This window comes from Enoplosus armatus, chromosome 17 (genome assembly GCF_043641665.1).
Source record: "Enoplosus armatus isolate fEnoArm2 chromosome 17, fEnoArm2.hap1, whole genome shotgun sequence".
NCBI classification, from domain to species: Eukaryota; Metazoa; Chordata; class Actinopteri; order Centrarchiformes; family Enoplosidae; genus Enoplosus; species Enoplosus armatus.
In genome coordinates this window covers 10,892,156-10,963,841 of record NC_092196.1, presented here as the reverse complement: position 1 = coordinate 10,963,841, position 71,686 = coordinate 10,892,156, and the positions used below count along the sequence as shown (strand labels likewise).

The 71,686-nt window shown below is 43.0% G+C and overlaps 3 protein-coding genes and 1 long non-coding RNA gene across 4 annotated transcripts in view; 3 read left to right on the top strand and 1 right to left on the bottom strand.

Moving 5' to 3' along the window:
- The first annotated feature begins 16,363 nt into the window (after positions 1-16,363).
- Positions 16,364-45,823, top strand: tex2 (testis expressed 2). Its single transcript, XM_070923131.1, has 13 exons — positions 16,364-16,497; positions 17,462-17,553; positions 30,452-32,222; positions 34,167-34,367; positions 35,551-35,917; positions 36,635-36,921; positions 37,906-38,049; positions 38,204-38,303; positions 40,929-41,049; positions 41,635-41,757; positions 42,052-42,261; positions 43,012-43,132; positions 43,948-45,823. The coding sequence occupies exons 3-13, from the start codon at positions 30,477-30,479 to the stop codon at positions 44,095-44,097; spliced, it is 3,570 nt and encodes a 1,189-aa protein (XP_070779232.1). The 5' UTR covers positions 16,364-16,497; positions 17,462-17,553; positions 30,452-30,476; the 3' UTR covers positions 44,098-45,823.
- Positions 45,824-46,584: 761 nt separating this feature from the next.
- Positions 46,585-47,549, bottom strand: LOC139300807 (uncharacterized). Its single transcript, XR_011598854.1, has 4 exons — positions 47,346-47,549; positions 47,136-47,257; positions 46,905-46,955; positions 46,585-46,732 (listed from the first exon to the last, which is right to left on the bottom strand). It is a non-coding gene; the product is annotated as an uncharacterized lncRNA (long non-coding RNA).
- Positions 47,550-47,824: 275 nt separating this feature from the next.
- Positions 47,825-66,908, top strand: ern1 (endoplasmic reticulum to nucleus signaling 1). The gene is made up of 22 exons (XM_070922690.1): positions 47,825-47,963; positions 53,768-53,888; positions 56,132-56,165; positions 56,345-56,417; positions 56,671-56,743; positions 58,056-58,178; positions 58,744-58,845; positions 58,936-59,197; positions 59,835-59,913; positions 60,290-60,449; positions 60,856-60,971; positions 61,069-61,245; positions 61,465-61,729; positions 61,845-61,935; positions 62,041-62,230; positions 62,471-62,570; positions 62,707-62,906; positions 63,349-63,496; positions 63,651-63,778; positions 64,330-64,453; positions 65,341-65,408; positions 65,498-66,908. The coding sequence occupies exons 1-22, from the start codon at positions 47,886-47,888 to the stop codon at positions 66,062-66,064; spliced, it is 3,279 nt and encodes a 1,092-aa protein (XP_070778791.1). The 5' UTR covers positions 47,825-47,885; the 3' UTR covers positions 66,065-66,908.
- A 2,637-nt stretch (positions 66,909-69,545) lies between these two features.
- samd9l (sterile alpha motif domain containing 9 like) overlaps positions 69,546-71,686 on the top strand; it is a 7,759-nt gene continuing 5,618 nt past the window's right edge. Inside the window, exons 1-2 of the mRNA XM_070923784.1 lie at positions 69,546-69,606; positions 71,417-71,686. The exon at positions 71,417-71,686 is cut by the window's right edge and continues 5,618 nt beyond it. Coding sequence (XP_070779885.1) covers positions 69,603-69,606; positions 71,417-71,686 — 274 coding nt within the window. The 5' untranslated portion in view covers positions 69,546-69,602. The remainder of the gene's footprint in view (positions 69,607-71,416) is intronic.

Sequence of the window (71,686 nt, the reverse complement as noted above, 5' to 3'; positions counted from 1 at the left end):
TTTGTATATTCTTGGCTTCCCCAGCCCTGAGCGCTTGGCACAAAGCTTCTGTGTGGCCTCATCATCATCCACTGTACTCAAAAATAGAGTGTAGCTTTCACTTCAGAGCGGGGCAGACTCTTGTTTGCTCTGAGTCCTGACAGCGGAGCAGTGTGGTTGGAAGGTGGCTCAAAGGAGGCAGTGCAGACCAAGTGTGTGTGCACGCGTCTGTGTGTTTTTTCAGCCTTGATGAGAGCAGGTGCCTGCTGGAATGAATGTGATTCGTTTCTGGGAGGGAGCATGGAGGCGATCAGTTTGGCATGAAACAACCTGTTACATCTCTTCCTCCCTCCTCCTCCTCCTCCTCCTTCACTTTTCTGGTGCCACACGTCAAGGGGAGGCAGGAATGTAGGAAAGGGGAAACAACAACAGAGAATGTCCTTCTCCCTGGAGCTATCTGGCAGGGTTGGATTACAAACTTACAAACTGAACACACACAAATGCGGGCGCACACACACACACACACACACACACACACACACACACGCACACACGCACATAACTCTTTGTGGTGAATCTACCTCTTGTTTCACCTTTGCCCATTCCTGGTGGATGAAATGTGAGAATACACTGGCTTGAGGGCTTGGATCAGGTTGGGGCTTGGCACAACCTCCACCTTTAAAAAATCTACAAATTCTTAAGCCTTTAAGGAAGCATACATTTTGCTCTCAGCTTTCTAAATCGTTGATAGAGGTGAGATGGACGTATGTGAATAACAGTGATCGCAGTAATCAGCCAGACAGATGCTCAGCCAAGCAAATAAGAACCACAGAGCAGTGGATGCAGAAAAACAGGCAGCCAGATAGAGTCGGGCAGCTTGTCAGTCAGTCGGCTGATCAGTCAGGCAGCCAGACAAACATTTAGTCAGGCTGTCAGTCAGTCTAGCCAGCAAACCAGACACCGACTGGAAAACATGGAATTGAAAAGACAAGCAAAACCAGAGAGTGTCCGGTGGCGGCTCCAACTTTGAGATGCCAAAGGAAGCGACACTCTGTCACCCAACACTTTAATTACCTGTGTGTGTGTGTGTGTGTGTGCGTGTGTGTGTGTGTGCTGTGTGTGCCTAAACTTTATGTCTGTGTATTTGTGTGCTTGTGTGTGTGTTGGTGTGTCTGCAGCAGTGCCAGACCTGTTTGGCCAGATAGAATGACTGTCACCTCTCATCTTCTCAAATTAGTCCCCCTCTCCTCCCACCGCCACCTCCTCCTTTGGGCCAGCTCATACCAAGTTTCAGCAGCACACTTTTCAACACGTTTCGGTGTAGCTTACACAGAGATATTTGGCCCTGGTTCTTCTCTGCAGGATTATAAACATATCCTCTTTATCTTATTTTATCCTTTCCTGTTTCGTATCTCACAGTGCATGCTTACAGTCCAGCAGTATGCCACAATTTCTTTGTTTAAACGGAAAGGGCAATCCACCTTTACTATTTGCACTCTTTGTATTTTACACACTGTTTCAGCAGACTCAACTCTATCAGGTTTCAATCATTCTTTATTGGGGATTGTCAACACATCACAATCAGAAAGGAACCCAATCTCATTCTAGAAAGGAACATCACAATTGTGTCCAAGGAGGGAACCCATCATAATCTCATTCTATAAGGGAACATTTCCATAACCTACTGATTCTCCATGCTTGTTAAATCTCTACCACCTTTATACATCAGCAACATGTTTGTATAGTTTGTGACTATCTCCTCTTCCCATCTCCAATTGTTCTCTGAAGGTTTTCTCCAACCAACCATCGCTGCCCTCCTGACCCCTCACCTGCACATGCTGACTCAAGGTGTTCACTTCCCCTCCTCGCTTTGCTCCCTTCCCCTCTGCCAAGCACCACTGATATGCACAAACACACACCTGCAGCCAACAATAGAGGCCTTATTCAGGGTGGGCACACTGCTGATCCAGCCGGCCCTCTATCAAGGACTGTGATCTGGACATGGGCGGCTGCCATGCAAAGACCACAGTGCTGCTGAGAGTTACTTAAAAGTACTCCATTCAGAGCAGCACACGATGTTTTGCTTTTATCTGCAGCTTTAACAATGATCTCATCAGCCAAAACAAGGATATTATCCAAAGCGTGTCACAGCTTTGTCATGTTAACTGTACAGATGGTTTTCTCCAGCACACTCCCCTGAAGAGAAGGAAAGCGATTGGCTGAAAAAAAAGCTGAATTGAGCAGTTTATGATATAACTGTCATTATATTTTGGATGCTAAAGCCAGATTTAACCACATCTAAATCCTGTGTTTTCTCCCTTCCGGTGCTGCCTGGCCTCAGACATAACACAACATCCCCACGGCCATGACATCACTGTCTAAATAACATGCTTGTTAGGAATCTCCCTTGATGTCTGTTGCTACATAGAGGGATGAAAGCGAGCGAATGAAAGAGAGGGCAAAAGCCATCACATGCGTCTTCACAAGCAGCCTTTTGCTTCAAAGGCAAACCTCAGGCGCTGTGACAGAGAACAACAGCTGATGACGTCACAGAGGGCACAGGACATTTAACCAAACCTCCTCACTGCCCCGTAGCAATTCTCAGGGCACAAAAAGGAGAAGGAAAACAAAGATGCAGAAGAGGGTTGAGGTTTAATGAGGAAGAGGGAGAAAAACAGAGAGACCCAGAGAGCGCAAGGGTTCATGGGGGTCGGTGTGTGCACACATCAGGGTGGCAGGCGAGATCAGAGCTACGGGGAGCGTTCCCGTGTTTGGGATAGGAGGGAAAGATAAATAAGCCAGGATGGCTGCACAAAGAGAGGCAATGAGGAAATGGGAATGTTGAGATTCCAAAAGGAAAATCCATGTCTCTCTCTCACAAACACACACACACACACACACACACACACGGGTTCAGATGGAGCTAAGTGGTAAACAGACGTGTGTGTGTGTGTGTGTGTGTGTGTGTGTGTGTGTTTTGTAACCATGGTACATGAGTTTTAGAAGTTTATTATGGATTTGTTTTCAAAATGACAGGCTTTCACAACAACTCCCTTTTCACTGCTGAGTGCCAGTAGAGAGCGTATGTTTTACATCATGAATCTTAGTCTGCTGTGTCGGAGTAAAAAATATGCTTACAGCCGAAGATCTGGCCTTATTGTATACCTCTTAGTAACCCTTCTTTCACAGGAACGCTTGGCTGTATCTTACAGTAAAGTCAACTATTCACAGAATCTGATGCTAAAGCTTATATGTTGTTGAACTGTTCATGGCCTTCCAGATGATATTTTATATTTTGTGATACTAGACTTTGCATTTTTGTTCTTTACCAAACGTCACTGAGTCCTCCTATTTCCAACACATCCCAGAATGCCTTGTAACATGCCCTGAGATTGGGATGTTGGGTATTTGCAGAGCAGTGGTGGTAGTGCTAGCACAGCTATGTCAGTTCCGACATCTTTAGTCATGACTTAATCCACATATGACCACTGGTGTTCGGTGTTGGATGTGAATGTCCTCCTTGATTCTCCGGCGGCTGCCCACTGACTCCTGTTCAATGATTTTGACACCTTCCCAGTCAGCGCCATGTCAGCCAATGCTGTCTGCTTCTGGATGCTCTCCGCTGCCATGAAGGCCATGAGATATGGCCGAAAGCTCCTGGAAAAAATAGAAAATTAAGCTTGAGTTTGGAATATTTTATGTAATTTACAAGATATGTGTTCCCAAGATCAAGAATGAACCCCCATGTTCATTTACCCTTTTAATGGGTAGTCACAGATGAGAGAGGGACTCAGCCTTTGTGCATGGGAAGCCCACTGTACCAGATGAGCTACCACGTCGCCCCCTGCGTATTTTTAAGTGGTCTAATATCTTAGCTCCATACACAATCACATCTCACTGATCAGAATGATACCTGTCAACATTACCCTACAACCTACACAACAAAGACGCTGAAAACTAAACATTTTCGGTCATCTTTACCACATACTCCTTTTTTTGTTTGGAAAAATGTGAACTAGAACCTGCAGAACCCCCTTTTTCCTTAAGCTGGGAGCCAGAGAGTAAAGAGAGGATATTGGCACCACACAATGGCCGTAAAAATCCAAAGTATCCCAAACAAACTTCATCACTCCCCTGCTGGCCTGTCCTCCCCTCTGATCTCTCTTCTTTCATCCTCCTCTGGTAAGGCCCCCTCTTCCTCTCTCTCCGTTGTCCCCATTCTCGCTCCTTTTCGTCTCTAGGCAACAAGGCAATGGAGGTCTGAGCAGAGAGAGAGAGAGAGAGAGAGAGAGAGAGAGAGAGAGGCAGACAGAGAGATAGTGAGCTGCTCTTGAAACTTTGGAGACAGCTATGCCAGGAATGCAGGTGCCTGCTGTGAGGACAACAAAGTGAGGAGGACCTCCGTAGGAGCGCAGCGTGGGCAAGCAGCACGTCGGTGTGAGGGAACCCAGCCCACATTGCAACTCTGCGCGCCTGCTTCTCCTGCAAAGCAGTTGTTCAAAGCTGAGTTTCAAAGGTATGTTTGTCACCGTGCGAGGCTCCTTGAGATGCTACGTGACAGCAGGTCTGAAACTCCTGAGAAAGAAAAGAAATGTGTACTGATCATCCAGCTGATTATCCAGCTGATCAGTATTTGTTTAGATTCATACGGTAAGATAAGCATATTTACTGCAGAAAACATGCTGCTTATAACTGAAACTTACCATGACCTCGTCTCACATAGTTGAGGCATTTTTTTTTGGTAACTAAGAAAAGCAGGGTGGGCGAAGAAAAGGTAGAAACAGATTTTACCACAATAAAAAGAGAGACTGAAGATGTCTTGACTTTCTTTTTTCTTGTTCTGTCTGTTTCTTTCACTCTCCACCTCCCTCTTTTCTTTCTTAGTCTTTCTGTCTCTTAGCTGTCTTCGTCTCTCTCCGAGCCTGTGTTTTATTCACCAGAAACAGAGATGCCACATCACAGGGAGACCAGAAGGGTTTGAAAAGGAGGACGGAAGAGAAGAAAAGAAAAGAGAAGAGAAGAGTTTAAAACAAAGTGTAGGAGAGAGCTTGAGAGAGCGTGTGATGTGGCTGAGTAAAAGGACACAGATGACAGAGAATACTTTAGACACAGATATAAAAGAACATTATTTAGTGGTGTTGTGTGTGTGTGGGTGTGTGTGTGTGTGTGTGTGTACACATCGATCTGTGTGTCCCTGCAAATGCATGAAAGCAAGACAGTGTAAGAAAGGTATATTGACCTGTGTGTGTTTTTTCTGTGTGTGTCATATATGTGAAAACATGGCCGTGTACAGAAACATGCATGAAAGCATTTCAGCTCTTCTCAGCGTATGTGTCACAGTAGTGCACAAATGTGTGTAGTTGTGTGTGTGTGGGTGTGTGGGCAGCTGCCCATCTGCCTGGTGGAGTCCTGGGGCCCTGTGGCCCTCACAGCCGACGACTGATGTGATTTAGTGGTGCGGGTCAAAGGTCAAGAGCCCCTAGTCTCCATCTGCGCTTGAAGAAAAGGCCATCAGGAAGGGATTAGACTGGAGTCAATGGTCCTGGTGACATGTCTGCCACCCGTTCACTTCACACACACACACACACACACACACACACACACACACACACACACACACACAAATAAATACATAAATTGTAGTGTTTTTATCACCCTCTTACAGATTAACCAAAAGAACATCTGTGTTTTAGCATTAGCTTAGTTTTAATATTTGTATTACTTTAATCATTAGTGTGAGTCCTGGTGTTTTAGTATTAAAATTAGTATGGAAACTAGAATCCCAAATATTGTTACCATTAGCATTAATATGTGTCTGCACATGGGTATTAGCATTGTTATGAGTTTTATCTTTGGAGTTTGTGTTAGAATTCCTGTAGTTCCTATAAAGGAAACAAAATATAGTTTTCTATTCCAACTAAATTAGCTAGGTAGCAGTAATGCTAGCTCGGTGGCCCTCGTCAGTCACCTGACCCTCGCCTCGGCTTGCAGGCCGTGGCGGTCTGTCAAGAGTCTCCCATAAACTGTGATGGATGTTTACTGTGGACACTTTGGGTTGTAATCTGACCGTTCACCTTTGTTTTCTCTTCCAAACTAATTTTACAAGCTTGGAGGTTTGTTTGAAGCCCGAATGACTGTCTGTCTGCTCATGCTTGTTGCCCTGAGACCTCAGCAATTACTTTGATGGGTACAATGTTACCGTAACCAAGCCACAAAAAAGAAAACCAATGTTGCAATGTTGCATAATTTCCTTTAATGTTAGTTTTAGCATTGCATTAGTATTAGCAGTACTATTAATGGTTCAGTCTTAGCATTAGCAGGCTGTGAGCCATATTTCCCGGTAGTCTTTAGCTCTGAGTCCTGAGAATTCAATGTTTGAACTTGTACAGAGCTCATTTAATATCCACATTTCAGAAGACAGCAGTGGAAACCTGAGGAAAGTGCTATTTATGAGGAGCTGTTTGACTGACAGACAGGCCTGCGATGGCTGAAGACAAGTGTGTTTGATGAAACATGGCACGAGCCAAATCCCAGTCAGCCCTCTTATTGAACCTACAGAAGGAGGACTGTGTTGAGGAAAAGTTCCCCAAAGTGGCTCAGAAGAAGAGCCTGTTTTTCTGCAGGTGGAGGGAAAGCTGGCGAGCTGGGGGAAGAATGTTTATGTATTAGATTTCAAACACTTCCTTCCTTTGAGGAAATCCAGATGTAAAGGTATGTTCTTCTGCCTCAAGGATCTGACGGATTTCTTCTTCTGCCTTTTTTTTCCAGTCTTCTTCTCGGTGTCGTGATGGAGTGACAGAGTTTGGCTCTCCGTCATCCCGACACTCAGAGGATGTTTGAGCTAAATATGCATGCAGGTCGCTACCGAACGTGTTGCTTGGCTTTCTTTCAAGAAGTATTATGTGGGCAAAGTGTGTTTTTTCTCACAGCCTCAGACACCTTAAAGTTTGTGTGGTGGAATCTATAAAAAATACCTACCATTAAAGGCAGTATCAGTTAAAGGCGCTCCCTATAGACAAACAATTTTTTGGCCATTTAAGTGCCTTTCAAGAAAATAGCCTGTTCTATGATGACGACAGAACTTTAATCTTCAAACAAACCTTATCCGGCTAAAGTGGGTTTTTCTCACCGCTCTTATCTTCTTTTGAGCGTTGTCGGCAGATAATTTCTATATATTCTTACTTTCTTTGTCAGCATATATAAACAAACCCAAGGCCTTCACAAATACACACCTCCCTGCTTCCAGAAGTTCGATAAAGTCCTTTTCTTCTGTTCTCCCGCTACTCAGAGAGGAGAAAACGGGTTGTTAGCTCTTTGAGCCGGCTATCAGAAAATCCGGGGGAAATTACGCTGAGCGCAGCAGCCGTACAGCAAAGGGTGATTACAAATTCAAATGGATGCTTTTACATCAATGGAAGGCTTTGAAGACCTCTTAATGAGGAGATAGCTGGAGTTAAACATTTGTGGAAGTGCCATCTTCGAAAGAGAAAAGGGGGGAGAGGGAGAGACAGAGGAGAAGAGGCGAGAGGGGAGAAAGAGGGAGGAGACGGGAAGGGTTTTTGATCCTGGCAGATATCTGCAGGGCAGTGCTGAGCAACTGTCTATCTCGGACCGGCAGTTGTCTTTTGAGAGCTCGCTGTTCAAGGCTCTGTTTGGATATCCAGGGTTAGATGGGGTTCTCTGAACAAACTTGCACCAGGACAGCATCCCTGCTGCTGCGTGCAGATCAATGTCTGTCAGATTTGAAAGACTGGCATACGTGATGAAAGCCGGATTGAGATACAAAGAGGGAAAGCGCGAGAACAAGAGGGCTGCAGAGAACCGAATGTATACCAAATGTTGAAAATAAAATGAGAAGAGAAGGAGACGCTGCAAGAGCAGGAGAAGAGGCAAAGAAAAAGAAGTTGAAGAGAAGGACGCTAAATAAAATGGGGGGTCTTCTGAAAGAAAAAGGGGGATGAAAAATAAAGGAGGGAGACGATGAAAGAGGGATCGAAGCAGGGAAAGAGACGGTGGAAAGAGAGCAAAGCAAAGGATAAACAAACAGAGGGAGGGAGAGGGAGACGGAAGTGTTGTTTCTCCATCTCAGCAAAGCAGCGGGAGTCTAGTGAAGCTTTGAACTTGGCCCCCATTAGAGGCCTGATGACGGTTTGAAGTGAACGGTTGAAACGAGCCGGAGCATTTTAGATGTTAATTTGTTTTTGTTGTGTGTGTGTGTGTGTGTGTGTGCACACGTGTGTGGGTGTATTTTCTCATCCTTTTCAGGGCCTCCGAATCACTCATAGTCACACCCAATTTAACACAGCAGGATAAAATGCTTCCTTTAGCTTTGTTGTTTTCTGCTCTTTTCCTTTTGTCTCGTTTTCTTTTACCTCTTTTCAGTTGCAGGAGGGAAAAAAAGGGATTCATGGTTGTTACGGCAGAACTTTGAGTTGAATTCAGCTGTTTTATGGAAAGCAAAAAATGAATCTGTGGAGATGTTATCTTCACACGGCGCTGTCGTGATTTGATTTGATCTTTTTCTTCTTGTTTTCATCACTTTTGTGATGCACTGATGGAGAGATACATCATGTGTGAAAGTAGTCAAAGTTGACTGCTTTTTAAAACTATAACTCATCGCACAAATCATCATTGTGTGCACATTCTTCCGTTAACCATCTATTACCTCTAGTTTCTTGTGTGACGCCCTGAGAAGTTTGTAATGACATGAAAGATGAATCTCTCGCACATGGAATCACCCGCTGCCACTGGAATAATGATGCTTTTCAGTGATTCAATGACTTGACATTCAAATCGCTGTAATCACACGACATTAAATCACGTGTGCTGGGGGAGGGCGGCTGTGATGCAGCCAAACGAGAGGAGGTCAGCTGACTTTTTTTATGGCCTCTTTGACCTCTGACCTCCGGCCGTGTCTCCCATCAGGTCTGCGGCAGTCGGTCAGATCAGAGAGCCAGTCTGGCACCACCACCTCCAGGTTGACTCCCAGCCTTTGTCCCTGAGCTTCAGGGTGACAGGTTCTGGGGGACACGGCAGGGGCAGAGTTGGGGGGGGGGGGGGGGGGGTCTGGTTGTGTGTCTGGATGGGCCTGGTGTGTAAACACTGAGCATCTGTGATCTGGTGACACATGAAAGGGGTCTGCCTGTGGGGTTACCGGCCCATCGTCTATATGTCGACATCCCCCACCACACACACACATGCATACACTGACACCAGATTTATGTATTTATGCATTGCGGCGGCACAGCTCAAAGGGATATGGCTGGAGGGGGTTGGGGGAGAGTGGAAGGGGAGCGACGCTGTTTGGTCTGCAGACAGAGACTGATGGGGTGCTGGGGGGGGGGTCTATAGGTGACAGGAGAGATTGAAGGGCAGGAGGGAGAGGAGGGTAAGGGATGGAAGACATCTGGGGAGCGATAATGCAGATTCATAAGTTACTGCTTCAATTCGTGGTGAAGGGTCCCACAGCCTGAACTAAAACATTTCTTACAAAAACTAAAAGTATTGAGTCAGATTTAGTGAAATGTACTCATCATAATTTCATGAGGGTTTTTTCACTTGAACTGAGGCTGTTTTGCTCTCTTAAGCTGTGATTATGATTACGCTGAAGATGCTGGATGGTCAATATGTGGAGCAGATCATCAGTGTATCAGTGTATTAGATCATCATCTTATATATTTTGATCTTTAAGCTTTGTGATCAGCAAACTGTAGCCTGTAGCCTTAGGTTTGACCCATTATTTGCTCTATTTTTCTGTACTTTCAATCTCAAAAAATAATACCTGTGTGTTTGAAAACTAAGCTGTTGATTCAACAGAAACTCATGTTACTGGAGTTCAGTTTAAGTAAAACTGTGTAGTACCAAAAGCTCAACACTAGAGGGTAGAGTTCTGTGCCTCCACTGAAGACCCAACATTCAGATTATATACTGTCAATTGTCATGAGTCATTTAAAAATACTTATTTTTACAGTTTTACTGACTTATTATAAGTTTGTCAGTCACACGCAAAGTACCTTAAATTGTACTAACATGCATGAAAGGTGCTATACAAATGAAGTTTTATCGACTTTGCAGGCAATATGTAACAAACCAAACGTCTATGTATGAGTTGATACATTGAGAGGTTTTTAGGTTGCTATGAGTTCATATAAGCAGTTTCATGTTGATTTTGAAGAGCTGATGTGCCAAACTTAATTTTTTCCTCCCTGCATTAAGAAATGAGAGCAATAACAACATCAGAGAGGGAGAGTTTCTCGAGTGGAGAGTTGCCACACTGACTCAGACTGAATTGCATATTGGTTAATTAAAGGCTTCTGTTGGTGGTGACGTTGGTATTTTGACATTCACTTTGTTGTATGTTGAAATGTCAACAAAAATAAACCACCAAGTTGGATGTGTCCTTTAACGCAGGAATGGAAGCTTAATGGGATTTCAGTCCAAGTCTACCAGCTGTCCAGATGTTGTTCCAGAGGTGCGAGCCGTACACCACTACACCTGGACTCCATCGTCTTCTTTCTAAATTCTTCTTTCTATGCCACCCCCCCAAAAAAAATTTCCACGTTAAAGGCTCTCTGTTGGAGTTCTGCTATTTCCTTGACAATTTTAAATGATGCTCTCCAGCATCTGATCACACATTAGAAAGAATAACAGTATGATGCTGCTTCAAAGGCCTCAGCAGGGTCCCTCGGGTCCTTCTCATCCTCTCTCTCTTCACACGATAGTCTGTTGTTCGTTTTTCCTTTCCTTTCTTTTAACTGATTATGTCTGCCGAAATGTTGTGATCCAATATTGCCTTTTTTAAAAGTACTTAATTAATAAAAAAAACACACAACCTGCTTAATTGTAAGAGGAATATCATCTATATTTGAAATTATTTGTTTTGCTGAAAAATGATTGATTGATAAATCTTTTGGAACTGGTGATATTCTTGACATTACCGTCTATTTACCAGCATTTTTGAGGGGTCAACTCAAGTTCCTTGAATCTTTTTTCAGTTTTCAAAGGTAGTCTTCACTCAGGTAATAAAACTAAGATTACTTGAGGATGATTTCAGTCAATAAATCTCAGCTAAATTAAACTGAAATAATTCAAGGTGATCTCCTTGTGGTCTCTTTAATGTCAGACGCTGTGGTAAAAACTTGACTGAAGTTTCTAACAGTCATATCATATTATGTTTGCTCAAAATCACAGATGGTATTTTCATCATAAAAATGAACAGAAGAATCATTTCAGCTCCCAGAACAGTATTTTACTCTTGTCTTGACTGGCAAACAAGCCTTCAAGAGTTGAGAGAGAGGGAGAGAGAAAAGGACAGAAATAAAGGGGGGATGTCTGGGTAACTTCAATAGCCTCTCTGTGTCCATCTAATATGGAGGGCTAGCATGCTGGGAGTTGGCCCTTTCCATTCAGACAGACCCCAAACTCATAAAGACCTCTTCTATGGCCCCCAACCTGAAACCCACCCACCAAAGCCCTCGCTGGTATAGGCCCCTTCCATGGGAACTTGCAATCTGCAACGTAATCCCACTTTGGCCCCTGGAGAAGCCTTTCCAAACAAACCATGTGAGTCCTAATACCCAGGGCTTCACAAGTGGCTCCTGGCTAGGCCTGAGCTCCACCACCAACAACAACTTGGCCCTCCTTCTTTCTTTTTTTCTCATTCTCTCGCTTTTCTTCTTTCCACGGATAGACGACAAAAGAAAGGGATCTCCTTCTAATTGCTTCGAAGATTGAAAAGCTGAGAGGGGTGGTGGGCGGCTACAGGGAGAAATGAGACGGAGGCTCTGGAGGCAGCGGGGGACTGTCAGTCTGGCTTTGCCCGCCCTGGGTGTGCGGTAGCTGGGATAAAGGAGCTGGCAGGACAGCCTCTGCTGCAGAGCTGGGCTGAGTGGATCAGAGTGGAGGCTGGCGACTCCCAGGGCCCGGCTTTACAACTCTGGCCAAACGGAGGACTATGAGAATGTGTGAGGAGCTGAAGCAGCTCTGCTGGAGGCCCTCTTCACTCATGGGAAAGGACGTCTGGTCTTCACAACTGGGATTCAGAAACCATAGGCTGCTGAGAACTGCGTGTTCAAGCCAAGAAGGAGGATGTGACAGAGAGAAGGCAGAAACACAGTGTGTTGGTGGCCGTCCAAACCCTCTGCCCTGTATGAACAGCCCAGCCACTATTGATCAGTGTGGTGGTGGATGATGAAGTGTGTGAACACACAGTTGGGGTGGTCCGTGACCTTTGGATCTGTTGCTATGACATGCAGAGTTGCTAATAACACTCATACACACACACACACACACACATACACACACACACACAGAGACACACACCTTGACCTCTGCAGCAAGCCATGCCACAAGGCCACGCCTCTTTCTCTCACTCTGCCATCACCCAGCAGCAGCAGCTCCTTTGAAGATCGGCGGAGGAGTTTTGCTCAGCTGTTTGTCAGCGTGAAGCCTGAATGGGACAAAAAGGGAAGAAGCTGCTTTGGTGATGAGGAAAATCAAGATAACATTAGATAATGTTTCACTGCCAATTCCCTGCCATTCAACAACAGCCAAAAAATGATTTTAAAGGCAACATGAAAACACAATTTGAAGAAGAATTGTTGGGGTCAGAGTACTTAACACATCATGTTTAAGTTCAAAGATTGAATAGAAAAGCGTCGGCTCCTCTGTGTGTGTAGCGACATGAGATCCAAAGGATTTTGGACCTTACGAGCTCCAGAAAGTTCCCTCAGTCTCCCCTCCCTGACCTCCTTTCATCCCTCCATCCCTCCGCCTTTCTTCTTTTTAATACAAATCAGCCACTCAATGCCATGCACATGTTTTAGTGTTATTTGAACTCTGGCAGAGAACTTCAAACAGCTTTCAAAGTGAACAGAGTTTTTTCCCTCTCTTGCTCTCTATCTTTTTCTCTTTTTCGAGAGAACACAGCCGCGCTTCCAAGTACACCTGATCACAAGGTCGAGAGATGGGGATTATGATATGCAAATGAGGCTTTGTTATCAGCGTTGACATTCGTTATAAAGCCGAACAGAGGAGAGGTAAGATGAAAAGGTGGCAACTCACACTCCCCCCTACCCCTTTTAGCATAACCTCCCCTCTCAAACACATTGGCCTACCTAAGCCCCCTTTTTTTCTCATTTAGATCAAAAGGTTACACACAACAAAGAAAGGCCTGTGTGGAAAAGAAAAAGCACCCTGTACACACTTCTGTGCACTTTTACACAGTCAAGACTATTGATTGGTCAGCTGCCCCAAAGGTGTGTGCACATCTGTGCAGTATGTGTGTGTGTGTGTGTGTGTGTGTGTGTGTGTGTGTGTGTGTGTGTTGATGTCTGGATTTGACCGTGTCCTGATGAGGTTGTCGTCTCTTATGCTGTTTAGGCAGAACGGAGGTCTTTGCAATTACCCAACACTGTAGAAAGGCTTTCAAGTCTCCCCCCCGCTGTGACAGGATAAGGACGAGGACACACACACGCACACACACACACACACACACACACACACACACACGCACACGCATACACTGAGAGATTGAGTCCTTTCAAACACACACAGAAAGATGCATATGGTTGCCCCCCTGTTCAATCTGCATACGGTTCAGTTCAAAGGAGTCCAAGCGAGGTGGCAGCCTGTGCTACTTTTCCAGCTATTAGCCTGGCCCACCATCTGCAGCGATCTAGTGAGGAGTGGGTTTTATGAACTTCATAAAGGGTTGGTTATTAGAGCGTCAGAGTGGAGATGGGCTGTCTGGCCTTTGAGTTTAGCAGCAGGGGTCCTGAGTGCTTTGATGTGAATCATACTGTTAAATAACTTTTGAGAGGTAGAGGGAGCTACTGAAACCTCAGAAAAGGCCAAGCCCCGGTTATATAAGTGATAATTGACCCAGTTTCTTTTTTCTTTATTTCCTCATTTTTTATTTTACACCTCGACTGTCAGCGACAACACCGAAACAGTTGACAGTTGACCCACTATATAGACATCCTCAGGTACACTGTGAAACTTGAAAATCCTGACTGTAAGCAACATGCTGCCTTCATCACATTGCAGACCAGCTGTCTTCTAAAAACATCACTTTCTCTCTTTCTCATAGGAAAAAACATGACAAAAAACTGTCACAAGGTCCATTTAGCAGGTTTTCTGGGGCTTTCAATCATATCACATGGCCTTCATCAGCTGATGGGATTTGTCCAGTCGTCATGGAATTGACCGAAATGAATGAAATGATCAAATTAAAAAACACTTCCGAGCACTAAAGACTCATCTGAGGTTCAGAGTTCACTCTTGACCTTGGAGGCAGCAGTTAAAACAATCTCCCCACGAGGTCCATTTAGTAGCTGTTCTGGAGTTTTTGATCTTATGACATGATCTTCATCAACGGATGGACTTTGCCCAGTTGTCATGAAGTTGAAAAAAGAATCTCCAAGGACTTTTGAAATTCAACATAATATGATACCTTAATAATTCATGGGGCAGCCTAATTTGATCTTTGGTTATTAATTTCTTCAGCTCAAACAGACGAGGTGTTTTGGGTAACGTCACCCTCCTGGTATGCGATGAAAGAAAAAACTTTGGTTTTGATCATGGCCATTTCAAATTTCAAACACCCCATAGCTTTGGGGTTAAGGCACTCTCTATGAATCACAACGTCCCCGGCTTTGTTGCAACTCTCTCGCCCTCATCTCTTTTCTACTGTAATAAAGGATAAACATCCCCAAAATAACTTCAAAATTGAGGAAGCACAGACCACAAAATGAAACACATCTCTTCTCCAACATGTGTTTTATCCACCAGACATTTTTGGGGGGCTATTTTGCCCTCACTGGTGTATACTGGGCTACTTTAATTCTGATGGGATCAGCAGCCATTTCACAAGGTGGAGCAGGTGTCCACTGAGAGGTAGTGGATAGAAAGTCTTTGTTCGCAGCGGGGACGGTGGTGGGAAGACGCAGGACATCAGGAGAGCATCCTGCTCACATCCTGAAGCATCAGTGGACGATCAACACTCAGGTCAAAGCTTCCTTCCTTCAGAGATTCAAGGGTTAACTTCCTTTTGACCCGTCAGTCAGAATCCCTCTATAACCTTTCATTTCAGAAAAACAATATTCACTCTCCCTTTCTGTGGTTTATAAATCCCATGTAAGACATAACAAAACAACTGGCCTTAAGTGCTCAGTGCGGCCTGAAGGTGGTGCTGCTAATCCACAAACCAATTGGACAAACTACCATAAACTCAACTTTAATGCGTCTCAAAGGACATCAATGGAATTTATTTGATTTACTTCCTTTAAACCTTTATGTACCTGGCTTGTGTTAATGACACGTATAGTATTTTGTAAACACAAATTTTCCCGTGTGGTAATAATATACATATCATCATTATCATACAGCGTTACTTCATCTTAAAAGTAGAAAATAAATGTGCAGTCTAATGCCTGCTCATAAACACTATGAGGCACCAAACCAACAAATCAAGTGGTGAAAAATAAGACACAAAAAATATAAAATAAGAAATAAGAAAACAAAGTGTCAGTTAAATGTAATAATAATAATAAATATTGTCTTTAAAAACATATTGATTACTACTCATCTGTAAGGGGGGGAAATAACTTCCTGGTTTCCTTTCAGTAAAAATGAATATGTGAGATTTACTGTGTTTACTGTACTGAAGCATCAGAGTCCATTAGATGGATCCAGCTCTCATGTTGCTGCTGAGAATCACTGATCGACATTTGTAGATCAAACTGTAAATAATAATTAACAGGTGGTGTCAGGTGGGAGAGGGAGCGCCTGCGCAGACAGACACCTCGCTGTGCTTTCAGCGGACACTCACGTGGACACTTTCCCCTGACGTAATCCCCTCAGCCCGGTAGGTGGCGGCCTGTCCAAGCGAATATAATCAGATTAAACGAGCCGGATTCGGATGGATGTACCGGCTACCAGACACGCGGTGCACCTGGTGGATCTGATCCGGGGGTAGGTGGTTCTTTCTGCAGCCTTGAACCTAGAAAAAGAGAAACATTCATTTTATTTTGAGCCGTTTTCACCGGCGGCTCAGTTGTGCAGTTGCAGCCATTATTAAAGGGGGACAGTTTGTGGAGGGGAATCCGCGTCTTGTAGACATACTGCAACGCCGTGACGCAACTCACACTGTCCTGCTGCAACACAATAAAATATGAATCACCAGAGAGCCGGCGATGGGTGTAAATATCATTTAAACGGCGAGGAGGAGGAGGAGGGGGAGGAGGGGGTGTGGCGCTGACCATCTCCCATTCACCAAAACAATACACGCCCCAGAGAGCTCGTGCATTTGTGGCGTAAAAAAACAAAAAGAATCCGGTTTGATCGCTGTGGAGCTGTCTGTCTGCTGTGGACTCTCGCCGGGTGCGCAGGCCAGCCAGCAGGCTCCGGGCTGCGAAGAAAAAGCGCTCCACGCAGGGATCCTCATCGCATTACGCAGATTCAAAGCGCTGGATGCGGAGCGAGACCGAGTGGCCTGCACATGACGATGCGATAGCTAAGGTAAGATTAAAGGTGCGTTTTGGTGGAGGTTTTTTTTTTGTCTGTTTGCTTTGAGTAACAGCTGTTGGGTCCATGGATGCATCACAGTCCCCTCAGACATAAACCAGCGCAGAGCTGAAGCCAGGATGCGAGCAGGACAAAGGGGCGGATGGAGCCGGAGGAGGAAATATTTTGGATTCGATTATTAGTGTTGTTATAATAGAAAAGCACGAGCAGCAATGTCCCTTTTACAGCTACAGGGTAGCCCGGTGTGCTGTGGTGTGCCTCCCTATTAAAGCACGTTTGGATCATGTTGTCTGTTACAGCTGTGTGGGCTGCTTATTTATTCTAGGAAGTGGCACTGTCTGATGTGTCTGTGGGGCAACTGTGGCTCATTATCCATGTAGCCTGCTGTGAACTGCTCAGGTCTACATGAGCTACTCAATCCCCTCTTCTCTTCTTCCTCTTGGTTCTCCTTCCAGCAGCAGGCCACAGCATCACAGCCATACAAGGCATCGATCGCTCAGACTTTCATCTCTGTGTCACCTAATTACGCCAAATCCCCTCTTTATTCCAGGGATAGATCACTGCAGGCCGGTGGGACATTGCTTATCAGATCATTTAGAGGGAGTTTCTGCCTAGTGTCCTCATGTGAACTGGCTCCTTAAAGGAGCTGTAATGTGGCTTCTAAATACAGGTGTGTGTGTGTGTGTGTGTGTGAGGAAATATGTTTTAAAAAGTGGTTAGAAACAGTCTGTAGGCGCAAAATGTTGCATGACACTTGAGCTTTTGTCACCGCTCACATCTGAAGTTGTGGCTGTCCAAAACATCCAGTTTCATGCAAGACGCAAGTTGACAACATGAGTATAAATGTTGAATATGATGACAGAATCAGAATCAGAATCAGAAATACTTTATCGATCCCCGGGGGGAAGTCCACAGCAGACAGACAGCTGAATGTGTCTCCCTGTCTCTGTGTTCGCAGGCATGTTAGCACCACGGTCCATGGCTGTGCTGTTCAGTGTGTCAGTGCAGGTTGTGTTGCAAGAGGAGATTGAATGCCTCTAAAATCTCAAGGTAAGACGTCCTCTCTCCTCCTTTGACCTTGTGTGTGTGTGTTTGTATGTACGTGTGGGAGGTGGTAGCACTGGAATCGATCCAGGGCCTTGAATGGCTGCTCCCTGCCTCTCCTTAATTGTGTCTCCTTCATCTTTGACTCCTCTTCACTCAAACCCCAAACCTCATTCACGTCTTTAACGTCGTGACACATACAGGCGTCTCCTGTCTGAATGCAAAGACGTGTGTTTGTATACGTTTTTTTTAAATGCTGCATTTATGACTTCACATCTGTGTCCCGCATTGAGTTTGTGTTTGTAGATGAAGGGGGTTTGTGTCAGCAAGTCCAAAGGGAATACTCCTGCTTAAGCTTAATTAGACAAATTGCTGTGAGGGCAAAAGCAAACAGTGGCAGCTGAACCTCCTGAATAAGCTTTTGTTTGGGGATAAAGGGGGCTGTTACGAGGCCTTCATTCAATCTGTAACACTGGACATTCACAGAAAAGCCAAAAATCATTATGAACTAACAAAACACTGATGTCTGTGTGTGAGTGTAAAGCTGAAGAAGTGGACGTGGATGCATCTGTGTTTATACAGTGTGTCTGTGTTTACATGTGTGTTGTGCTGCTGGCTGCAGACTTTCTGGTTGAACTGCAGTTCACATTTTAGATAATAATTCAGCTTGGAGCCGAACCAGAGCCTGACATTGCCCCTTCATGGTTTGAACCAGTGTGTCAGTGTGCTAACTTTAAGCCCACACAAATCCACGCTATTCTGGTCACAGACAGGACGGTGTACATGTTTATAAGTGCATGTGTGTTGTCGTTCTTATTTAATTCTAGGAACCAGTTTTAATTCTAAAGCTTTTAAGGTAAAGACTATTTTAAGAAGTGAGGTCAGTAATATAACAATCTGATTGTATAGTGACTTGACTTAATGATGCTGTATATGACATTCAAAGTCATATACTTTGACTACAAAGATGTACCATCAGCAGGAGACAGGGAAGTAAGAGAAACTGGTGACATATCCGATGTTTGTAGTAATATGTACAAGAGGAAGAAGGTGCTAGAGGCAGCCCTTGTAGCTCACTACATATTAGATTTCTATAATAGTACTCACCAGGGGCATTCCTCCTACTCAGGTAGGATGTCAACTGACACAAAACTGAGTCAGATAAAACAATTCATGTGTGGATGTCCTGGATGATAGAAAAAAAGAGTAGAGAATAGGATCTGTGTATTGTTCCTATTTAAGTTATGAGAAGTAAAGGTTCAGCTAATGCTTGTTAGACCTCAACTTCTCCTTTTATAGATATCAAAATCAATGTGTGAATACTGTCTTTACTATGTGCTGTAGCCTTTCAGCACTTTCACTTTCATGTTCTTATTTTGTTTACCAGACCGGAGTTTTATCCTCAAAGGTGCAATTTAATCTAATGTTTCCCTTGTTCGAAGGTTGAAAGCAGATCCATGCATGATTAGATGATGGTCAGGGCTGGTCTGATGAAGTTGTTAAGTATTAGCCCCCCGCAGCATCAGTTTGTTGTCTTTTAACTGCTCTGACTGGGCTGGAGGTACATTGCCAAAAGTTATACACAAATACATGTTGATATTTATATAAGGAGAGGTTGAGGTCCAACAAGAATTAGCTGAAACTTCCAACTTTACTTCTCAAAAGTCTTGTGGTTTGGATCCTTTCGCTCCAATTTAGCTTTCAATCTTCACGCTACAACATACAATAATATTTTAGATGGTAATGTCCTTCCAACTTTGTGGCAACAGTTTAGGGAACACCCTTTCCTGTTTCTACATAACAATGCCCCCATGCACAAAGCAAGGTTCATAAAGAAACTGGCCTGCACAGAGACCTGCCCTCAACCTCATCCAACACTTTTGGGATGAGTTGGACCACCTGCAAGCCTGGCCTTATTGCCCAACATCAGAGCACGACTTCGTTGATGCTCTTGTGGCTGAATGGGAGCGAATTCCTGCAGACAGATTTCCGAATGTTGTAGAAAGTCCTCCCAGAAGAGTGGAGACTGTTGTGGTGGCAGATTAATGCTCAGTGACTTGGAGTGAGACATTTAACCAGCACTCATGGGTGTCCACATACTTTTGGCCACGTAGTGCATCTGTAGTCTGGAGAAAATGCAAATGTGATGTGAATGATGGATGTGATACTGATGTTAAGTGCTGTGGAAAGCGTGACTTTGCTTATGGATTGCTTTGCAAGATAACAGACAAGCAGCACTATTTTGACACGACGGGACACACATACATGCATTCACACATGTGCTGTACATGCACATTATTCTACACAACACTCACTGTTTAAGTGGAAAAGCCAGTGGAGCAGCTGTCGGCGCCTGTCACTGTGACGAGCAGCCACAAGTGTCACAGCTAATGGCCTCTGATGCTGCTGTGTGTGTATGTGTGTGTGTGTGTGTGTGTGTGTGTGTGTGTGTGTGTGCACTCACTGACCAGCTATTCACCAGGATATGAATTTAATAAAAGCACACTGAGAGAGAGCGAGAGTAATGGGTGGTGCTCGCCAAACAGGAAGTTAATTTTAGATAGAAATGAGGAAGTCTTTGCTGACCAGATCACACACAGAGATTTGACCTGCACACTGAATACACACTTGGTATATACACACTGCATTCAGTGTGCAAGCCAGTTATATGTATTAGGCAAATGCAGTGCAGTTTAAGTGTAGGTTAACTGATATACGCCTGCTCTTCACCCTTTGCCAAACCAAAACCAACTATGAATTCTACCAAGTATTGTCTGTGTAGCCAAAGCCTGATATGTCTTATTCCGCTGTAATAAAAACACATCAGTGAGCCACACTGTTCTACTGATATGGTGCTTCATTACCACAAACATGGGCACCGTAGTTTATTTTCATTCGATCCCACATACATCGTCCTGCAGCTGTAAATAATCACGAGGGCACCGAATGTGTATCCACGGCTGAAAATAGTCCCCCACAAATACACGATTTGCTCCTGTTAGCTCCTGACAATGCCCAGCTGTTTTAGGAAATTACTTTGCCTTTTTTATATATATTTGTGCCCCTTTCTCACTAAGATCCAGTGTGCTTTGTGTAGGGAAGTCAGAAAGTATTGAACGATTTTGGCCTTTTCATGGGATTTGTTCACAATAACTAAACATTTAACATAACACTCGCCTTATCTTCTGAATATGACTTTGGTGTGAGCCATACTGTATCTCCATCAGCCTGTTGTTACCGCAGAGGATTCAGATATGATCTACACATCCTGAGGTCTTATCTTATGGACATACTCAGTACACACTTGACACTTGAGGTACAAAAAGTGTCACTGACAGTATTGGCCTTCTGCACTACCCTCCTAGTTAACTACCATTCAGCTAAAGTGCATGCTAACTGGGACTATGTGGGACTTTCACCTACTACAGGTGGATTTCTGTGAGATTCTTCATGTACAGACTTATCTTAAATCACCTCAGACGCTACCATCTGATAACTGTTTCAGGGGAATTCCACTTGAGATGGAGAAAAGGAGCCTTTCTGCTACCGACAGTTCAGAAAAGTGTCGATCGGCTCTCACTTACCAGCAGTGCGTCTGACTTTATGTGATCATGTAACTAATATGCTAATTCTGCTCAGTCTCTGTGCTAATGCCTCTATTGTGTGGCATGTCACTGTCAAAAATGGGGGAAGAAATGTAAGTGGATTAGATATTTTGAGCTGCTTTCAGTGACCTAGAATCTCCTAATGACGTCGGTCTGGCTGGCAGTGCTGCCTCGAAGTCTAGCAGGAGGTAAATACAAACGTGAATGTAAATATAATTTAAAGAGTTTCTTTTAACACCCTGCGGGCGTGCAACAACCCAACACAGTGATGCATGAATACTAATTTCTTCTCTTATTAGCCACAGGTTATTATCTCCCTGTCCTCATTTTCACAGGCTGTCTTCCTTTCATGGCTTTCAATCACTAATCAGACTGTATTCCCTGCTCTCTCCCAATTCTGCAAAACAGCACCACTAAAAGTAACATGGGCCACTTATTCATGGTGGTCATACAGGATAAAAACGTAGCAGCATTTCTAATATTAATCTTTGCCTGTAAATACACTCACAGTTGATGTTTTTCTGTCTTTCTCTGTCTCTGCACCCCCACGTCTCCCTCCCTCCATCACTCCATTCATCATGTAATTGGGTGGATTATGACTAATACCAAACCCTCCAGCTGTTTGCTGGCTGTCGAGCAGTTTTTACACAGATTATAAATTGCTCAATATATTTGGATGCTTGGGTTTGTGTGTGTGTGTTCAGTCAGGACCACACGTTCATCTACCTTTTGATCTCTAAACTGTCAAATCGGGTTAGGCGGGCACTAGACATCGATATTTATCGTATAAGTGGAGCGTTGAACCCGTACGGCACTACTTGAGCAAATCAGCAGCTTGTAATGATGAGAATGAGCACGTTTATGTCTCGACGGTCACAGAGAAGATCGGAGTCAAGTTGTCAGGAAACAGTGTATTGATGTTGACAACCATAATTAGAGGTTATTAATTGATCAGGCGCTCTTTCATCTTTGAGAAGGTGCTCCCCAGTGCAGCGTAATGATGTACAAACACACACTTTCTCTCTGTCTTTCACCCATCTCGAAGAGGCAGATCTAAGCTTTTTTTTCTCCATTCTGTTTTGTGCTTTGGTTTAGCACCTACACATCCTACACACACACACACACACACACACACACACACACATCCTACACACACACACACGCACACACGCACACACACACACACACACACACACACACACACACACACATCCTACACACACACACAGACACACGCACACACACACACTCACACACACATCCTACACACACACACAGACACACGCACACACACACACACACACACACACACACACACACACTTTCACTGAAGATCTTGTGTTAACACACACACAACACACTCCTAGGAGACCATGGTTATACAATGAGGAGGAGCTGCCCTGTCAAACAAAAGGACGCAAGTGCGGAACAAGATGAAAGCTTCACTGTTGGCATGGCAACCACCCAATGATCTGCACGGCAAGGTTTGATGTTTGACGTGTTGACGGTGGATTCTGTGTTAGAGAGAGAGGGAGGTGAAGAAAACCGGTTTGATCCAGCGCAGCTGCGTGAGTGCTCTTTATCTCCCCGGCTGTTGTTTTATTGTTCTTTTATTCTTCTTTCATTAAGAGACGGCGGCGTGATTCAGAGCAGCGACGCTCGCCATCCAAACCTCAGTGTCAGTGTTTCCTCTCTGATGCTGCTGGAGCTCATAATACTGCCAGTCGATGTGCTCAGACCCTGGAGCAGCTCTGTGTTCACATGTGCATTTTGGAGGTTTGAGTGCATGTCTGTTGCTGTTACGCAAATGTATTGGTCTAACAGGGATATTGACACATCACACATTAATATTGAGTCTGTGTTGTTCACTGTCAGCATGATGGAGGTCCCCTGCTGGAACAGCTACATCGAAACAGTCTGTAAAACTGGCTGTGTGTTATATTTTCTTTCTTTTTACTTCTTTTTACTTATTATTGCGTTGTATATTTTTAATCACTCTTCAAAGACCAACGACATTCAACAGTAGAGATTCCTGTATTAATCTGTAACATTGAATAGATGTGTTACAACATTGTTTTTGACTAATATGTGATGCAAGTTGTTTCACAAACTGTTTACAAACTCTGGAGGAAACATTGCACACTTTTATTTCATTTTAATATTCAATGATATTTAATAGAGCTGATGCGATTCGTCAACTGACTTGTCAATCAACAGAAAATCAATCGGCAACAATCTTATCAACAGAAAATACATTTTAATCTAGGGAAAATTAATCAGCGACAATTTAAATAAGCGATTAATTGTCATTTTCTTCAGCAGAAAATTCCAAAAATTCACTGGTTCCAGTTTCTTGAATGTAAATATTTTCTGTCTTCTATGTTTGTGAGTTTTGGTCAGATAAAACTTAGGCTCTGGGAAATTGTGGTTTTATTTGACTAATTTTATACAATAATCAATTAATAGATTAATGGAAAAACTATTAAAAAAACTTTAATTGATAATGAAATGACTAGTTGCAGCCCTGATATTGAATATTGGCAAAAAAAAAGGGATGTTGCCTGCAGCTCAATTACACAAAAAGGTTTTGTTTTATACCTTAATAAGCGCTGGCTTGTGTGCAGCAGACACCACTGAGGAGAGAGCAGTCATGCCCAAAAACTTGCGTCACTTTTTCATCTTTTCCTGGAAAGTCAGTCATCATCCCTTGAGGCTCTGTCCTTTTCTTTTCTCTGTGCACACCCCATTATTCCTCCATCTATCTGCCCTCCAGCGAGGGCTTTAAGTGGCCAGCCCCGGTGTTATTGGACGAACACCTCGGCAAGCTATTTTAAGAGCTGCTGCTTGTGTCGCTCCCTTCACTGTCAGAGTCAGGTCAGAGTTTCCCTCTGTGGTAAGTCGAAGAGGGTGTTGTTCGGCATGTAAAGATGATGTGGTGACGACGCTGTCTCTTCATCCATGTTAAGCTCTTCTTCCTTGAGTGCCCCTTGTCTGTTTTCCCTGTCTTGTCTCATTGTTTTTTAGAAGAAAGGATGGGAACAACCAGCACAAATCTTACTTTCTTGTCTTTTCTTCCCTTATTCCCTTGTTGCATTCCTTTATATATGTGTACAGTACCTTTACCTACTGTATATATTAGAGAGCAGTACTGTATGTGTATGTGGTGTAACCAGGGTGCTAGTGAGGACTGGGACCAGTGTTCCCTGGAGAGCAGTGGAGCATGAAAGAAAGGCTTGTGGTGTGTTTACCTGCTCTCTGCTGTTATGTGACTCTGTGTGGCCTGTAAAGTGCTGGAGGACCCTCATCCGCCTTTGTGTCTTTTTCTATTTCTCTCTCTCTAGTTGCTTTAGGTGCTCATTACCTGACTCCCTCTGTCCACCCTCCCTTTGTTGTCTCACTTGTGTTTGCATTCATTCACATCCAGGCAGCTGCTGCATACATCATATGATCCAGGAGCTCGTTTCTTGTGCGTATGCATGTGCACTTGTTAGTGGGAAAACTCTCTGGGCTGTTAGTGTCAATCGACTGCACTGTCAGCCTCTTTCTCTCTCTCTCTGCATCCTGTGCTCGTCTCTCTGTCTCCCCCGATCTATCTTCCCTCTGTCACCCTCCCCTTTTAATGCCTCGCCGACTTGCTTCTTACTTGACTCCCTCTCCATTTTCCTCCTGCCCCATTTTTCACACTGTCACCTGCTCAGTATGCTCCTGACGCCACGCCGCCTTCATTTCGTCTTCCTTGCTTTACTTTTCTATTTGATCTTTCCCCCTGTGGAAATCTGGCATGCTAACTTAACATCCTTCAGCAGAGGTCACGTCAGTCATGTCCTCGACACCTGCTGACGCATCCAATCACATCAGCGCACTGTTACTTAAAGAGAAGTGCATTTTTGTGCAACCGAGGAACTGCACTGACAAGATTCTGGCACAGAAGTTCTCAATTGAACAAATAAGCAAATATAGCAATCCTACAGAAATACCCACAAAAGATGTCATGGTGCAAATAATCCCACTTTGACTGTGGTTTGCTCAACCCACATCCTCCTCGTCATTGCAAGGCTGCGGATGTGTTCTTTCCAAATCAGAGGAGAGGCTTGAAAGTGGATTTTTAAAAGCCAAACATCTCAGCACCTGCTGAAGTAACTGTTGAGTCATTGGTATTGATCCAGGACTTAAAATAACTCCCACAAATACAGATAAATGGTGGCCATTTTGTGCAAAGAGACAGCAAAAGGGGGGGAACAGGGGAACTGCTGATTTTACACCTGAAAGTCTGTTTACAGGTGTTGGGGAGTAATTCTACGTATGTGAAAAAAGTTGTAGAAAGCCTTTCGTGGCTGCATGAAGTCTGATAAATTGCCTCAAGTACTGTCACTTGAGTCAGTGTCGGTTGGTGCTGAAGACTACAGCCCGCTCCTCATCTTAGCTTGAGGCTACCTGGGCCTACAACACATAGAATCTCTGACTGAACTGTTGGCACTTGAGTTGCATTCTGGGTAATGTAGGCGCCAGATTTTGACAAGAAAGAATGCATGGAATAAAAAAGACAATATTACTGTTTCTTCTGCATCGATTTTGATCTTTTTTTTTTTTTTTTACTGCCCATTGTCAGACAATGATATGCGAGTGCAATGTTAAGTATGGAGTAGTCTTCTAACTTATTGTAGTGCTTTTATTTTGGTAACATTAATTTATTCCTCCATTTCTTCTCTGTGTCACACTCACCTTCCTCTCTCATGGTGTTCGGGCTGTTATTCGGTCCTCCACTGGCAGCATGTTGGTAGGTTTAATCGTTGGTTCCCATTATTTGAGTCAGTGAGGTCAACCTGTGGTTACGATTTATACAGTATGCAGCAACATCTCCCATGGCAATGTTACAATTTATTCATAATCAATAATTGCTTCTTAATGCAGATATTTAACATGGCCAATGTTAATAGCTGGATTTCCTGTGCTCCTGTTTTACAGGAGGTCATGTGCCAGACTTTTTGTTGTCTGGGACGAGTAACTTCCTGGAGTCTCTGCTGGTTGCCTGGCAACTGGTCCCCATCCAAGAAATAGTCCCGTACATATTTCCCCGAAAAACGGAGAATTGTTCTCACCCTTGTTTTTTGTACTTTAGAGGTGAGGATAGTGGGATTTTGTTAGCTGCCAGGCGAGCTGTTTCCCCTGGTTTCCAGCCTAAGCTAAGCTAACTGGGTGCTGGTTGTCGCCTCCTATTTACCACACAGATCAAGCTTCCCATTCAATTCTCCACAGACATTCTTCCTTTCTGTCGTATCTAACTCTAACCTTCCCAATAACAATAATCTCTGGATGTGAAAATGTACTCCAGTCCAGACTCCGTGTGACTCTTGTATAAGGACAGTGGATCAACACACACACACACACACACACCCACACACACACACACACACACACACACCCCTCCCATCCACATGCATGTCAGGCTGTTATGACAGTCCAGAATATCTACCCATCCATCAAAAGAGGAGAGGGAGACCAGGTGAGTCTCTGTCAAAAAAAAGAAAGCCAGAGAGACTGAAAAGTAGACACATATGGAATCTGCTGCAGCATCTGTCAGGCCCAGTATATCAGCTGTGGTTTTAGCAGGACTGAAACAAACTAATAAAATAAAGAAAACTGTGGCAAATGCTGTTTTTTGAGGTGTTAAATCAATTAAGAGCACTCCTTGGCTCTTAGAAATGTGAGTAAATTGGTGGTTTTCAGTGGTTCATTCAGCTGGGAGAAGAGAGGCATGATATGCTGAAAGCGGCACAAACTATTGACCATAAATACACCTCCATCTCTCTATCAGCACCCACTCCGTACCTCCCTCCTCCTCACCACACCATTTTTCCCCTTTACTCTGCCCAGTTATGAAGACACATGTACATTTTAATTGGTGTCAACATATTTTGAGATAAAGCAGGATTTTGGGAACAACATGGGAACTGATTACAGATTGTGGATAAGAAAATGTGTATAATGAAAACGTATGTTTGGATATCTAATATTACAAAAACATTTTGCCTGTGCCATTTTTGCTTTTCTCTCCAGTCTATGTTAAATTTGCTTTCCACTCTGTGCACCCTCTTATATCACTCTTTTACCCTGCTGCTTTTAACCTCCCTCCCCTCCTCTCTCGTCTCCCAGGGTGCTGGCTTTAGCTGATTAGAGTGGCCCTGCTTGCTTTGATTAATTGGATGAGTCTTGTCTCTGTGCCAGACTCTACTCCTCTCCTCATCCTCATCCTCATCCTCATCCTCATCCTGAAGCAGCTAAACCAAACACAGGGCTTTTAATGGCAGTGGTGCATTGATGAGAGGAAATAACTAAAACTGTGGGTGTGTCAGCAAACATTGTGCAGGTTGCACTTTATTCAACCTGAAAAGCACTAGATGTGTTTCCAATGTGTCATCTATGTTTTAGCTCTCATATAGCATAGGATCATTTGTATGAGCCAGATTAATAGCAGTACAAGAAAATAGCGTAGAAGATGCAGGTATCTACAAAATTGGGTATCTTTTAATCCTATGTATCTTCACTTAAGCCTAGTGAGAGACAAACATCCTTTAAACAGATAATCAGTGTCGGACTGCAACTATTATTTTCATTATCAATTAATTCATATTTTCCATTAACTGATTGTTTAGTATATAAAAAGGTCAAAAGGCCCAAAATGACGTCTTTAAATAGCTTGTTTTGTCAGATAAACAGTCTAAAGATATTTCACTTACTATCATTCATGACAAAGAAAAGCAGCTAATCCTCATATCTGAGAAACCGGAGCCAGCATTTGTGCTTGAAAATGAGTAATTAGTTATCAAAATAGTTGCTGATAAATCTTCTCGAGAACGAAATCAGTGCAAATTTGCTCCGCATATGCGCGTTTGCTTCTTTGAATTTGGATGTCAGACATTTTATTTATGTGCCTTTTCAGTTGTTTGCGGCAGTTTTGGAGTATGAGGTGTGTCCCTGTGTCTCTTTTGTGTTTTGGCTGCGCCCTCCTAAAACCTGACTCCTGGAAAACTTGGAACCATCCTCCTCTGCTCACCCGGTTGACCTTCACGATGTTTTCGTCCGTCCTTCAGGCTTTGATGACAACAACAACAACCACCTCCATCTCCGTGGCCCTGTCTCCCCACTCATTTGTCTCCTCCCTCCTCTCATCACTTTCTCTCGTCTGTGTCATGCCCCATTTTCTCTCTCCATCTTTGCCTTTCTGCCGTCTCTAAATGAATTCCACTTCAAAAGTTTGTTTCTGAAAGGTCGTCTGCAGCCTCTTCAGACCCCCCGAGGCTCTTCATCTTTCTTCTTTTTGTTGCTCTTTTTTCTCTGTCTCTCTCTTTCCTGGTTTTTATTCGATCTGCGGTGCCCCTAGCACAGCCATGACAGAGGCTACACACACACACACACACACACACACACACACACACACTCAAAATGACACACAAAACCCACTGTAGCACAGCCAAGTGAATGGTTGGCTGGGAAAGTCAAATGCTCTGTTATTCCATCCCAGCAAATACAATCTCTGGAGATGCAATGCCAACCAAAGAGCCCAAACGGGCGCCGGGGCTTTCTCAGAAATGCAGACAATCACACAAGCTAACTGCTTTGTTGTTTCCCTCCGTCTCTCCTTCTTCCATTACAGCCCATTTTTATCAACCAGCCGAAAGCCAGAGTGACTGTGTGTGTGTGTGTGTGTGTGTGTGTGTGTGTGTGTGCAAACAGTGTGTTTGTTCTTGTTGATTGTATATGTGTGTATGTGCTTGTCATGCTCTGCCTGTTTGATAATGCTAACCAGGGATGATGGACTCTGTGTGATGTGGAAGAATAAACGGGCACAATAACTCAATAACAACTTGAGGCCTCATTCAGTGAAATCACTGCATGATGAATGACTTTGTTCCGCTGTGTTGAGACTGTGCAATAGACGCCTTGTTCCAGTGATCACTGGAGCTGAACAGCTGCTTTGTTGTGTGATTATGTCCTGCATATTGTTATGCTTGGGTGGGGTTAGTTGTTATATTTATATATGTGTTTATGTTTTCTAGGATCTCATAAAGCACAGAAATAATGCAATACATGACAGGTCTAATTGACAGACACAGCAAATGAAATGAGCAGTATCAGAACAATATTTGAGACTTTGATATAAATAAGGAAAAAGACTAAATAAGAATACTTGCCTTTTAGGCATTTATATGAAAATAAAAACATGAATTAATACATGCAAGGTCCCCACCGTTTAACCTCATCAGTTCAAAGCTGCACTACTTAATATTTTCATATAAACAATGGGTTGACTATATATATATATATATATATATATGTATAATGTGAGTCTGTAGTTCCCCTCAGTTAAAGAGAGCATTCTAGCATCTTTCAGCTCGTTGTTTTGGTTTAATGGCCCATAACTTTACTGTTTCGGTTCAGTCTTGCCGCTCTCATTATCTCCAGCAGCAGCGCTCAATGAAAAATCTTTGATAAACTGACAGTAAGCTGATGGCTACATTTACAGCACCAAATAGCAGATGGACAAAGGTGAACATGACATTTAGCTGCTAAAGATCCAGATATTTCACTCAGAAGTGGGTGGAGACGAAGTGAATATTGGACTTACATTCACCAGGTAGCCCGAAACATGACTCCAAATGAATGTTAATGTTGCTCTGTATCTGCTGGATGTGCAACTGTTTGCTAATACCTTATGTCATATCAATTCTATGAGATGATATTAAGACAATGTTGTGTTTTCAGCTTGTGGACAAAATAATCAGTTAATGCAGGTTTAAGCTAAAATAATCAAAATAATTTCATCCGTCCTCTAGTCAAGAGTCGCAGTCTTCCCTTTTGTTTTCTCCTTTCTTGTCTTCACCACCTCGCAGCATTCAGTCAGCTGCGGTCTGCCCCCTGTGGAGGGTGGAGTTAAATACAGCCTTGCTCCTCAAGGCTCATGTGTTCTGAAGTAACCCATTAATCATGTTGCCATAGTCGGGGTGAGTGAGTGAGTAGGGTGCTGGTAAGACGGAGAGAGGCCAGACCTCGCTACAGCGTTGCATAATGAGGGCTAATGGATCGGGGGAGCGTGGACATACCTGTCCAGTCTGCTCACATTAGGATGAATAAAGATCTGCGAGGATATTCTCTCATGTACTCTGTGTGTGTGTGTGTGTGTGTGTGTGTGTGTGTGTGCATGGAGAGTGTGGGTACCTCTGAAGTTATTTAATTATATGTTTCAGTGTTTCTGTTGTTGTTAACAGTGTACTGCTTCTGTCTCTATCTGTCTCTCCCAGGCTGTGAGCCCTGTGCAGGGTGGCGATGAGCACTCAGGGCAGCAGCAGCAGGGGAAGTGGCCAGCATGCTGACACTCCTCCCCCTCGTCACGCCCCCGGACCCAAGCTGCAGGTGCAGCGCTCCCTCTCTCGTGACACCATCACCATCCACTTCTCTGCTCTGGGGAAGGAGGAAGATGACGAGGAAGAGGAGCTCTACGGGGTACCTGTTGCATCTGCTGAGGCTAAATCTGGGCTTGACGGTGCAGGGGGACTTCAAGGTCTCGAAGCTTCAGGGGCTGATGACCAGTCTGTCATCACAGGCTTGGAGGCAAAAGAGGAGCTGCTGTTTGAATCTGGTGTGGAGAACTCCTCTGGAGCTGCTGTGCTTCCTATTTCATCCACCACCCTGTCTGCGCAGCTCTCAGACCCTCACCAACACACACCCTCTCCAGCCATGACTATTATCCCCACCTCAACCCACCCCCACCTGAGCTCCAACCCTCCCGCCAGCTCCTCCTGGCCCTCTGACCGACCCTCAGCCAACCCCCCGTCTACGAGCTCCAGCTCCTCCTCTCCTTGCAAGTCTGCTGCGCTGACCTCCTCCAAGCCGTTCCTCAGTCTGGTCAGGTCCCTGTCGAGTGACGTTGAGTCTCGAGAAACCACTCCTGCGCCTACCACCGTTGCACCGTCGCACGCACGCCACCGTCACTTAATGAAATCTTTTGTTAAGTCTCTTTCCACAGACACTTCAAAGGCGGAACATCAGGAAGGGCCTCTTCATCACTATCTTCATCATCCCCCTCATCACCAGCAGCAAGTACAGTCATCCCAGCGGCCTCCGCCTCGTAACATGCAGCTCTTCAAACAGTTCTCCCAGCCGCGCTTATACTCCTGCCCCGTCATTGTCACTCAAGGTGGAGACTCCAAAACAGCCCCCTCTTCCCCCATCATGTCCCCAGATGGCAGGTCTTTCTTCAAGGTCCAAGAGGTGGAGGCCAGGATAGAAGATACCAAGCGGCGGCTGTCAGAGGTGATGTCAGACCCCCTGCAGCTTTTTAGTAAGATCATGGGGGACGAGTCAGGCATGGGAGCTGCTGGAAGCGCCACTCATCGAGCCAAATCGCTGTCCTCCAGTGCATCAGAACTCAGTGGAGTGACAGCAGTAAACGGACACGCAGAAGGTAACAACAACTATAGCATCAAGGAGGAGGAAGGGGCAGAAGGGGAAGAAGAGGAAGAAACCCCCACAGGCAAGGGCCCTGACTCTGTTTTTTTCTCCTTCCCATCGCTGGCACCAGCCCCAGCCCTCGCCCAGGCCTCCTCATCCACTTTCCCAAAGTCTCCTTCCCTCACTCTGGGTCGCTGCACTATGTCGGCCCTGGTAGCTCGACAGGAAGACGAGGACTTCTGTGAACTGTACAGTGAAGACTTTGACTTATGTACCGATACAGAAACACCAGATGGGGATCGTGCCGGGTACCGGCAGCCTCATACTGGCAGCACTGGACTGTGTAGTGAACTTGACACAGAGGAGGAGGAAAAAGAGGAGGAGGAGTTGGAGACTTTGCCTGTGACTGGCCTCATCTTCCTGACACAGTTGGTGTACTGGTATTTAGTCCTTCCAGTGCCACCATATGTATGTGCTGTGGTGCATGGGATAGTAGCGGGGTTCATGTTGGCCCTGCTGGTCCTTTGGCTGTCCTCTCCTCGACGCTCCTCATCAGGGAGGCGAAGGATAGAGCACTGGAATGTGGCTCAGCTGGATATCAAAGAAGCAGGAATCTTCAAGGTGAGACAAAGCACAGGATGGATGGCCAAGTTTGGGCCTGTTGCTATATGACTTCAAAATGTAAACTTGTTTTCTTCAACTCTATGTAGTCTTTTGGATCTTGTACTCAAAGACCATGGCTTTTTTAGCAGGTGTTCTTGCTTCTTGCTCTGCTGCAACGTCATCAATTGCACGTCTAAGCTGCTTTGTGCAGATTTTCACTTTCTTGGCACTTACAAGAAAGTCACAGATTTTAATGCAAACTAGCAAAAAAAGCAGCCAAGAGTCACAGTAACCTATATTAGATTTAGCCTTCAGGTTTAACACATATAGTTGATAGCAGCAGTATGATATATGGCTATGGCACTGCATTTATCTTACTGTGTCTTGGAGAAACCATCCTAAGTGAGAATGCTATACAGTGCACAGAATGCAACACTTCTGTGTTTGTTTACTATGAAGCATCAGGCTAAATTGTAATAGGCAGAGTTGTTGTCCCCGAGAGCTTTGTTCTGTATCTTTAGACTATATGTTCTTCACTCTATCATTTTAACATCCTTTCGCACTAGCCAAGCGCTGAAATTTCCCCTGTTGTTTCATTTGAATTGGCTTTGCTCATGCAGCCTCCTTTGGGACTGATAAGGTGGGAGTTTGGATGAGAATTAAACTCTCCACAGCCTCATGGGGACCAGCAGCAACATATCAGGTTTATATTTCACTTTTTCTCCAGCGACAACTACAGTTTTGCTTTGAACCAAACATTTGCATGAGAGCGCCACCACATTTGCCCCCTGTTCTCAGTTAACCTCACTCAGTGCTGTAGAAACTCGAAAAATGTTTCATAGTTTGAGGGAGTTACGAAATCATGTCTAGTTGTAGGGTACCAAGCTGTTGCACAGGAGAGCCTCATGGCTAGAGGGCACAGCTGTTCCTAAAGAGGAGCTCTGTGGTTGTGCAGAACATGACACACTCATATGAACGATAGACCCTGGAACACACAAGTGCAGTGGAGACAAACATTCCTCTTTCTCTTCATCTTTCTCTTCCTCTAAGGTTCAACAAAGAGTCAGTGTTTCACATGTCCCACTTTATCTTTTGTTGTGTTGTATGACCTTTCTGGCACTGCACCTCTGAGTGAGAATTTTGTTTTGAAATATACAGGTATGTCATTTGATTATGATTCTAGAAACTGCAAAGAGGGGTGTTTATTGATTTTTTTTTGTCACATTTTAAGAGTAATAAGTTAAAGGCGAGTGGACTTGGTGTTGGTCTTGAAGGTGTTTCGACACTCGTCCCAGAGGCTTTGTCAAGTATGTTTACTTTTAGTAAATATGGTGCCCACATAATCACATATTGGAGTTTTGCAGTATTGCAGTACAGAGAATGCAGAAGATATGTTTGCGGTCTGCATTACAAATTTGTGAAAAAATAAAATAGTTTGAGTTTCATAATACATTTAAGGGGTCCTTACAGCTATATTATTAAAATGTGTTATGTAAAAAAAAAAAAAGAATACCAGGCAATATATCATTATCAGATTTTATAAAACTCTCAGGTAATCAATATCGGTATCAGCCTCAAACATGTAGTATCGTTCGGGCTCTATTCACTAGTGGTGAGTTCCAGATTAACTAATGAAGCCTAGTGGCAAAACATCTTCAACACCAACCAGCAAGTTCAGTTTTCTTACACTTACCTGCCTTTTCATTTACTTTGTCGAGATATCTGAATCTTCATAGACAGGTTAAAGGATGATATCTTCTGTCATCCCTCAAACAACACATGCACAATAAACATTTGACAGAGGAACATTCAAACATAAAATTATGGTACATGGGTAAACATGCTAGCCGTAAAAATAACAACAAAAACAATAAATCTTTGTACAGTATCACCACATGTAAACTCAACTAGTGAGTAAACTTACACAAAACGCTTTCCCTCTCCACCCCCTCAATCTCTCAGGGCTGGATGAATGAGATCCACAGCTACGACCCGGAGATGTACCACGCCACCCTGACCCACTCTGTATACGTCCGCCTAGAGGGCTCCGTCCTGCGTCTGTCTAAGCCCAACCGGAACATCTCCCGCCGTGCCACCCACAACGAGCCTAAACCTGACGTCACCTACGTCAGCCAGAAGATCTATGACCTGACTGACAGCAAGGTGGGGTGGTTGTGGGTGTGTGTGGAGAGACAGATGTTGAAATGATGCGTTTCAGTGCATGCTTGTGAAATATGTGTGTGTGAGAGAAGGTGAAATGAGGGGGGTATTAATGTGTTAAGTGTGCATGCGAGTGTCTGCCGGCTCCCCAGTGTATTTGTGTGCTTGATGATAAGATTAACAGATAGTGACATCAAGCACACGTCCTCTCATATTTGCCTTTGCCTGAGTGCATGCTCGCTAATAGGTCATGTTCAGTGACAAAGCTACTCAGAGTCACATACTGTGTGTAAACATGGAGTGAATATCACAGGTCACGGACCCTGTACACACAACTTTGTGTCTTTGTGTGTAAGTGTGCTGACTCGATGGTTTTGTATATCTGAAGGCAGGACAGTAAGAAGACATTTCTCCTGTCAGCGTATCATGGAGCAAAGGGGTCATTATGGTTGTCCTCATCATGCAACTACCCTGCTGATCTTCTGGAGCTGAATGGCTCCCTAAAGTGTCATTTCTCCATCGTTATTGTGGATGTTTAGTCTGTCTTGAATGTTACCTGCATTTATAGACGGTGGATTACACTTAATAGTGTCCCCGAACAGTCAAGGTCTGGTTGTGAGATCTGATACATCCCCCACACCATAACACCACATGGCCACACACCCCAAGATAACACAACAACCATGCGATGCTAACATTTTAGCAGTGTTAATATCAGAGTTGTGTGAAGCTGGAGCAAGAATTTATGCTTGAATGAATGTTAACAAAACAACGCACTCCACAACACTGAATAATGGCAAGTGCGAGCTACAATGCTAGCTACTTTCATCATTAACAAAACAAAGGACGTGTTCTTACATTGCTGGTCAAAGACAAATTGAGCTTTGGGTTAGATAAATATAAATACATAATAGATGAGTCATTTGCACTTGTATTCCTGCCTGCATTGTTTCTTTTGGTTTCTATTTTCAAAACGGTTCAAGCCCCCAGTTGCTGCCACACACCCCCTGGGGCAAGTCTGCCACATACTATTTGTGGTTTCAATGTGCTCTACTGTTGGACTCACATTTTTTTTTTGTTTGTCGTCATTTCAATGTGGGTATTGCCCCAAAAACAACAACAAACACTCTCACATCATCATATTTATGCGTTTGATTATGTGAACATGGTCTATATGCTCCCATAGATCCAGCTGGTGCCCCAAAGCTTGGCTAGGAAGAGAGTTTGGAACAAGAAGTACCCCATTTGCATTGAGCTGGCCAAGCAGGAGGACTTCATGTCCAAGGCCCAGGGAGAGAAGCCTGAAGCAGCGGAGGACAAATTAACAGGACTGGCTGAGAAGCTAGAGCGAACGGACAAATGCGAGAAAGTAGTCGAAGTATCAGGGTCGGCAGAGGAACCCAAAAGGCCAACCTCTGGAGTGGGGGATCTGACTATCTACCTGTTCGGAAGGACGGGTCGGGAAAAGGAAGAGTGGTTCCGGAGATTTCTTCTGGCATCTCAAATGAAGTCAGAGGGGAGAGGTGGCAGTCTGCCTGGCATCTGCAAGAGTGGTGAGTTTGAGCTGTGCACAGTATCACACACCAAGATGCAAACAGCCATGTACAGTATGGGTTTATCTGTCTCTCTCACCATGTCCACACGCATGCTGTATTTGCACAGACACACATCACTTCCCACAGTCAGAATAGCCATTCTCTTGAGTATGTAACTGCACAGCCATCAGATCTGTGCATAAGCCCCAGCTTAGGGACTGCCAATCCCCTCAACTGAGCGAACAGATGAGTGTGAATGGGTCAGGAGGATTACATGCACAGAGAAGCAGCATATTATAGCATTGGTCTCCACTGTGGGATATAAGCCTGAAAGGATAAGGCCCAATTCAAAGGGAAACACTAGTACTTGTGTGGGTCCAGTGATAAAGACAGTGTAGGGTGAACAGGATTACTGGAAGGATGATTTAAATATCAAGCTGTTTTGTGGATATACATAGCAATTATGTTGAAAATGACTATTTCAGTGCTAATATGCGTCAGAGAGGGGATGCAGTGTGTCATCTGGTGTAAAGCATACTGATTCAGTGAGTGTTGCAGCATGTTGTGAGAAATGAATAAAAAATAGATGCTAAGTCTTGAGCATGCATTATGTATGTGAAGTATGACGCATTGATTGGAATCACTGAAAATGTTGTCGATGCATAATTGTGTCACATTAACTTCCCCTTACTCTTCACATCCTGCATCACCCACCCCGCCCCCTTCCACTTTTAGCCTTCTTGCCCTCCCACAGCCGCAGTAGCAGCACCCAATCTGGTGGAGGCCTGGAGGCTGACAGCAGGAGCAGCAGCCGGGGAAGCCTGGAGGAGCTGCCTCAGTCTCGCCACAGAGAGACCTCCTCGGCTCTCTCCTGTGGCTCTACTGGAGGGATGAAGCAGAAGATGCTGTTGGACTATAATGTCTACATGGCCAAATATGTCAACCCCCAGGCACCACAGAGAAGCCCTGCCACTGACAGTCCTGGGCACAGCCCCGAGAGCAGCCCCAAAACTACCAAAAAGGTAGGAGACAGAAGGACACATGAAAGGCTGAAAAGAAATAGACAACCAAAGAGGCAAAGTGGGCATCTGCTCAGAAACCTCTGGGGGTCTTTTGGGACCCATGGTCATGCCACTTGGCCTAGTAATTTGATTATTCGTAGACTTGTTAGGGAAAAATCACCTCTAAAGCACCATATCAAATAAATCAGTTCCTGCACTTTCACTTAAAGGTACCCTGTGGAGGTTTTGACCTCTATTAGCACCATGGAGCAATGTTTTTCTGAGTGGGCCACTGTTTGGTTTGTATTGTTATTCTGCTGATTTGACAGTTGGTCGTGGTAACGAACAAAAAACCCCACAAAGAGATGCAATACGTCAACAATGGCAAGAAGAAGAAGAACAAGAAATGTACACCTTGTTTTAACACATGATGTGTATCTGGATACATTATCTGGCTAATGACATCCGATCCACGGGCCTTTCCATTTACACCTGGTATTAATAAGCATTCTTGTTCTCTCCACTCTGCCCACATTGTGATCGGTTCGTCAGCAAACATGGTACGTCCCAGGTCAAGGAAAGCAGTGCCATGGATGGGCGTCATTCATTTTCTTGCAGGGGAAGACATATAGCTACTGCAGTTACTTGTAGCTTTTGCTGGGCTCGCTTAAGCTAGCGGGAAGAGGTAGAGTTAGGTGACCTTTCAACTTGCGGGGTGATTTTTTTTCCTTAAGAATGTGTTTACACTGTATGGATTGAATTTACACTTTGCATTTTTTCTTTCTCGGATTACATGTCCTGAACTTTTGTTAGTTTACAAAAGACGCTACAGAGTACCTTTAATCTTGTGTCCGTGTCATGTCCCTGTCCCCATGGAAGTAGACGGAGCCTGGCTCAAACCCAGGCTTGCTATAGACTGTTATTATACTTGACCACAGCCTATTAGTTTAATTATATGTCAAGAAGATTAAAGCTACAGTGCATACCTGTATGTATGTCCTTCAGATACGCAGGAGTTCAGAGGAGACTGTGGAGCCTGAGGCCTGGGTCAATGCTTTTCTGGGAAGGACATTCTGGGACTTCCTGGGAGAGAAGTACTGGGCCAATGTAGTCTCCAAAAAGATCCAGATGAAGCTGAGTAAGATCAGGGTGGGTGCCGTTACTAGCTTGCACAAATATAAATCTACAGCATAACTAACACATCAGGAAAATGCCTCTCTGTTTAACAATGGAATCAGTTCAAGAGACATTTTTCTGTCTGTGATGGCTGCATTTTATGTATTTTTTGTCTTCTGTGTTTCAGCTGCCATATGTCATGAATGAGCTGACTTTGACGGAGCTAGACATGGGCTTTTCCATTCCTAAGATCCTCCATGCCTCCAAACCCTCTGTGGACCACCAAGGTAGGAAGAGAAGCTACACTAGGTATGTCATGTTTTTCACACAGTGTTCTGGATGGTCTGCCACAATAGAGATTTATTATTTTTCTGCCATCAGTCTTCTACCCCGTCCTCTGCTGCTCTCCTCCATCCTTCAATACAACCCAGGCTGTTTATCTCCCTCTTGCCTTTCTGACAGAATAGTGAGACAGTCTCACTTTTCTTTCCACCTCAATCTATCCATCTCCATCATCTCCCTTTCCTATCATTCCTCCATCTTCCCTAAGCTTTGCTCCTCTTCTCTCTAGATTAAGACATTTCCCCTTCCCTGTAACCCTCTCTCCCTCTCTCCTCTGGAGTCTAGCCCCTCCGTGTGCCTCGCTCTATTAAGCCACAGTAATTAAACTTCACGTCTTGGGTCCCCCTCATCCATTACTGAGACACTGACTCACCCTGCCTGCCGCCTACATTGAGCCTCAGCAAAGGGACTGGGACAAACAGAGACAATACAGAGATGTGAGGCATATTAACTCCTACAGAGGTGGCTGGTTTAGGGAAAAGAAGGTAATAGGTTGTTGGAGGTGGTTTCAATCATTAGTGGTGCTTTTAAGCTGAGAGCAGAGCGAGGGAGGAGAAGATTGCAGTATTTCTATTTTTCTGTCCTAATTTTTTGAATATTCAGGGTTTGTCCAAAGATGGTTTAGTCTAATTTGAGCTTGTGTCTAAAGATATAAGAGCATTGACAAGGTGTTTTCATTGTGCTATTCACTTGAAGGAGCCAGCCATGAGTCATTCTCCTGTCAGCCACATTTCCACGGCTGAGTCTGCAATGCTCATTAATGTGTTCTGTCTGAACCTATACGCCCACAGAAACATACTTACAAAGCATCATCAGTTGATCCCAGCACATAATTAGTCCCAGGGGAATGGCATCCCTACAAGTGCTGCGCTGTAAACCTGCATGAACCGAAACAGGATGCATTGCTTCTATAGTAACGTGCCTAATTTCAAATCTTGTAGATATTTCTTTTATCTGGGGATGGTGATAAGAAGGAGAGTGAGAGTGCTCCCTGACTCCTTAATGTTGGGGAGACATGATTAGATTTACAATGTTTATACTGTTCTCCAAGAAGTACTGAATGCACACAAGCTTATGTAGAGTAAAGCTTACTGATATGATTCAATTAAATGTTTTGTTTTTTTAGTGCCTAGACATTGATAATGTTGCCATGTTTAGTATTACAATCAATTCTTCGATAAGATTGGACATAAAATAGGTTTTGGTGATATTAGTGTTTGAGGAAAAACAAGACAAGAATCTACAGAGATGTGTGTGACAGTATTACAGAGTTTATTTGTGTGAGGATAGTGTAAGCAGGAAGGTCATCGTGTAAAGAAATGGTTGTCATTTCTGTACAGTTTAAACATCACCAGTGTTTTCATCATTGTTTACCACTGTTGCCATCTTAGTTTAGCATGCTATAACTTGCTAATTCGCACAAAGTACAGCTGAGGCTGATGGGAATGCCATTAATTTTACTGGTATTTGGTCATAAAACAAAGCATTGGGCAAATAGGCATTGACTAGATAATTGTGCTAGATGAAAAGTCAGGGGATCACCAAACGTCACAAAGATGATGAATGTCACCACATTGCATGGTAATTTCACCTTGAACCACAAATGTCAACCTGCTGGTGGCACAAGAGGAAGAGACAGGGGATCACCAAAGACACTAGGCTTCATCCTCTTGGGACCATGAATGTCTGTACAAACTATCATGGAGATCCATTCAATAGTTGTTGAGATATTTCAATCTGGACCAAAGTGGTTGACCAACCAACCAACATGTCGACATTGCCATCCATAGAACAACACAGTAAAGTTATTAATGTCGATATTATGGCCAAGCTTCCATTCTTCCATAAATTCATTTCACTATACTTCAAGAAAAAACAACATATAAGCTATATTCAAGGCAATATCTTGTCTTATATAATACTGCTGAATACTGCTGTTATAGTGATATATTTCCCAGTTCTATGTAGAAACACACACATGCTTATATCAGTGGTGCAGATATGTTGCACTCCAGACTGTCTCTTCCTCCTGTGTGTCTTGTTCTAGACAGAGACACCAAAACAGTGTCTAACGTGTTCTGACTTAATGCTGTCATTTAGTGTCTCTTTGCCGCGGCTGCCACACACATACAAATCAATGAGCATTTATGAAGAGTGGAAAATGAAGAGGGGGAAGATAGCGAGACGGAGGGTAAATAAACTAACTCTTATCAGTTGTAGAGGTTAGGATTCAATGAGCAAATAGCAGGGGGATCGAAATCCGAATCGTTCTCCCTTAGTATGATGTGTAAACAGGAAGTAGCTTGATGAAGTCAGCCAATAAGGAGGCACTGCTGCCCTACAGAGCTGACCTTTTCAGTGTTTGCTTGAGGATAAGTCTTCTTCCTGGCAGCTCTGCAGGGGACCTCACAGCAATTAGACACCAGGCAGGAGGTTCTTATTTATTCACAGAAATGGCATTCAGAGTTTTGATGCTGCTGTGGTGTTGTTGGGGATGTGAAGTGATTTGTGATTTTGATTTTGATGTCAAACATAATATCTCTTGTGTCTTTCCATCACTGTCTGTCCAGGTCTGTGGTTTGACCTGGAGATCTCCTACACGGGATCCTTCCTCATGACACTGGAGACCAAGATGAACCTGGCCCGTCTGGGGAAGGAGGGCGAGGGGCTCGGGGAGCACGGAAAAGAGTGGTGAGGCCTTCAATTACATTCAGTAATTTCCTCTTTTAAAATTTGTAAAGAAGCTCATGAAGATGAAAATGTCAGTACAGAAATACAGATTTTTGAGAGTGATCCTTCACAGCTTGTCTTTACTCCTCCATGTTTGTTCTTGTTATTGTTTTATAATACATTCTCAGTCAAAATATCTTGTTTGAAGGATTAGCTTTTCAGCTTTGCTGAACAAACAGCTCTGAGCTGGATGTTAATTGGGTAGATTTGTATTTAGAAACGTGTTAGTTGTCACATCTGTTTTTTCACAATTCCTACCCTCTTTCTGTTGGCTCTTCCTCCCTTCTCTTAATATATTAATCCTCTGTCTGGACGCTTACCACTGTGGATTTGTCCAATGACTGGTGAGTTTGGGAATAGATGCCTGTCACTGAAACAATGCATTTTGAGTGAATCATTGGAGTTTAATTTCCTGTTATGTTTATCAGTAGGGATGCATTTAATTGTTAATGGTTCTACGCAAAGCCATTAGAGTCTGACTCTGCAACAGTGAGTGTGTTTGTGTGTGTGTGTGTGTGTGTGTGTGTGTGTGTGTGTGAGTGACAGGCCCAGGCCACGGACATACTGTCTAGCAGACAGCGATGAGGAATCGTCAAGTGCTGGCTCATCAGATGAGGAGGATCCCCCAGAACTCCTCAGTGACAAAGCCATTCTTCCTGGAGGCGAGGGGTGAGCGAATGTCCCTTTACAACAACATCATCACGTATCTGAATTGAAAATGGGCAGAAACAGATTCACACTGATGTGTTGAAGCAGAATGTTCTGCCCTTTCAGTCCACCCACCCACCTACTCACCCACTCAGTCCCACACGTTTGAAAGCTTGCTGCTGATTTAATGTAGCACCCGGTCACTCCCCTCCATCGTGGGTGCTGAGTAGCAAGAGATGTTGTTATGAATAAATGATGAACCTGACTCACTCCTTGCCTCCCCTCCTCCTCTGTCTCCATCCTCTGCTCACGTAGCTATGTGGGAGGCCACAGGCCCAGCAAGATCATGCGCTTTGTGGACAAGATAGCCAAGTCCAAGTACTTCCAGAAAGCCACGGAGACGGAGTTCATTAAGAAGAAGATGGAGGAGGTGTCCAACACGCCCCTGCTGCTCACCGTGGAGGTGCAAGAGTGCCGCGGCACGCTGGCTGTCAACATCCCACCCCCCCCCACGGACAGGATATGGTATGTTCACTTCCAGGGTGCATTGAAGACTGTGGGAGGTAGTCAGTGAATGTGTAGGAGTCCTGGCTTGAGAATATAACTCAGCACCCTCTGCTGGGCAAATACAGACCTGCATAGAATAAAAAAGTGTAATCACCAGTTAACTAAATATACTTAACATTTAAGAAAATGAGAGCACAAAGGTGTGCATTTTCATTAAAGATGTGGAATATTAAATCCTTAATTACACACTGTGTACTTTATACGCTTCATTTTAAAGAATATCTAATAATAATGATCACCTTCATCAGCAATGGTTCCCAAGTGGAGTCACCAGATAATTAAAAGAATAAGAAAGAAAACGTGTTTCTGTTACACAAAATTATGTATATTTTCTGATTTGTCCCTTATTTATTTTCATGTGAATACTGAATACTTTCACCTCATCATATCACTCTAAACTCATGTCCACACTGAGGCCATGATCTACGATGAGGGGTCAGATGTAGACTCTGCCTCATTTTAAGGGGTCACAAGCCAAAAAAGCTTGTGAAACACGTATCTACAGCATCATCATGGTATTAATTTCTGTAGCACATTTCCTCAACAAAGTGCCTTGTGTAAAAAAAAGTAAAATAGGAAAATGTATTGAGTTTAGTAGAATCAACAACAAAAATCTCATGGAGTTTTCATGGAGCCTGTCTGAGAACTCAATTCAGCTTGTATGAGATTATATAACTTTTACCATCAATGTTTCCTCTCGGCTGTCAGGTATGGTTTCCGGAGTCCGCCTCACCTCGAGCTGAAAGCACGGCCTAAACTGGGTGAGAGGGAGGTCACTTTAGTTCATGTGACAGACTGGATTGAGAAGAAACTGGATCAGGAGTTCCAGGTATACACTGAGAAAAACAGGAAACTGTGCATGTAAATGTTTCGTCATAAATATAATTTATTTACACTGACAATATAAGTTAGTAAGTGATGTCATATCCGATGGTGTTTATCAATTTACGTGCAGTTTAAAGACCACAGTCGGCCTGACCTAGGGGCTGACAGTTTACTCAAGGACAAAAGAGTGTCCCCCCCAGATGTTTTAGGGAGAATTTAGGTTTTAAAAGAGGATTAATTTATGGCTGCCCACCTATTTGTACTTCAAAGCAGTGTGCCTGTGGCTTTCCCACCCCTCATATATATATCTAAAGTAATGATACGCCTGCTGCTAGATAACCACCCTGAGGCTCACCTGCAAACTACTGTGTCCCTGTCAGGTCTACCACACATCTACATTTATCCCTGCCTGACTCCTCCGGGGGTTATTATTATGTACCACCCTCCCTCAACCATGCCTCCATTAAAATACAGTGCTGCAGTGCACACTGTTGTCATTTGTGAGTGTATACATCTGGCTTTCAGCAAATGCTGAACTCAGGCCTCATTGGTTTCTTAGCATTGCAGGGTTGGATGCACAGTCGATGAAGTATTTCATTTATTTTTTTCAGCAATTCTTGTCAGCAGATATATTCTCATGCCGCTGTCTTTATTTGGGATATGTTTAGTTACTAAAGTATATTTATCAGTAGTTTCTGCTCCATTCCCCTCACCAGACACTCACAATAGCTTTTGAAAAGGCATATTTCAGTGTCCTCCTCCTCTTTTGTTGCTGAAATTAAGATGGCTTTGCTTGTTACTGTGCTTATCCTCCCACAGAAAATATTTGTGATGCCAAACATGGATGATATATGGCTACCCATAATGCACTCTGCCATGGACACACGTTCAAATGCCAACTTGGTTACTGTGACAAATGATGCCTTGAAGGACCCAGAACCTGAAGAGCCTGAGGTCTCGGACATGTGAAGACTGCTGTTCAAAGTGTAGAATGACGGACATTTTATCATCGTGGCAATATGACAAGCCCCCGCCCCGCCTCAGAGACCCACGGGTGCAGCAACAGGACAATATTTTTACCCCACGTTCCAGTCCCATTGTTGCACCAGTCTATGGCCACTCATGAAGCGTTGGCAAGCTCGTAATCATCTGTGGCTACTAAAAGCAGGAGAACGAAAGAGAATTGTGACTCATAGATTGTCATCCAATCACACAGTTTTGTTTGTGTGACATCAAATATTATGATTAATCCTCCCCTGAAACACAATACATGGGGCATGTCGAGACCGTTTAACAAATGTGCGTGGTGGTGGATCGACAAATAGCCATCGCATTCAACCAGAAGAACCATAATACCTGTGATGTACAGCTGCACCAAACACGATAGATGTACAGCGCAAACTTTTCGTGCGACCTTTCCAATCTGGTGGTTTATTGTTGCTATAACTCTACAAGAACTTTAGGGCCCCCGACGAAGACTGTGTTTGTCTGAGTGAGCAAGCATTTGAGGGAATAATCCTTAACATTTGGAAATGATTTTGCTGAAAGCCCCTGCGTCTGTTAATACACATCTCACAGGGGTGTCATCATTTAGCACCCATCCACACTGCTGCCTGTGTCAGCCGCCTGGCACCTTTATGCAAACAGATCAATGGCACTGTGTCCATCGAAGATACGGGGTCAGTTTAAATCCGACAGTGTCATAACATGCAGCCTATGTGGTAGGGATTAGAGCTCAAACTGACTTTAGAGGGGTGAATTAAAACATATCTGCAAACTCAGCAGCTGAACATTGCCTATAGGTCTGATGAATGTATAAATAGGAATGCAGCTCAAAGGAATAGCTCATTCACTGACGACGTGCTTCTACGCTTCAAGACTTCTTTTCATGTTATATTCGGAGTTGAGCAAAAGTAATAACTTTCTGTTTTTATTGCCAAAGCAATCGTTCAGTTCTGTTCAAGGCGACTGCTACAAATAAGCAATCGGTTCGTTATTTTGTGTTCCCTGTTGAGGCCACTCCAGTGATGTACAGCCGAAGTTTGGATAATTGTAGCTGGAGATTCATAAGATAGAGACATAATCTGCAGGGAGCAGCAGGAGACTGAAAACCTTCTGCGAACACTGTAACACATAAACTTAGTTTTTTATGTAAAGAGTGGGAAACATACCCACTCCTCCTGTTTTATTTGAATTTACTGGATATTAGCCATATTATTTAACATTGTCAGCAGACATCCAGCTACTGAATGCTCTTTTTGTTGTTGAATTATTGACTGATTTGCTGTCCTTTCTGTACTGTACACATTTAAAAGGAATAATACCAATAAACTAGAACAACAGCGACTTTGTAATCTGCCAAGACACCCAGGCTGCTTTACAGGCGACTTTTATTTTACGTTTTGCATTCAAAATGTGTGTGTTGGCAAAGTGTACGAGGCAGAAAGTGCCTTTTAAAAATGATCAAAACATTCCTCCATAGTGAGCCACCACATTTGTTGCATCAGTTGAGGATAGAGAGAAAGCATCTTTGTGCCGTTAACCGTCTGTCAAGACATGCCCTTTGTTTTCACGGGTTTCGGTGTTGTTCATTTGCACAGTGATGAAAATATGAAGCATTGCTGTTGTGTTCAGTGATGTCACAGAATGTTATGGTTCTGATCGTTGTGGATCAATAAAACCTTTTGCTTGGAAAGACTTTGTGGTTGTGACAGAACGGGAGGAAATTAGGGGATCTCATTAGAAGGCATCCACATGTGTATCAGATTTCTTTACTTTTCACGTTCATGTTTAGGGCTGCAACGATAGATTAGTTTGCTGGTCATCTTATTGACTAATCAATCATTTTGTCTATAAAAGGTAAGAAAATATAGAATAATGTCCATTAAACATCTTATAGGTGACACCAGATGTCCAAAACTCGATACTTCAATTCGCAAGGACAAAAAGTTTAAGATTTTGACAGGTGAGAAAAAACAAAATGACTAAAATGATTATCAAAATAGTTGCAATTGAATAATCATTGCAGCTCTTTGTTAAATGTGCCGATAAAATTTAATTTTTTCACTGAAATATTGTTATATAGAGTAATAATGTAATTTTTATTCTTTTGATTCATATATTCACATGTAGTAGAGTTATAACGTGGGTAAAAAATCTCAATGCAGCATTTATTATATTTAATTTAAATACTTACTACTGAAGTTATTGCTCTGAACTGCATTTAGATTCTGTGTCTTGCTTTAAAAGAGAGACTTGGTGAAAATTGCCAAGAAACTCCAGTTATGACAAGACATGGTATGATCTCGCACTACTCTTGACCCGTGTGAACGGCCAAGGAAAAGGCCGTTCAGGTTGAAAGTATAGTGCCGAAAAATGAATGAACCAAACATGTAAATGAAACAAACACTGTTTGTTGACAAATTATTTATTCATACAGGACATTTGTTACATCCTACAGTTCAAAAATGTATACTTGTAAAATCTTCTGGTTCAAAAATACACGTACAGGAAACACAAAAAGGCGTGTTAATCTGGGGGGGTCATGGTGTCTCCTTGTAATTTACAGTAGCATGTCCGCTTCTTGAGCATCACAGTCCGATTGCTGCAGAAGAACAACAACTTTGAGTTAAGTTCAGTGATTGAAACACCATCAATTAAAGACAGTATGTGGGTTATGTCAGATCTATATTGTCTTCAGAAATCAGAAGTCTAACGCATAATAATCATCACTCATAACCATTAGAAGCCACTTTCCGCTCACTTAAAATACTTACTATATTACTACTCCAGAGGTCCATCCACACCAAAACCTACTTCCTGCATTCCTGCGAATATAAAAATGTCTGAATGAACTTTACTTGTTGAAACACACGCAGGAGACCAGTGATTGTGGGTCAAGTCAGATCGAATATGGTGACTTCATTTTTGCATCAGAAGTCTAACGCACGAAAATCATCATTCATGAACCACAAACATTAAAAACGTGATTTTTAAGAAATACTCACCGTCATCAAAGGTCTTAGCCGACCTTTATGTGACAGTAACGTTACACCATCCCCCTTCTGTCCACGTGTGGATGTGCAATCATCTCAAAAACTCTGCATCCGACCAGAGTTTATCACCGGTCCTATGGGCACAGCACAACATGCTGTAGGTAAGATGAAGATAATTCGTTGCATTTGTTATTTTGTGTTATTAATAAAAATCAAACTTACCTCCACATGTCCACGCCGATGCGGCCTAGTTGCGCAGCTCCAACACGCACCTTCACGCTTTATCAAATTGGGAGTAAAAGTCATGCAGACCAAAGTCATGTATCATAATACTGACTTGGAAATGTGCAGATCATAAGCTTCTTCTCAGGCATATTAACTGCAAATATTTCGACTCCGACGGGTCTGACTAGAGAAAGCATGCTCTCAAGGGGTGGACTTCTGCAGGAAATGTACTCCGGATGTACTTTATACCACATCCGGTGTCTGTGGGCCTGTTCTCATTGGCTCACACTGACTCTTCACTTCCCCTCCTCCACTCGTGTGGATATCTATCCCAAAGTCCAACCCCCACGGTTTTCATTTCAGGAAGAAGCGGATCTAACGTTGTACCCACTGTTGCTGGCTCAGTGCCTTGAACGTCAACAACGTTGATATATTAAAAAGAAAATCGTAACATCTGGTTGTAAGCCAAACCATGTTTTCTATGTAGTCGACGGCCAGTCCGGACCAGCTGTCTATCCCGGTTTGAGACCAGAAAATATGGACTGGACAGTGAGCAGTCGGACCCGGCTGTGGTGCATTTTGGCGTTGCTTTGCTGCGTTGGTTTTCCACAAAAGGTAAGAGGGGCTAACTGGATAAGCTAGCTTAAGTTAGATGACATTAGCTCTTTACAATACCCGCTAAACTACACGTTTCACTCAACGTCAGGCTGATTTTTCTGCTTTTTACTCCCACAACCTGTAAATATGTGTCGTTCAGTGAACCTTTTAATTCTGTCTGCATGCTGCGTGTTGTCTTGCCATGACAGAAGTAAGCTAGCATCAACGTTAGCTTGCTGGCTAAAAGCACTCGTTTTTTTTTTTAAGTAATGTGTGCTTTAGAAAACATATAATAACTTGATTATCAACGTAGAACATTTCCAGTCCATCAGTCCAGTGTCACAAATCGAGGAAAGAGAGACCATACCCAATATTTTCCTTTTCATTAACTCCTTCCAAGTATCTCAGAATCCCATTAGCAAACTAGTGAATTTAAGAAAAAACATTTTACTATTCCTACTGTTGAAACTTAGGCCTTACACCTCCATAATACGGTCAGTGTGTTGATGTGGTTGAGGCGTGATGATATGCTAATATTTCTACTGCTTGCATTTTAACTCAACACCTCTTATCTTTTTCACAAGTCCTTTGCTTGCACTTCAGCAGTAGCAGAACTAATCATGTAGTACTTAGTATTAGTATAGTATTTAGTGCATGGTGCGAAGGTGGCAAACCAGGCAGCGCAAGGTGATGGGTTGATGTGTTGATGAAATTTGGGTCTTTAACATTGGGCTCCTCAATAGATGTCTGTAAATAGACACTTCAAACAGGAGATGCGTTTAGATCGAACAGTAAAAATAGAAGCTTTACCTGTTTCTGCACTGAGGTAAAGTTTAAAGGATGATTCTAGTATTTGTATTTGCCACCCACATATGCATCAGACTTTATGAAAGCCTCCCCCTTCAGTTGATTAGATCTCTACAGCCATCTGAAGTTAGCAGGACAGAGACAGTATGCGGACTTCATCTGTAGTCTCTAATTTAAAAAGTTCCACGCCAAAGCGCGACATTGTTATGCACGATGAATCTCTGTGGTGAGGTTGATTAAATCATGCTCAACCGGCGCCAGGCCAATACAAAATAACCACATAAACATCTATGCTTCTGTGCACATCAACATGCACAAGCATTATGACTGTAAAGTTCCAACAGCTTTGCAAGGCTGGAATAAAATCTAAATCTAGTAGTGATGTGTTGTTATCCAATTAAGTTTTAACCAACGGAAGTTGTAAACAGAGAATTCCATAGCGTTAGTGGCCGGCACAAAAGGGAGCTAGCTAACTTGCAGAAACTGAACCAGATCCCTAGAAAGTCTCCAGGCAGAGACATTAGCTACCAAGCTAGTAACCCACCATAGCTAAGCAGCAGATTAAAGTAGCCTTATAATCCCCTATCATGTCTCAGGCCTGTTAAACAGTCTGCTGGTGTAGTGGGGGTGACAAATGATAGACCCTCTATAGATTTGTGTGTGAGGGAGATACAAATCAGAACAATGTCTCTTTTAACTGTCTCTTCTTCACATTTGAGTTATTTTTAAGGCCATTTTCCATTGTAAGGAGGATGTGTCAGTGACTGAAATCTAGCTAGCTGATTCAGCAGTTATTACTGTTTGTTTTTAGATGCTTCTTCTCACATCATGCTCATGCCTCACTTCACACATCTGCTGGTGCTTTATAACACTAATATTCCTTATAACTGACTTTAGTTTACAATATGACCCTCAGCTGTAGTTTGTTCCACTGCTCTGTCACTATGAACACATTTTATTTCTTGACTGTTTTGCCTATTTGTTGACATGATTCAGATTGAACAAAAACAGGCTCATTTGCTAAAAAAAAGTTGTAATCTTACACTATCTAATCACACCACCAGTAGATTGGCTGTGCTTTGACTGAGTGTGCCTGAACGAGGGCCAGCACGTGACACCCTCCCCACTGAAGCAACACCATGCAGAGAGCAGCTGATAGACTGTGTTGACAAGGACAGTTGCTAAAATGTCTCTCCACCAAAATTTAATATGTGAAACTCATTGACTTTTGAACAGTCATCTCCCCACGGCGTAGGTATTCAACCTTCCTATTCTAGTATAAAACAACTCTCCTGTTGACTTCTGAGACTGTGAGGGAAATCAAACATCCCCAAGCCTGTGTCATCTTTATACAGCCCTGAAGGCAAACATCTAATGACTGCTTTCATGGAGGACTTTAAGACCGATGGATCATCAGGCTGTTCTTAATGCTGCGTTTCCCACATTTCTCTTGAAGGGATTTCTTAATTGACTTTCAAAACATATTTTTGATGACTTGAAGCTGTTGCTGCACCACACTTCCCATATCAAGTAACCACCCATGAGGTGTTACTTGGTTCCTGTGATGGGTTTTTTCTGCAAGCTGCAAACAGACAGCTTATTGCTGCAGACGAGTTGACGGAAGGAGAGTGTTCCACTTTTTAACAGAGAAGCAGTAACCGTTAGTTCACTCATAGACTCACCACTTCAAACTAATGATAAATGTATATTAAATTACATTTCCTTATCTTACAGATTCTTGCCTCTCTGCATGCAACTGTAAATGGTCACATAACAGCCTTAAAAGGTCAGACGATGAATGAAAAATTGTTGTATCCATTTCACACACCCAGTAAGACAGCCAAACAGTGTTACAGGTCACACTACTAATTCACCTGGCCGTATGTAATTCAGCCACACACTTGTTGCTCATGGAGTCCCACCATTAATGCTGTCTAGTTTGTGGCTGTCACTAATCTTTTTATGAGAGGATGTGCAGCCGTAAGCAGCTGCCCAAAGCCTGTTTCTGACATGTTGGTAGTACACTGTCATATGATGTTGATGCATCCTAAAAGTAATACTCAAAACGTTAAACGTTATTCATTGCATCTCCTCTGTAATGAATATCGGCTAATACATGATTGGCACATGATTAGTTGGGACATCTCTACATCTTTACCTCCCTCTTTGTCTCATGTGTCCAGTCTTTCTCCTATAAAGAGGCCCTCTGTCTGTCTGCCTCTTGGTCTTTACTCTAGCAATTCTCTTTCTGCATTTTTCATCTTTTGCCCAGGTGCTCTGGTTTAAACCCCCTAACTACAGGTTGGTGATGTAATACTTTACCATCTTGAAGACATGAGGAGTACTACTAAAGTGCTTGTGTATACTCAGTGGGGAAGCTGCCAATTACAGCCTGTCCTGGGTTCAGGTTGGTCTGCCATGCAGGAGGCTGTGAAGCACAGTGACACTCCAGCCTGCTAACAGTGATATCAAGAGCATTGTAGTCTGTGTCCCTTTTAGCTATGTCTGGCCTCATTGCAGAAGAGAAAGTGAAGACCTCAGAACTTGCCAAGACTTTGGTTTCGGCAGTTCTGTAGTATTATGTAACTCGCTTACGCAACAACTAAACATTTCTGTATTATATGGAATGAGGAAATGAGAGGGAATGCCCCGATGTTTAAGTCTTCAGAAAAAACTTTAAAACTCACCTCCTCTGTCACTCTGAGCAGCCAGACACTGTAAACCAGATGTTCCTGAGACCTCGCACTGTAGAGTATTCAACAGTTGTTGAATAACAGTGTCCATCCAAAACTAGGACGTTAACAGATGTTAAGAAAGTCATTTGCTTGCGAAACCAAGAACCCTGATAGAGGTCACGGGGGGGCCAAAAACAAACTAGTTATGATTCTCCCAGTACAGTTGTGTGATGCTCATGAGTTTGCAGCCCAGTGGGAACAGTCACAGGTGCACAATATTGACACACATGCTTGTATATGATGTGAGACTACAGCAGGGGATCATTAGGCAAATGTGAACGTTTCAGTGTTTGGGGTTGTTTTGGCCTTGGTTTCTGTTTGGACAGTTATAACAGGCCGTTTTTTCCCATTTTAAGTTTCAGCTGAAGAACACACAGGGGGAGAGTGACGAGAGTTATAAAATAACAGCTTGCCCTCTCACATTGTCATGAACTAGTCATTTTATATGACATTGGTTTTGTACGGAAATGCAAGCTGTTTGACCAAGAGGAACACCCTGAGTGACTCCACAATGGTGGTTGCGTTTGCTCTCCATATCACACACCCAGGCCGGACTTACTAGCTCTGGTGGTTTGTTTGTGTCTGACTTAAGGGTGCTTCAACACCCCCACCTTCCTTATCTCCTCAAAAGTGGCTAAATGCTCAGAAGAGTGTGTTAGTCATTATTGATTGGTAATCTGCATTATATGTAGGGGCTATTTGCACTGCCCCCCTGGGGACCTGTTCAGGGGGATTAGTCAGGGATGTTGATCAATACCGCTGTGGTTCAGCAGGGGAATGAGGTCTGTCTCAGCTGCTCAGCTTTTCCAAGACTCCTGTGGTAAAAATGGCACGTTTAGTAGCATTCCCAGATTTTTTCATTCCCAGTCTGACCCTGATAATGGGCCACTATAAAGTGCTGATGAGCTTTGTCAGATAATAAGTCTGTAAGAAATCGATTAAAAAAAAAAAAAGTTATCCCAGCCTCTTTTTAGTTGAGAAAGCTCATGTGTACCAGTTACATATAATCTTGAAGAAGAACAGCTTCCATCAAAGCAAACAGACTGGTCAGGCTGAGTTCATACGGCCTTCTCGGGTTTGGCGGGCAGTCAGGGCTCTCAAACACCCCCACTGGACCTCTTCCTGCACATTGGTGCCAAAAACCATAAGAAGCCCACGGCTTGGTTATCAAGAGCGGCGTTTTTAGAATTCCATAGTGGGTGAGTGGAGCACACTTCACCCACAGTGTTGTTAATTCTGGCATAAGCCAAGTCATGAGGCCGGGTTGTTCAGATGCCGTTGTGGTTTTGGGTTCAATTGTTTCCACTGGATTAGCTGCATCCTCGTTAGATTTTCTCTGAGTTTTCTCTTTGTATCTCTGACTGTCATTGTTTTGTCTCTTTGTCACATGTACTGTCTACGTCTGTCATATAACGAACCAGTCCAAGTGTTCCCATATCTGTTCATGTCCCCATGTGGGAGTAAAAGGTTCTGGAAAGAAGGGTTCCCATATGGCCCGTCAGCCCACTATTCATCTGTGCAAAGACAAGTTGTCTCTTCACTCAGCTCATTGTGAAATCCATTAAAAAAGGCCAAACCAACCTTTATAAGGCGCGCTGGATGGCAGCATGAGTGTAATGCTGAAGTGTAGACTATGCACACGTGCTCAGCCCAGTTTGTTTACCTTCCTCCACGTTGCAACCCTCAGCTCCGGCTGTTACTTTGAACCCTCTGAGAGCTCATCCAGCAACCTGCCCTCTGTTATCCAGCTAGCCAGCCCCCGATCCCTTCTTTGTTGTCGTCATTGTATGGTGTTGATTTGAAGTTCATTGATTTGTAAAGCAGACCAAGGTGGCATGCTCCTTGGGGCAACTCACCACCCCTCCCCCTTCCAGCAAAAGGCTTATTATACCAGGATGATGATGTAAACAGGCCTCTCTTTTATTTTTTTCCTCATACAGTAACATTTGACAGAAAATGGATCATCTTATGCCCGATTTCTTCATATCAGCATGTGAATACTTTAATTAGCATCTCAACATATTACTAATGTTTGGTCCAAGTGTGTGTGAGGAACAAGTAATGTCTGAGTGATTAGTGGCTGAAGTCATTATTCACAACCTTGATGCAGGAGCACATGTTTTGACCTAACCTGTGGACTTAAGTGGGAGCATGCATGCTCACACACGCCTGCATGCTAATGTCTGAGTTTAATAAGTTATCACTTTGATTCACGTGCATTATAAATACGTTTTTTCTGATATTTTAGTGCTGATTAGAGATGTGTTTGTGTCTCTGTAGGGGTTTTGCAGTGCCAGCACGGTTTCCCTTCCTGAAAGCCTGCTCTTTGTGTCCACCCTGGATGGAAACCTGCACGCTGTTAGCAAGAAGTCAGGCTCTATCAAATGGACTCTGAAAGAAGGTAAGAGGAGAGGTCTAGAGTCGAGTGTAACTCTCTGTCAGGTTTTTGTTTGTATGTCTTTTTTCTCAGGGAACAGTTCCCTATTCAGGTTACATTTACAAAAACAGTGCTTTTGTGTGTTGCCACAGGGAAAACAATGAGATCCCCCTGCTGTTTTTTGAACCACAACAAAGTGATTTTGGCTTTTTGACATTTTCAGTGTTAATTTATGAGGGGTGTAGTGGAACACAAAAACTTTGATGCCATATCAAGGCTCTGCCACTTGATTTTATTGTTACCTGAATTGGTTGATTGAATTTATTCAATCAAGTACTCCCTTTGATCCTAATGTGAACAAAAGTTTGTCAGAACCACCTAAATTTAAACCACACTGGTTTGAATTTTGGTGGTTTAATGCATTACCACTCCTAATAGTAAACAAGAATTAAACCCAACTCATTGTTACTTTCTTATTTTCAATTATGACCAGTTGAGAAGTTGTATCTGTATCTTTAACTCTGATTATTTAAAAACATAGACCTGTAATTAATTAGGTCAAAGAATAGGGCTTTTTTATTGGTATTATTGACTTGATAGCAAACGTTTTCTTGGATTAAGCCGAGGAAAATGCTGTCGGACGTAAAATGCTGTTAGGCATGGAAACTGGGTAATTATTAACCGAGAGAGGGGCAAATATAGCCTGTAATCAAGGTCAGAGTGGGCAAGGGTAAGCAACTTTGCTGTAGTGTCACCTGCACACACAGCATGTACTATGGTTACCATGTTAATGTAGGTGCACTATACGCTTGGGAATTACATTAGATAAGATGCACTGAAGGGTTACTGGAAAACATGTTGAAAAAAGACATTTACTGTTGTTTTGGGAAATCTATCTTTCTTAGAAGAGAGGTAGTATGACAATTGGAGACTTTTCCTCTTCTAAACATACATCATCACATTTGTAGGGCTCACAAGAACCTACGAGTCCTGGTTAGGTCCTCCTAATACCCAAGTCATTAATAATCAGAGGCAGAGGCTGCTTCCTCCGCATCATCTGTTTTTCTGGAACAGCTATTGAATATATATTTGACCAGCTCTGTACCAGGCTCCACACACACCTGTTGTTGTTGTTGCTGTTGTTGTTGTGCTCCAGTCAGGCAACCGTACACCCACATAATGAGGGGGAAGCAGAAATCTTTTCCCTGGACCGAGACAGTACAACTCAGCCCGCACGTGTGTCCTCTCACCGTTTGCTTGTCACTCCCTGTTGACTTTGTGAACATGTATTTGTATTTTATTGTTCTTTTCATGCAACATAGAGAGCCATTGCTTTCTCACCACACTCTGCAATTACACACAATGAATGCTGATGCTTCTTCAGCACAAGAGTCATTGACCACCTTCAGGTAATCCTACACCCCCCTCGATATTGTTAACCCCTTTGGGCACCTACACAGATCAGCACCATCTGGTCCACGCCCGATATGTTCACACTGTTGGGAGTTGTGTGTTTGTCTAGTAGCAATGGCGGTTGGCTCTTGGCTTAAAGAGCTATTATAGTGTTTAAACCTACTACATTAGTTCATAAGTTCATTTTGATTCTCCAATGAATGAATCACTGCCCAGGGGGGATGACAAATTACTTGGAAAGTGGTAGGCAGTTATGTAAAATGTGAATATGAATAATATGATAATATAATATGAAACTTGTAGTAAATGGGCTTTAACATGCAAAAACATGATATGCTCCTTTTAAGTACCCGTCCCTGGGAGGCTAAATTATAAAGATAAATTTTACCATGCCATTTTTACATATTTATTTCCAGTATTTAAATACAGAACAAAATCTTTGTTACTGTACTGCTTCCTGGAGTAAGACTGTTTTCATCAGTCTGTAAGAGGGATATTTGTTACCATAAAGGCTCATCAACAAGTTTATATGTTCTAGTACTTTTTTAGAGGATATGAGCTCATTAGATAAACAGTTTCTGATTCTGATTCTGATTCTGATAACCTTTTTTTTTATTCCCGTCATTGGTGTTACAGGCTTGATTTATTCACAGAAAGCTGTTTGCAGACATGACTGTTTGCCTTTCAGGTTTGCACCAGTGGAATATCATTTTCATTTGGACTTTGTGTTCTGTGTGGTTGAATGTCACCGATGTTCATGTCATTCTCTTACTCAGCAGCTACTGGCCACCGCTTCCATTGTTTGCTAATATTCTTGACAGTCCTGACTTGAGTCTCATTTTCTCTCCCCACAGATCCAGTTCTTCAGGTCCCCACACACGTGGCAGAGTACGTACCTTGAGTTATTTTCCGCATGGGTGTACGCGCATATATCTTTGTGTACTGCACCTATCTGTTACAAAAGATGGTGAATGCAAATGGATATGCTAACCTGTTGAGCTGGTCTCATCTGACACTCCCTTTACTAGTCTTGAGATGTGATGCATCTTCTTGAATCTTTACTTTAGACCAGCCTTTCTGCCTGACCCCAATGATGGCAGCCTGTACTCAATGGGAGGAAAGAACAACGAGGGCCTCACAGTAAGAGGAAACCATTTTATCACAAACTGTTATCTCCCCTCTTTTGTGAGAAACGCACTGTTCGGTTCCCTTTTCTAAAAGAATATATATTGTCTCACCACATATGTGTGTATATATAAGCCATGCTGACAGTGATGCAGCCTTACTCTGAAGTTGCAGCTGTGGTGGTGCATGCAAGTTCCCCTTATACTGTCATAGGACATACAGCATGTTATGGTTATCTAATGTTCATTTATTCATTTTGCTCAAACAGAAATTACCTTTCACCATACCTGAGTTGGTCCAAGCCTCTCCCTGTCGCAGCTCTGATGGAGTGCTTTACATGGGTAAGGCTCATTCTCAAACAGGAATTATGTTATGCCTTTTGATTGAACACATTGTTCTGCAGTTTCCTTATCCATAAACGTGTGCAGTCCAGAGCTGGTGTTATCTGGCTTTAACAGAATGTCTTACAGTGCCTTTCAATTCCACTCAACCTGCGGTCGTAGCCTATGATCTTTTGCATTTACAACAGTTGACAGAGGAAAGGTAATCTACCATGGTGACTGCGCGTCTTTGTTTAAAGGGAAGCGGGTGACATTTGCCTCCCCACAGTCATTATCAGTGAAGCTTTTGTTTTCATTCAACTGAAGCTGCTGCTGGCACAAAGCTTATTGGAGATGCAAAGGTCTAAAAGGGCTACAGGCTCGAATCCTCACTCTTTAAATCTGTTCATAGCACTTTCCTCGGGGACCAGGAACCTTTGGAGGAACCAGGAACCAGGGCCTAAATTAAGTTTCAGGGGCATTATTTTACCCCCCAAAAAGTCCCTGCTCAGGGCGTAGTACTTTCCAAAAGTTCAGGAGCTTTAGGATGGGGCTTGCCACGCTGAACATTTCTGATTGGTCGCATTTTATTTCAGCCACCATTTTTAAAAATCTGAAGCTGCAACCTTGTTTTTTGTTCATTGTGCTTCGACACAATGGAGTTACAGAAGGAAGCATATGACAGATGGACCGATGACAGAGTTCAAGCATTATTGAGCAACTGCAGCACGATTTGAATCTCCTCCATGATTACTATTGTTGCAGTGTCGTGCAAATAATGATGCCTGTCTGTCGCTTTGTTTGGCGACGTTGTTGTATAGTCAACAAACTGTCCTCCTGCATCATCTGGATTCTCTGACTTGAGGCGGCCATGTTTTTTGCATTCATCTATAATAATCTATGATTAGGTTTATTACTGCCACTCCCTGCATTGACAAAACAGGCGAGATGCCAGTACAAAGAGGCTATGATGGGTTGGTCGTTGAATGATGGAACAGTAACACCCATCACTGTGAAGGTTAAATGTATGCATGTTATTGTGCTTGACTGGGCTTGCACCTGTGCAGCTTTTGGTCAATTTGACAATTTCCTGTAAAAGTCAGGTCTGTGTTTTGCACTCTGTATCATTGGACCCTCCATTCGGATAAGGAAAAACACTGTAAAAGGCCCATTTACACACACATTTACAAAATAGAGTAGTAGAATTACAATATGTAGAGACCAAAATGGATAAGATTATGAAACTGAAATATATGTTGTGCCTTAGAGCAATATAAATGCTGTAATCATGGCATAGGTAAATTATTTTGTTTGCGTATGTGCTCATGTACAGGTAAGAAGCAGGACTTGTGGTACGTGGTGGACCTGTTGACTGGTGAGAAACAGCAGACCCTGACTTCCTCCTTTGCTGAGATGCTGTGTCCCTCTTCATCTCTTCTCTATCTGGGACGCACAGGTAATTTAATTTCTTTCCTAACCCGGCCAGCCTTATTTTAGTCAGATTATCACTGCAGACAATCCCATTCAGTTGTTGATTTAATCTGGCTAATCAACAGGCCTCTTTGTCTTGCATGCTCAAACCCCTAAGTGTTGGCAAACCCTTATTTACCTCCTGCTCATCTCTGCTGCTATCCCCTCCCTTGCACCAACAGCAACAGGACCAGCCCCCGCAGTGCTTAAGGCTTGGGAAGCGGGGGTGGTAATTGTAGACAAGGACCAGGAGCATGAGAGCCCTGCAAATTGAATACTTGCTATAAATCCTTAAACTGGTGTCAACTCAAAGCTCACTTTGTCACCTAACAGCATATATGCTGGATTTTGTTTCACTGTGTCTCCACATTTTCCATTCTAAAAATCCCATTTTTGTTAAGCAATGGAAATTCAACACCACTTTGCACCCACTGCCACAAATGGATACTCAACACCTCAAAGGCTTTTGTGTATGTTACATAAGGAAAGCAAAGCAATACAAATCTTTTCCTCCTATGTGAATATGCCCTTGTTGTTCATCTCCCTGTTAGAGTACACCATCACCATGTATGACACCAAGAGCAGAGAGTTGCGCTGGAATGCCACCTATTCTGACTACGCCTCCACTCTTCCTGATGATGACACCAAATACAGTAAGACTTTTGGACGTGCTGGCTCTTTTTGTTTTGTTACTTTTCTGACAGACGGTGCCAATCACTTGTCTGCTCTTTGGTTCCCCACAGAGATGTCTCATTATGTGTCCAACGGCGACGGCCTCGTGGTGACTGTAGACAGCGAATCGGGAGACGTTCAGTGGGTGCAGAACTATAACTCTCCGGTGGTGGCCATGTATATCTGGCAGCGCGAGGGCCTCCGCAAAGTTGCCCACACCAACGTGGCCGTGGAAACCCTGCGTTACCTCACTTTCATGTCTGGAGAGGTTGGCCGCATCACCCAGTGGAAATACCCTTTTCCCAAAGAGAACAAGCCCAAGAACAAATTCATGTAAGCAGAATGAATGTAAAGACTGACTGTTCCATACTTTGTGTCCAGGTCCACTTTTGTAGGATTTTATTTTTGATTGTTACTACTTTGATATTTCTCATTTGGATACATTTTTTTAAAAGGGATTCATTTGGTTGTTGAATTCTGTCATACTCTAGGATACTGCTCAGGGAACAAGCATTGGCCAAACTCTCTTTTAAACATGTTGGAGCCGTCTGCCTATTAATCACAGGGGCCTAACTTACTGAGAGGGTGAAATCAAGATGTACTTTTGTAAGATGTGAGATTGCTTAATGTTGGGATGGAGTCTAGACATGTAATATCTAACAAGTGGGTGCCGACAGGCCTGGTTTCAGCTGTGGTTTCACACTGCACTACTGTTTTTATTTTTATATATTGTGTTCACACCTGCTTCTGCTGGAAAGAACAAACGGGACTCTTAGTGGTCGATCCTCTGTGAAAGTGATGATGGAGAACTCTGAAAGTTCTTCTCCATTTTGAATCTGCAATGGTACATACACTCCAGATGTGTTCTCAAGATTGTATTCTGTCACACATGTATTTAGCATGAAATGTGGATGGGGTACTTTATAAAAAGGACACAGCCAATTGTTTGACTGCTTTTTTCCTTTTTCAGGGCCACTTTATATGTGGGTAAATACTCCACCAGTCTGTATGCCTCTCCCTCCCTGGTGCACGATGGAGTCACTGTGGTGGTGAGTGACAGTTACATGTATATCTTCATTTAGGCAAAACACAATCGTCATCAGTAAGACATGAACATAAAACATGTAGCTTTATTGAAACAAGCTTTCCCAGCAGGTTATCTACTTGTTTTATTGTTTTCGCAACCAGTCTTCATTTTTGGTTAGTGGTTTCCAAGTATGTCAGTTAGTTTGTATGAATACATCCTGTTCCAGTTGTGTCTTAGCTTGCCCCAGCTCAAGTCACTGGCCTGGCTCCATGGATTAGTAGTTAACTGTTACTGCTACATACTCTTGAGTTTTTCTTATGTAATCTTCTGAAGCATCCAATAGGAAATTCATCTGAATTCCTTAAAATGTTTGTGTGTGTGTGTGTGTGTACGCACAGCCTCGGGGAAGCACATTCCCCATGCTGGAGGGTCCTGACAGCCAGGAGACCGAAGAGGACAAGGAGTGTGTCATCACACCCAGCACCCGTGTCAAGTTCGATGCTGCGCTCCGGGAGCGAAACCGTATCAACTTCATGAGGAAATACCTGCTCCTCATAGGTACTATATCAGTACATAATCACAAAATAATTTCCGGTGTAAACTACCCAATCTGATTAATGTGGACTTTCCTGGTACAGAGAGGGAGGGGGTTTCAAGGCCGCCACCTAAAAAGGAAGAAGTCTTAGTTTCACTAACAACTCATGCACTAAGGTACTCTCAGTACTGTTCACCACATTTTGTCTAGGTCCATGGCCTTGAATGGCCCACTGCACTTTGAGTGACTGTGTTGTACTGAGACTGCCCTCTGCTGGATGATAAAATGAATCATGTGAATATAAGTTTAACAAAATTATACAGTGTTTCCTTGCCATTTTAACAGAAAAAGTATCATGACTGAAATCGGTGTTTGGTGATGATTCTTGATGATGATGATTATTTTAAAAAGTTCACTCTTGCATTTCAGGTCATCATGAGACGCCCCCTGAAGCTCACACCAAGATCCTGGAGAAGTTCCCTGACAGCTTCCCACGCAATCAAGGCAACGTCATCCCACCTACTACTGACAAGAAAGTTGATGAGGTGTGTGTGACCCATGAGATATTTTGTTTAAAAGATATTTCAAATATCAAAACATCTTTGCAGATTTTCTCATTCTCTTCCTCCCACCATGTCGTAGAAGGTGAATGATAGTGGCCCCCCTCCTGCTCCTAAAACATCTATCCAAGAACCCGGGATCGGTCCCCCTCTGCGCCCAGAGGCCCCTGTGGACACTATGCTCAAAGACATGGCCACCATCATCTTCTCCACTTTCCTCCTGGCTGGCTGGGTGGCCTTTGTGATTACCTACCCCAAAGTAAGTCAGACAACACCACCTAGTGGACTGTTCAGTGTCTGCGACTACCTAGTGATGACAGAACATTTTTTTTATGCAGAAGCAAGACTACAAGTCTCAAATCTGCTTGTGGACATAAGTGCTGGTTACAGTCTGTAATAAGATTTGGGTGGATCAAACAACATACTGACAACTCCATAAACAGTTTTGTTACTCTTACACACTCATCTCTCACCACAGAGCGTTCACAAGCAGCAGCAGCTGCAGCACCAGGAGTTCCAGAGGCAGATGGAGGAGAGGTTGGAGCTGCTCCAGAGACAGCAGCCGTTCCCACCCGCAGATGTGAGCCTGGGCTTGGTCCCAGACAGCGACTATCTGGAGGTGGCCCGCACTCGCTCCGAATGCTCAGACCACAGCAGCCCCAATGTCACCCCTCGTGCCTCCAACCACTCAAACCTGTCTGTGTCTGAGCTGGGAAGCTCCGCCAATGAGCACGAAGATGGAGGTGAGGAGTGAGAAGTTAAGATTACATGCACGCTCTTTATTTGTGCTTGTTCAACACTTGAGTAACAATTTTAACCCAGTTTTCACTGTCTGAAATTACGTGTTTGTCTTAACAGAGGAGGACTCCACTGTTGTCAGAGTGGGCAACATAACTTTCCGTCCCAAAGAGGTCTTGGGTCATGGAGCTGAGGGCACCATCGTGTACAAGTAGGTCTGCACAACCAGGCAACAATTAGTCATGATAACTTTTGTTAAATTTGTAAAATACTGAAGAAATATCACAACGTTGTATTTCCATTGTTTCTCCACAAGGGGTCAGTTTGACAACCGTCCAGTGGCAGTGAAGAGAATTCTCCCAGAGTGCTTCAGCTTCGCAGACCGGGAAGTTCAGCTGCTGAGGGAGTCAGACGAGCACCCAAACGTCATCCGCTACTTCTGCACAGAGAGGGACCGTCAGTTCCAGTACATCGCCATTGAGCTGTGTGCTGCCTCACTTCAGGAGGTAATGATTGGCTTAATAGATCATTTTGGGTAAAAGTTGAGTTAATTGTGTGTTGTTCTTCAGCAAAACTCAAGTGTTTTGCTAAATAGTTTGGCAGTAAGTGAAGATTGTGTTATTACTACAAGAAAGGACTTCCCATGCTTTCAATTAATTCGGTGCTTTACACATCTTCAAACTATATGAAAATGAGACACCTCGTTATAATTATTGGACTACACTGAGTGTCTTTCATCTTTCTAGTATGTGGAGAGGAAGGATTTTGACCGTCATGGACTAGAGCCAGTTATGCTTCTCCAGCAGACCATGTCAGGACTGGCCCACCTGCACTCTCTCAACATAGGTATCCATCTCTGAATACAAAATCACTTCCTCTTCCTCATTATTATTGGCTGTTTTGTATTTCCAGACAACATCTACACCACTAAAGTAACTGACAGCTTGTTTTTTCTCCTCTCACCTTCATGCTTTTCCTTCAGTCCACAGAGACCTGAAACCCCACAACATCCTGGTGTCCATGCCCAATGCCCACGGTCGGGTCCGGGCCATGATCTCAGACTTTGGCTTGTGTAAGAAGCTGGCAGTGGGCCGCCACAGTTTCAGTAGAAGGTCTGGGGTGCCGGGCACTGAGGGCTGGATCGCCCCTGAGGTTCTCAGTGAGGATTGCAAAGACAACCCGGTGAGTCAGTGGTAGAGAAGCAGCTCTCTCATGGTGGTTAGACGTATTGTTGGTTGTTGAATTCACAAAAGAAACACAAACTGATACACTTTTTGAAAAGGTGAGTAATCACCTTTTTTCTTAGAAGTCTGATAAAACTATAAAAAACAAGTTGACAAAACAATAGACACATTAAAGAAGCTTTCACCAAACACTTAAAACTGTCCATAATCAGAAGGTTCAAGCATAAAAGCTGATTAAAGAAGAGTTTAAGAAGTGTTCACAGAGCTCACTGAAACATAAGTTTGTGTCAGGTTGTAGTAGCCATTTGTCTGATAGCAAACAGCTTACCTAAATAAACCAACAGTAGTATTCACAGCTTGATACTGCATACAGATATTGTTGGTGGTAAATGTGCGTTTCATTATATGCCTCCGTCCTTTCCTTCTCTTGTCCCCTGTAGACCTGCGCTGTTGACATCTTCTCTGCCGGTTGTGTGTTCTACTACGTGGTGTCTCAGGGAAGCCACCCCTTTGGCAAGTCCCTGCAGAGGCAAGCAAACATCCTACTGGGCACATACAGCCTTGACCACCTGCAAACGGACAAACATGGTGAGGACTAAACCAAATCACTTCCTGAGGTGCACAACAACAATATATATGTATAACAATATTTGGTGGCAAAAATGTCTCAATTTTTTTAAATTATTTTTCTATGTGGGGGGAAAGAAAAAGCCAAAACCAGCATGTTTGTGTCATTTATCAGGGGACATTGTCGCCAGAGATCTAATAGAGCAGATGTTGAGCATGGAGCCCCATAGGAGGCCTTCAGCTGAGAGCATTCTCAAACATCCTTTCTTCTGGAGCCTGGAGAAGGAGCTGCAGTTCTTTCAGGTCAGCTGTTTTACTTATCTGACAATTTCACTGCTTATTGTGAAGATGCTTTAGGCTGCCCCTGAGTTGGTTTGACCATCTGCTTACTCAAACATCATCTTAGTGCAGTACAGACTAGTCTGTGCACACACACTCTTCGAAATTGCATAAATCCTCATGTATGTTCTGCTTGTATTGCGTGCACATGCAGGCTATTTTAATGTGACTTGGGCAGTAATGCCAGTTTGTCTGTATTGGACTGCATAAAGAGCTGATTATTATTATTATTATTATTATTTACTCTAAATGCTTGTAGGATGTATGTAAACCATCCTCTTTAGTTTAAGTCCTTACAGTCGCATATGAACCTGTAGAATGTCATTAATGGTACTGTATAATAGATTTGTCACCCATATCCAAATACTCTACAACAGTGGACTGTGGTTGCACCCTCATTCACTTCTAAAATAAGAGAGTGTTGTTTTTGTGTGTTGTTGTATATTAATAATCCGAATAAGACAGCAGGCTGCCTGGCAAATTAAGTTAAAAAGTCTTTTTGTGTTTGCTTGCAGGATGTGAGCGACAGGATAGAAAAGGAACCGCTGGACGGACCAATCGTGAGACAGCTGGAGAGAGGAGGGAGGGCTGTTGTCAAGGGTGACTGGAGAGAGCATATCACAGTGCCACTGCAGACAGGTATGAGGCTGATATGTCAAATACCAGCTCCTGGTGCCCCCTGTTGTAAAATGATCTTGTTTCTTGTGTTGCTTCATACTTAGGGTTATAGTATAGCTCTCCACAAAATTGACACAGGTAGTATTTCAATTTAGAGCTAGTTGGAGAAATGCTGAATGATGTACAGTCATAGTTGCACTGAATGCTGTATCCCCTCACCACAAAATACCGCAGTCGGAGGGGAAGTTAGCCTGCAGCTTCCTGTCAGCATTGCCACTCACTGAGTAGCAATGCTGACAATGCTCACTTTATTAACCAGTAAAGTAAATGGCACTGATATAGTCATGAATTGACCAGAATTAGTTTGATGGAAAATACAGGCTAATGTGAGATTATCTGGGTATACTACATGGCATATTATAACAGTATATTTGTGTTTTTTCTACATTTACAAAACAACTACCTTTTGTAAAAACTACCTAATTGTTTTATACTTTTGACTGTCATTCACTTGAAGTAAGTTAGACACCAGGGGCCAGATGCATAAAACTGTGTGTATGCACAAAGACAGAAATATGCATGCACATTTTTTGCATCGGATTTATAACACTGTGTTGTACGCCTGATTCTCTTTTATAAATCTGTCATTGTGGAACTGGCTGCACGTGCACAAGCCTCATTTCCACTCCCACAGGTCGCCATAAATGGATGTAGAAACGCCCTTAAACAGCCGTTTGCATATGTCTTGTGCCCGCTCCACTACTTTAAATTAGACCTGTCAGTGAGAAGAACGGCAAAGAAGCATCATTATTAAACGTCAGAGGGATGATCAATGATTAATGACCAATGATAGATTCATTCTGTGGTTGATGCATGAGGTTCTCTCTCTCTCTCTCTTTCTTTGGCAGATCTGCGAAGATTTCGTTCCTATAAGGGTGGGTCAGTCAGAGACCTGCTGCGTGCAATGAGAAACAAGGTGTGAATATTATTAGTTATTCTCATGTTTTGTGTTTGAAAGAAAGTGGTCTCTACTGTTAGACTTAACGCCTGACCCTCCTTCAACAGAAACATCATTACCGAGAGTTGCCTGCTGAGGTACAGGAGACTCTGGGCTCCATCCCCGATGACTTTGTCTCCTACTTCACTTCCCGCTTCCCCCACCTGCTAATGCACACTTACCTGGCCATGCGGACCTGTGCACCTGAGAGGTCATTCCTGCCTTACTACTCCACTGCAGAGCAGCTTGCAAAAACACAGGCCCAGTACACATACCTCGGGCCACAAAGACAAAATGAGCCATGCCCTCAACACCTGCCAACACACATATCATCACCCCCCTTACAACCCCAGGAAGCTGCGCACTCTTCACAGCCTGTGCAGGTCTCTCACACAACACCTGCTGAATCAGTGCCCTCTACATCACCAGATGAGCCTGTCTCCTCACGTCTGCCAGTTGAGACAGTGCAGCCAACAGCGCCAGCACTGTCCACACAGACGGACTTGCACAGTCAAACATTGAACCCCACATTTGCCTCAGAATCACCTACAGATCCTCTCAGGCAAAGAAAATCCAGTCAGTCTGAGATGCACACACTGCCAGATCCTCCTACACTGGACAATGAACCAGTGTGAACTGGACCAGAGTCAGGTGGACCCAGCGCAGACGGGAGCTTTGCCTTCAAGAGTGGACACCAAGTGGGACTCTGTTGCTGCACCGTGAGCTGGTGAGGACCAGGCCTGCAGTGCCTGGGATCCACTGCCAGGCGCAGCAGCTGCACCCTTCATTAAGTGCCTTCTGCTCACTTGGGCTAACGTGTTCCCCAACAGAACCGTCCACAGGTCTGTCTCTGCCTTGAGGGAGTCAGGTAACCAACAGGGTGTTGTTGGACAATATCTTGTAGCTGGACTGAGCAAAAAGATTTTTTTTTATTTTATAACGGCATGTCCAAAAAAGTTTTTGTCCCTAAAATATCTGGCCTCTATTGTGGGAAACATGTCTGGATGTTGTTGAACACTTGGATAGTTTTATTGTGCAATGTTGTATTTCTCAGTGAGCCTGTTCACTGCACAGATACTGTATGTGTATTTTTGTATAGACAGATTCAGAATTTGGATCATCGATGAGAAATCATTTAATGTGGCCGATGTGCCTTTTGTTTTTTTTAAATATCACTGTGCTGTGTGGGTACAGATCTTTTAAATTGACTATGCTAAATGTGCTTGATTCCAGTTAATGCTGCTAGACTGCTTCTCTTTTGTCAATCAAGACTATTGTGCTGACTCGGTAAGAGTGGACTGTTCCAAAGGGTGTTCAGGGTGACATCTGAACACGGTAGGTAATTTTATCCTCACGTGATTATGTAGTCCAATATGAGTTTAGAGGTCAGGCTGCAGAACTCATGTATAATAACTTTTCAAGGGTGTCAAAGTGAAGTTAATGACTTGCACATTAAATTCTATTTTTTTTATACTAAGATTTTGCTTGTTGGTTGATTGCTACATCTCAAGATGGGGATTGGGGAAATATGGAATATTTAACTACAGTCAGTGCATAAAACAAACTTACATTTAACAAATGTTTCTATTTACAGCTGGTATGCACTGACTTGTCTGGGTTAGCTATCGCTACAGTTAACATTGTTTACAGTAGCCTACAGTATAACTTTTCTCTGTGTTTTGGAGCAATGGCATGCAAAAGCAGGAATTTTAATACAAGCAAATGAAGCAGGCCTAAAAGGATCAGCACAGTAACACATGTTGACATATCTAAAACCAGACACGCATATCAGGATGTAAACCAGTGAATACGAATTAACTCAAATGCAATTTAGCCAGAAAGTAACAAAGGAACACTCGAACATCATGGGAAATATGCCGCAGATGAGAAATCAGTTTTATCTCTGTGCATTCAGTACTGTTTCAGACTTAGACTTTTATGGCTGCCATTATTCTACACATAACTGGAAGAAATGTCTATTCATACCACCTTCATAACTCTACATATAACTTTTGTAACCAAAGTTGTTCTGCTAATAATAATAATAATAAGTACTATAATGACCTTGAACAAGAACAGAACTAGCTTGTAGTAACTTGAAAACAAGTTTCTCACGTTTTCTTCTGCCCCTTTCTTTGTTTACTTCTATTCAAGAGCTCTGTGGTAGTAGTCCACTAAACTATATTATTTTATTTATTACTTTTACATACTCCTTTGTTTCTTGCCTGCAGCATTAAAATGTTGCTATCCTATTTATGAAATTGGTTTGAAGACTGCTGAATGTAATCATGTAATGTTCAGCTTATCTGTGGAGCTGACTCAGCTCTGTGACTCGTGTATACATTTCTGCAAAAACGAAACTTAAGAGCAACGCATGCGCAGTGGGTGCAGTCCAGCAGGAAGCAGCAGACGATATGATGAAGAGGTGGAGTGAAATTAAAGCAGTCCTGCGTTTAACGTCACTCTGTGACTGTCTGAAAACATTTGACTGCAGGTTAAAAACAAATCCAGATCAGAAAAGGGACAAATAAGGCTGATTTCTCTCAGTATTTATCCAAGGTAAGAACAAAGATCTCCTGTCTAATTTTGACTGCTAGTGTAATGGTATTTGCCTTGCTCATAGTATGATTCTGACATACAAAAATAAATTACCTCTCCCCACGTAAGGAGCTCGCGATTTTTTCTGTGGCTGTTCAACGATTGTATGATATACCTGGACTTTGGGCAATCTGATTAAAACAATACAAACCACATGAGTTTGGTGATAAGAATGTTCCAGGCCAGTTTAGACGCGCCCTGGGAGGAGCCCGCAAGAGAAACATCTGGTCTGGTTAGTCTGAAATGATGACAGTTTGAACAAACATCTGATAAAACAATGGAGTTTATTGTGCTTTCTATGGTCTTTAGGGAATCTTTCAACTGCTATGGAAGTCTTTTCCAGAAGACAATTACAACTGCATTAACATTGAACATTAAAACAATAATTAATACAATAAAGTTAAATTTTTCCAGAAGACAATTATGGGAACAACAATTACAATTTGTGAAAATACACACACATTTGTATTTTTATTATTGTGAGGACTCTGGTATTGTCCACTACCAAATGGCAGACAGACAAAATCAGCGACTAGCTGCTGAACATAGTGAAGCATTTAGCAGCTGATTGATCAGATATTTTCCTCAGACAGTGAATATTGGATTAAGCATTAATCAGGTGAACAGGCACATGACTCCGTACAAACCATCAGGTTTGCAGGTTTAACCATCAACCTCAGCCTAATACTACCCTCAACCATACAACAAGTCTTTTTAGGATATCTGTATTAATTAGATGTACACTAGTATGACTCGTATTTGTGTACGTTATACTGAACGTTTGTCTTGTTTGAACTACAAGCTCACAAAGTAGTTCCCATAATCTTTCCCAATTTTTAAAAATCATATATTAAATGTTTTTATTCTTAAGGAAACTCAACTAAACTCAACACACACAGACACACGTCTTAACACACATCTATACAAGAAAACAGAGAAAGGCAGCCTAGGCTAATCTTTTACATACAACTTACTTACAAGTATGATGACTCGCCCGGTGAATTAATTTAGAAAAGATCTTTGGCTGGGCCGATAAATCGCTTGATTTAATATTGTATCATCAGTTAAAGAGTTTATTTTTCAACTGCAAAATGTCTCACTCACTGTTCTTTAATAACAAATTTGAAGGGATCCTTGAAAATGTTTGTGTATGTTATGTGTTTATTTAAAAAAAATTATCAGCTGATATATTTTTAAAACTCTCAAATATTGATATCTGTATTGGCCTCAAAAATCCAGTATTGGTGGGGCTATAATCTTGAGTAATTTTGATGTGGAATGTAAAATTTGAGCCAATAATTTAACAGTTTTTTTCATGGAGTTTGGCATGACTGTCTCTCAGTACAATGACTGTACCTGGAGGGATAAAGTGAACTAAAGCCATCTGTGATTTTGTTTGAAAGTTTCACCACGACTTTTGAAGATAAATGCCTGTGAGACAGTTTAATTTCCACATATTTATCTGTATGCAAGATGATAAAGAACTGAATGTAACTGTATAACATTTTCTTTTGCAGATGGAAGGTGATAAGTAAACACCAAAGTTGATAATGTGAAGAAAGGAGAAAGAAAATCATGGGTGAGTGGAGTAACAGGTTTTTATGAGATTTTTCAGGACAGAACTCTCGTTGCGACATGGTGAATTTCGATGTTTCGACTATTGTAATTGAGTCCACATCGTCAGATCTTTCCCAATGTTAATATTTGATAAGAGTTGTCATATTGTTCGTGGTGTGGTGGAAACTTTGCATGTTTCGCCTTGAAACAAGAAGTCACCTGTCAATATCCGTGACGTCCGCATACAGCCCAAAATTTGTGACTGTACGCATAGTGTGACGTACACAAAAATGTATGGTCACAATTTTATGTTATTTAATGTATTTTTTATTTAATGTATTTCAAATGTGATTTAAAGAAAACAGAAATGTTCAAACTTAAGTAAAAGAGGTCCATTACTTCCGCTTGATAAGCCCCTAGGCTTATTTATATACTGGAAGATTTCCGCTTCTCCTTTGGACTTTTTCGCGCGGTTTGTTTACTTCCTCATTCGACAGAGTGAAGCTGTATGGAGAAGTCGGCTGTTGTCGCCTGTTTCATCCTTTCTCCTGTTTATACAGGTTGGTGGACTTTTAAGAGAAAAAAAGATTGTGTTGTTATGTACACATGTTTATTACAGTTTAAAATGACTGAAAAGTTTTGTTGATGTTTGTACGTGTATGTATATATGAGTTTGTGAGCACATGGAGAAGTACAATCTCCCAGTGTGGCGCTAGCTATAACCTTTTATTTTATTTATAACCACGTAAAGTTGAGAGATTATATAGGTTTGGCTTCAGTACATTTCAATTATGGGTTGTTTTGTTTGTGCGACAGTTGAAAGTATTTTAGTTGAGGATGATTTTGCATGTGTGTAAATAAATTCGACAGAGTGAAGCTGTATGGAGAAGTCGGCTGTTGTCGCCTGTTTCATCCTTTCTCCTGTTTATACAGGAATTCTCATCTGCTTATAGGCTCTCAACGTGAGACCTGTAACAATAGCAAACATGCCGACTGCGCATGCTCTAGAGTACTTGGGATGCTTCTCCTCGTCGATGCTTCTCATCTCTTGCACCAATGTACTGAATTCACCATCCCTGGTCTTATTCTTGTTAAGCGGTTCCACGTTATATTGTCTCTTTTTACCTTTTATGTCCGAGGCTTAAGAGTCCAGGCCTGAGGACATTTACATGCCAATACTGACTCATAGTCATAGCGCCACCTACTGACAACAGGACATCAACCTTGTATGACAAACAACATCCCATTTACATGAAACTTAACACAGTGTGGTCCACATTTCATATGCAGGACCATGACGTACAATTAGTGCATGCTCATAGTGGACACAGGAAGTGACATTTAAGTCCTTTGTGCAATGAAAAGTATAGCTCTGATAAACCCACTGTACACTACCTGCCCGGCACCTACAAAGTTAGCGACTAGCTGGTGAACATGGTGGAACAGTTAGCAGCTACAGAACCAGATAATTCCCTCAGGAGTTGGTGGAGACCAGACCAAAGCTAACAGCCAGAACACACCTCTGTTTGCTAAAACAGGGTGATAATATGTCCAATGTTGTGTTTACGGCTTGTTCCGCTGCCCTCAAGAGGCCAAAGAACATAGGAATCAATGGGCTTGGGGCCAAGTGCCACAGAAGGCGTAGGTTTTGAGATATGGACTAACACATTGTTGTTTTGGACTTTTCATGGGATTGTTGACAAAATGGATAATTTACAATATTGTCGACATTTAAAGTATGTGCTACTACCAAATGAAAACTATAGTGCTTCTCTGATTCTGTTATCTATAATCAAACGTATTGCTTTTTTCTGTCTTTTCCCACTATACAGCTGACGAACTTGAGCAGTCACCCAAGAGTTGGACTGAATCTCAAGTAAGCACTTGGCTACGATCTATTGGAGTGAAGGAGCACTACATAGAAAAACTCTTTGAGGAAGAAGTAGATGGACAAATCCTTCTCACACTGGATGAGGACTTTTTGAAGACAAAGATTTGCATGAAATCAGGGCCTGCTCATTTGATTATTCAAACGAGAGATGAGCTCATCAACTCCCGGCAAAAGTCACAAGAGAAGAAAAAGCTCACCAGTACCAAAAACA

What these genes read in the sequence shown, in the direction of transcription:
- ern1 (XM_070922690.1), top strand. Translation starts at nt 47,886, where the DNA reads ATGGACTGGACAGTGAGCAGTCGGACCCGGCTGTGGTGCATTTTGGCG. An exon ending in GTCCCCACACACGTGGCAGA is followed by an intron (nt 56,166 to 56,344) that starts GTACGTACCTTG and finishes TCTTTACTTTAG; the next exon opens with ACCAGCCTTTCTGCCTGACC. An exon ending in CTGACAAGAAAGTTGATGAG is followed by an intron (nt 60,972 to 61,068) that starts GTGTGTGTGACC and finishes ACCATGTCGTAG; the next exon opens with AAGGTGAATGATAGTGGCCC.
- tex2 (XM_070923131.1), top strand. Translation starts at nt 30,477, where the DNA reads ATGAGCACTCAGGGCAGCAGCAGCAGGGGAAGTGGCCAGCATGCTGAC. An exon ending in GGGGAGCACGGAAAAGAGTG is followed by an intron (nt 41,050 to 41,634) that starts GTGAGGCCTTCA and finishes TGTGAGTGACAG; the next exon opens with GCCCAGGCCACGGACATACT. An exon ending in CCCCCCACGGACAGGATATG is followed by an intron (nt 42,262 to 43,011) that starts GTATGTTCACTT and finishes CTCGGCTGTCAG; the next exon opens with GTATGGTTTCCGGAGTCCGC.